This window comes from Rattus norvegicus, chromosome 13 (genome assembly GCF_036323735.1).
Source record: "Rattus norvegicus strain BN/NHsdMcwi chromosome 13, GRCr8, whole genome shotgun sequence".
In the NCBI taxonomy this organism is placed as follows: domain Eukaryota; kingdom Metazoa; phylum Chordata; class Mammalia; order Rodentia; family Muridae; genus Rattus; species Rattus norvegicus.
In genome coordinates, this window is record NC_086031.1 from 52,333,774 (window position 1) to 52,405,862 (window position 72,089).

A 72,089-nucleotide genomic window follows, 5' to 3' on the forward strand; every position below is an offset into this window, starting at 1 on the left:
CTAAACCCTCAGAGAGGCAGACACGCCGGGGAAACCAGAAGAGACTGCACTCTGCATACACATCTCGGACGCCAGAGGAAAACACCAAAGGCCATCTGGAACCCTGGTGCACTGAAGCTCCTGGAAGGGGCGGCGCAGGTCTTCCTGGTTGCTGCCCCCGCAGAGAGCCCGTGGGCAGCACCCCGCGAGCGAACTTGAGCCTTGGGACCACAGGTAAGACCAACCTTTCTGCTGCAAGAAAGCTGCCTGGTGAAGTCAAGACACAGGCCCACAGGAACAGCTGAAGACCTGTAGATAGGAAAAACTACACGCCCGAAAGCAGAACACTCTGTGCCCATAACTGGCTGAAAGAGAGGAAAACAGGTCTACAGCACTCCTGACACACAGGCTTATAGGACAGTCTAGCCACTGTCAGTAATAGCCGAACAAAGTAACGCTACAGATAATCTGATGGCGAGAGGCAAGCGCAGGAACCCAAGCAACAGAAACCAAGACTACATGGCATCATCGGAGCCCAATTCTCCCACCAAAACAAACATGGAATATCCAAACACACCAGAAAAGCAAGATCTAGTTTCAAAATCATATTTGATCATGATGCTGGAGGACTTCAAGAAAGACATGAAGAACTCCCTTAGGAAAACACAGGAAAACGTTAATAAACAAGTAGAAGCCTACAGAGAGGAATCGCAAAAATCCCTGAAAGAATCGCAAAAATCCCTGAAAGAATTCCAGGAAAACACAATCAAACAGTTGAAGGAACTAAAAATGGAAATAGAAGCAATCAAGAAAGAACACATGGAAACAACCCTGGATATAGAAAACCAAAAGAAGAGACAAGGAGCTGTAGATACAAGCCTCACCAACAGAATACAAGAGATGGAAGAGAGAATCTCAGGAGCAGAAGATTCCAAAGAAATCATTGACTCAACTGTCAAAGATAATGTAAAGCGGAAAAAGCTACTGGTCCAAAACATACAGGAAATCCAGGACTCAATGAGAAGATCAAACCTAAGGATAATAGGTATAGAAGAGAGTGAAGACTCCCAGCTCAAAGGACCAGTAAATATCTTCAACAAAATCATAGAAGAAAACTTCCCTAACCTAAAAAAAGAGATACCCATAGGCATACAAGAAGCCTACAGAACTCCAAATAGATTGGACCAGAAAAGAAACACCTCCCGTCACATAATAGTCAAAACACCAAACGCACAAAATAAAGAAAGAATATTAAAAGCAGTAAGGGAAAAAGGTCAAGTAACATATAAAGGCAGACCTATCAGAATCACACCAGACTTCTCGCCAGAAACTATGAAGGCCAGAAGATCCTGGACTGATGTCATACAGACACTAAGAGAACACAAATGCCAGCCCAGGTTACTGTATCCTGCAAAACTCTCAATTAACATAGATGGAGAAACCAAGATATTCCATGACAAAACCAAATTTACACAATATCTTTCTACAAATCCAGCACTACAAAGGATAATAAATGGTAAAGCCCAACATAAGGAGGCAAGCTATACCCTAGAAGAAGCAAGAAACTAATCGTCTTGGCAACAAAACAAAGAGAATGAAAGCACACAAACATAACCTCACATCCAAATATGAATATAACGAGAAGCAATAATCACTATTCCTTAATATCTCTCAACATCAATGGCCTCAACTCCCCAATAAAAAGACATAGATTAACAAACTGGATACGCAACGAGGACCCTGCATTCTGCTGCCTACAGGAAACACACCTCAGAGACAAAGACAGACATTACCTCAGAGTGAAAGGCTGGAAAACAATTTTCCAAGCAAATGGTCAGAAGAAGCAAGCTGGAGTAGCCATTCTAATATCAAATAAAATCAATTTTCAACTAAAAGTCATCAAAAAAGATAAGGAAGGACACTTCATATTCATCAAAGGAAAAATCCACCAAGATGAAATCTCAATCCTAAATATCTATGCCCCAAATACAAGGGCACCTACATATGTAAAAGAAACCTTACTAAAGCTCAAAACACACATTGCACCTCACACAATAATAGTGGGAGATTTCAACACCCCACTCTCATCAATGGACAGATCATGGAAACAGAAATTAAACAGAGATGTAGACAGACTAAGAGAAGTCATGAGCCAAATGGACTTAACGGATATTTATAGAACATTCTATCCTAAAGCAAAAGGATATACCTTCTTCTCAGCTCCTCATGGTACTTTCTCCAAAATTGACCATATAATTGGTCAAAAAACGGGCCTCAACAGGTACAGAAAGATAGAAATAATCCCATGCGTGCTATCGGACCACCACGGCCTAAAACTGGTCTTCAATAACAATAAGGGAAGAATGCCCACATATACTTGGAAATTGAAAATGCTCTACTCAATGATAACCTGGTCAAGGAAGAAATAAAGAAAGAAATTAAAAACTTTTTAGAATTTAATGAAAATGAAGGTACAACATACCCAAACTTATGGGACACAATGAAAGCTGTGCTAAGAGGAAAACTCATAGCGCTGAGTGCCTGCAGAAAGAAACAGGAAAGAGCATATGTCAGCAGCTTGACAGCACACCTAAAAGCTCTAGAACAAAAAGAAGCAAATACACCCAGGAGGAGTAGAAGGCAGGAAATAATCAAACTCAGAGCGGAAATCAACCAAGTAGAAACAAAAAGGACCATAGAAAGAATCAACAGAACCAAAAGTTGGTTCTTTGAGAAAATCAACAAGATAGATAAACCCTTAGCCAGACTAACGAGAGGACACAGAGAGTGCATCCAAATTAACAAAATCAGAAATGAAAAGGGAGACATAACAACAGATTCAGAGGAAATTCAAAAAATCATCAGATCTTACTATAAAAACCTATATTCAACAAAACTTGAAAATCTTCAGGAAACGGACAATTTCCTAGACAGATACCAGGTACCGAAGTTAAATCAGGAACAGATAAACCAGTTAAACAACCCCATAACTCCTAAGGAAATAGAAGCAGTCATTAAAGGTCTCCCAACCAAAAAGAGCCCAGGTCCAGACGGGTTTAGTGCAGAATTCTATCAAACCTTCATAGAAGACCTCATACCAATATTATCCAAACTATTCCACAAAATTGAAACAGATGGATCACTACCGAATACCTTCTACGAAGCCACAATACTCATACCTAAACCACACAAAGACACAACAAAGAAAGAGAACTTCAGACCAATTTCCCTTATGAATATCGACGCAAAAATACTCAACAAAATTCTGGCAAACCGAATCCAAGAGCACATCAAAACAATCATCCACCATGACCAGGTAGGCTTCATCCCAGGCATGCAGGGATGGTTTAATATACGGAAAACCATCAACGTGATCCATTATATAAACAAACTGAAAGAACAAAACCACATGATCATTTCATTAGACGCTGAGAAAGCATTTGACAAAATTCAACACCCCTTCATGATAAAAGTCCTGGAAAGAATAGGAATTCAAGGCCCATACCTGAACATAGTAAAAGCCATATACAGCAAACCAGTTGCTAACATTAAACTAAATGGAGACAAACTTGAAGCAATCCCACTAAAATCAGGGACTAGACAAGGCTGCCCACTCTCACCCTACTTATTCAATATAGTTCTTGAAGTTCTAGCCAGAGCAATCAGACAACAAAAGGAGGTCAAGGGGATACAGATCGGAAAAGAAGAAGTCAAAATATCACTATTTGCAGATGATATGATAGTATATTTAAGTGATCCCAAAAGTTCCACCAGAGAACTACTAAAGCTGATAAACAACTTCAGCAAAGTGGCTAGGTATAAAATTAACTCAAATAAATCAGTTGCCTTCCTCTATACAAAAGAGAAACAAGCCGAGAAAGAAATTAGGGAAACGACACCCTTCATAATAGACCCAAATAATATAAAGTACCTTGGTGTGACTTTAACCAAGCAAGTAAAAGATCTGTACAATAAGAACTTCAAGACACTGAAGAAGGAAATTGAAGAAGACCTCAGAAGATGGAAAGATCTCCCATGCTCATGGATTGGCAGGATTAATATAGTAAAAATGGCCATTTTACCAAAAGCGATCTACAGATTCAATGCAATCCCCATCAAAATACCAATCCAATTCTTCAAAGAGTTAGACAGAACAATTTGCAAATTCATCTGGAATAACAAAATACCCAGGATAGCTAAAGCTATCCTCAACAATAAAAGGACTTCAGGGGGAATCACTATCCCTGAACTCAAGCAGTATTACAGAGCAATAGTGATAAAAACTGCAGGGTATTGGTACAGAGACAGACAGATAGACCAATGGAATAGAATTGAAGACCCAGAAATGAACCCACACACCTATGGTCACTTGATTTTTGACAAAGGAGACAAAACCATCAAATGGAAAAAAGATAGCATTTTCAGCAAATGGTGCTGGTTCAACTGGAGGGCAACATGTAGAAGAATGCAGATCGATCCATGCTTATCACCCTGTACAAAGCTTAAGTCCAAGTGGATCAAGGACCTCCACATCAAACCAGACACACTCAAACTAATAGAAGAAAAACTAGGGAAGCATCTGGAACACATGGGCACTGGAAAAAATTTCCTAAACAAAACACCAATGGCTTACGCTCTAAGATCAAGAATTGACAAATGGGATCTCATAAAACTGCAAAGCTTTTGTAAGGCAAAGGACACTGTGGTTAGGACAAATCGGCAACCAACAGATTGGGAAAAGATCTTTATCAATCCTACAACAGATAGAGGCCTTATATCCAAAATATACAAAGAACTCAAGAAGTTAGACCGCAGGGAGACAAATAACCCTATTAAAAATGGGGCTCAGAGCTAAACAAAGAATTCACAGCTGAGGAATGCCAAATGGCTGAGAAACACCTAAAGAAATGTTCAACATCTTTAGTCATAAGGGAAATGCAAATCAAAACAACCCTGAGATTTCACCTCACACCAGTGAGAATGGCTAAGATCAAAAACTCAGGTGACAACAGATGCTGGCGAGGATGTGGAGAAAGAGGAACACTCCTCCATTGTTGGTGGGATTGCAAACTGGTACAACCATTCTGGAAATCAGTCTGGAGGATCCTCAGAAAATTGGACATTGAACTGCCTAAGGATCCAGCTATACCTCTCTTGGGCATATACCCAAAAGATGCCCCAACATATAAAAAAGGCACATGCTCCACTATGTTCATTGCAGCCTTATTTTTAATAGCCAGAAGCTGGAAAGAACCCAGATGCCCTTCAACAGAGGAATGGATACAGAAAATGTGGTACATCTACACAATGGAATATTACTCAGCTATCAAAAACAACGAGTTTATGAAATTCGTAGGCAAATGGTTGGAACTGGAAAACATCATCCTGAGTGAGCTAACCCAATCACAGAAAGACATACATGGTATGCACTCAGTGATAAGTGGCTATTAGCCCAAATGCTTGAATTACCCTAGATGCCTAGAACAAATGAAACTCAAGACGGATGATCAAAATGTGAATGCTTCACTCCTTCTTTAAAAGGGGAACAAGAATACCCTTGGCTGGGAAGAGAGAGGCAAAGATTAAAACAGAGACTGAAGGAACACCCATTCAGAGCCTGCCCCACATGTGGCCCATACATATACAGCCACCCAATTAGACAAGATGGATGAAGCAAAGAAGTGCAGACCGACAGGAGCCGGATGTAGATCGCTCCTGAGAGACACAGCCAGAATACAGCAAATACAGAGGCGAATGCCAGCAGCAAACCACTGAACTGAGAATAGAACCCCCGTTGAAGGAATCAGAGAAAGAACTGGAAGAGCTTGAAGGGGCTCGAGACCCCATATGTACAACAATGCCAAGCAACCAGAGCATCCAGGGACTAAGCCACTACCTAAAGACTATACATGGACTGACCCTGGACTCTGACCTCATAGGTAGCAATGAATATCCTAGTAAGAGCACCAGTGGAAGGAGAAGCCCTGGGTCCTGCTAAGACTGAACCCCCAGTGAACTAGACTGTTGGGGGGAGGGCGGCAATGGGGGGAGGGTTGGGAGGGGAACACCCATAAGGAAGGGGAGGGGGGAGGGGGATGTTTGCCCGGATACCGGGAAAGGGAATAACACTTGAAATGTATATAAGAAATACTCAAGTTAATAAAAAAAAAGAAAGAAAGAAATGGCTACTTTATTTTTTTTCTGAGTGTTTCCCTAGGAACCCATGACGGGAACATCAGGAAGAGAGTAGAAGCTGTCTACAGTCAGGAGGTAGACTGTGTTCTCACCAATCCTTCAGCAGCATTGGCCGAACAGTCACCTGCCTCCCCTGCAGTTTATTGCAATGTTGACTTGCGTGGGACAGAGCCCCAGGAAAAAGCTGGCCTCAAAAAACTTGGACGTGGTATCCCAGGGAGGTCATTGTGCCTCAAGATTTAGAATGCTACAATAATTTTAATGACATGTTCAGTACTATACTCTTTAAAATTACTTTGTTTATTACTTTATTTATTTATTTATTTATGTGTGTGGGTTGGGTGAATGTGTGATGCATGTGAAGGTCGCCTAGCAACCTGTGAGAGTTTGATCTCCTTCCATCATGTGGGTCTCAGATGTGGGGTTCACACTCTCAGGGTTGGTAGCTAGTGCACTCACCCACGAACCATGTCACCAGTTTCACTGTTTTATATATATCCATTCTACATCCTGACTGCAGCCTCCCTCTGTTCCTTCCAGCCCTGCCCACGCACCCCTCCTCCCTTCATGCTCTCTTCCTTTAATCCTCAGAGAAGGGGATGCCCACCCCACCCCACCCCCGGGCGCCAACCTGCCCTGGTGCAGAGTTGCAGCAGGACTAACTGTATCTTCTTCCACTGAGGCCAGACAAAACAGCCCAGCTAGGGGAATCCAAAAACAGGCAATGGAGTCAGAGACAGCTTCTATTCCAATAGTTAGAGGACCCACATGAAAACCAAGCCGCACATCTGTTACATATGTGTAGGAGGACCTAGATCTAGCCCAACCATGCTTGATGGTTGGTGGCTCAGTATCTGTCAGTCACCATGGTCCCAGGTTAGCTGACTCTGCAAGTCTCCTTGTGGTGTTCTTGACCCCTCTGGCTCCCTCAATCCACAAGACTTTGCAAGTTCTGCCTAATGTTTCGCTGTGGGTCTCTGCATCTGTTTCTATCAGCCCCTGGGTGAAGGAAACCTCTCAGGAGACAGTTATGCTAGGCTCCTGCTTTCAAGCGTAGAAGGTCATCATTAATAGTGTCAGGGGTTGACTCTTCCCCATGGGATGGGTCTCAAGTTGGGCAACTCACTGGTTGGCCAGTCCCTCCAACTCTGCTCCATCCTTATCCCTGAACATCTTGTAGGCAGGGCAAATTTTGGGTCAAAGGTTTTGTGGGTAGGTTGTTGTCCCTGTCCCTCCACAGGAAGAACCACCTAGCTACAGAAGGGGGCCATTTCAGGCTCCATATCCTCTGTTCTAGAAATCTCAGCTAGGGTCAACCCCATAGATTCCCAGGACCTCCCCTGTCCCAGGTCTCCAACTAGTCCCAGAGGCGCCTCCAACCATGACTTTCTGTTCTCTCTCCCCGACTTTCTCCACACCTGATCCCCACCCCGGTTGCCTCACCCCGCCCCCTCTTGCAGCCAGTTCCCTTCCTCCTCCCACCTCTAATATCTATTTTATCTCTCCTTCTGAGTAAAATTCAAGCATCCTTCCTGGGGGCCCTCCTTGTTACTTAGCTTCTTTGGGTCTCTGAATTGTAACATGCTTATCCTATATCTTATGTCTAATATCTACTTATAAATCAGTGCATGGCATGCATGACTTTCTGGGTCTGGGTTACGTCACTCAAGATGGTATTTTCTAGTTTTCTTCATTTGCCTGCAAATTTCATGATATCCTAGTTTTTCATAGCTGAGTATCATTCCATCTTGTATACCACATTTTCTTTATCCATTCTTTAGTTGCAGAACATCCAGGTTGTTTCCACTATTATATTTTTTTATTAAATAGAATATATTTTAATAGACTCTATTTTGATTACTGTTTCCTCTCTCTGAACTTCTCTTAGTTCCTTCCGACCTCCCCTTCCACCTGGAGCTCCATCATATCTATTTCTTCTTCTTCCGTTTTTTTTTTTTTTTTTTCGGAGCTGAGGACCGAACCCAGGGCCTTGAGCTTGCTAGGCAAGCGCTCTACCACTGAGCTAAATCCCCAACCCCCATATCTATTTCCTAATAAATAACAAATAGGCACTCAGAGCCAAGCCCTAGATGGAGCTCAGAAAGTCTTCTGAAAGAGTGGGAGGAAGGATTGAGGAAACTAGAGGGGATAGGGACTCCACAAGAAGACCAACAAAGTCAACTAGGCTGAACTCCCTAAAACTGAACACAAACCAAAGACCATACAAGGGCTGGACCTAGGTATCCTGCGTAGATTTAGCAAATGTGCAGCTTGGTCTTCATGCAGATCTCTCCCTGGAGTGAGAGCTTAACCTGACTCTGTTGCTTGCCTGTGGACCCTGTTCCCCTAACTGGGTGGTCTTGACTGGCCTCAGTGGAGAGAGTGTGCCTAGACCTGCAGTGACTTGAAGTACCAAGGTGGATTTCTACCCAAAGTTAAAAGAGAGGGGTGTGGAGAAGAGACCATGTGAAGAGGGTATTGGGAGGAAAGAGGAGTACTGTGAACAGGATGTAAAGTGAACAAATAAATAAATTAATGAAAAGGAAAACAAACAGGCATCTAAGGAATAATAAAAAAAAATAAAAGATCACCTGACTGTTTCCCTGGCTGGAGTGGCTGGCAGGTTCCCATGAATAACTGTGGTAGAGTCTGAGGTTACCGCATTCTTAGCAGGTAAACACATGCTAAATGAATTAGACTAGAGCCTACACTAGGGTCCATTTACTTAGTGGGTTTTTGAAAACTTCTTACAGAGAGTTTTAAAGCGTGTAGTCACCCTATAATGTAGACACTCCACTCCACATTTTACGATGAAAAGCCTCCAACATTATGCACCTTTCCTAAGAAACAGAATGATATGATTCTGAAAGCTCTGTACAGCTGCCACCTCCACTTTCAGTCTTAGAAACAAGGACTAGAGATGAAGGAAGCATTTGATTAATGACCCTGGAGATAGCAAAATCCAACTGTGTTATGTATATTCATGTACACATGCACCAAATATTATTAAGCATTTATTTGTGTAGGCCAAGGACATTATCAAGTCCTCAGATAATACAGACAAAGAAGGCAGGAAGATATTCTTTAAAGAGTTAAGATCCCTAGATGAATTGATGATACAATCCACAGGTCAGAGCATTGATTTATTAGACTTACAGTGCGAGCTGTGAGAACACATGGGAACATCTATCGATGCTACAAACAAAGATGGCACGAAGTTGAAAGTGTCCTGGTGATTTTCCCAGCCAAGATTAAACTGAGGTAATGTGCTCATGTGATACACATCATTTCTGCCTCGTCTGTTATTTACAGTTCTTGCGGACTGCCATTTAACCCTCTTCCGGGTTAAAATCTATGTGGTTCTGTTTCAGGTTAAAAGTTTCACACTAAACTCTGCATTCTAAACTATCAAATTCTCCAATCTTGTGGCCATCTGCATATCTATCACACACACACACACACACACACACAAACACACACACACACACACAAACACACACACACACACAAACACACACACACACACACACACCCCTAAAATTGTGAAGCTCATCATTAAAATCCTGTCTAGCAAGCATTGGAATAATGACAACTGTCCCATTAAGAGAAACTTCCCCATGAGCCTGTTCTGTTCTGTGTCCTCAGCAGCATGTGAATGAGTATTCATTTCTGCAAGCAAGCCTTGGATCTCACAAAATCTTTTTAAAAATTGTTTTTAACATGTTTATATGTGTATAGGTGCGATATATGTACCTCTTTCTCTCCCTCTCTCTATCTTCCTCTCCTCCCCTTCCCCCACTGTGTGTGTGTGTGTGTGTGTGTGTGTGTGTGTGTGTGTGTGTGTGTGTGCCAGAGGCTGCAATGTCCTGCTTTTGTGTGGGTCCCAGAGACCTGACTCGGGTTCTCATGCTTTTTAGACAAGCATGTTGCTAACTGTGCTGTCTCCCCAGGTGACATAAAATTCTTGATGTCTTAAGTTAACAATATGAGCACACTAAGTGCAATTTTTAAAATCCCTTTTCTCTTTCTAATGACTGTCATCAATTCCATCACAGGTTTTCTATATTTCCTGTCTTTATGAGAGTCTATGTGCTATATAGACATTAGGTTCACTTCTAAGATAATTAAAGGAAGATTAACAAAATAAATTAAAGAAAGCACACACAAACAAGCTTCAGAATCCAATTAATTAAGCTGCTTACACAAGTGTATCTTCTTATGTACAGGAAACAAGAGACACTTGCCTGTTACATGGTACCTGCCTATCCACTGGGTCCTGAGTTGTGTCCTTCCTGTCACAAGTGTTATAAAGTAAGGATATTTTAAATAAACTTGGAGATCTAAATGAGTGTGATGCTAACTTGAAAATAATTGAGCTATTATTATTCCAAATGATCAGCAATCTACTTCACAGGTGTTTTGAAGCCACAAGAGTTGGCTGGAAATACTGGAAGAGCCTCAGTTCACTCTGTATTTACTAGCTCCTTGATGTAGAACATCAAGGTATTTTTGCTGAAACAGAAAAAATATGAAAACTTATATGAAGATGAATCATGATAATCAGCATTTCTCTGTGACACTTTGGTTCCCTGTAACATACTTATGTTTGTCACAGCTATACCTTGCACAGCTATGATCAGCTATGAGGATCAATTTATCAGTCTATGACAGATAGATAGATGGATAGATAGATAGATACATACATACATACACACACACACACACATACATACATACATACATGAGATAGGAAGTAAAGAGAGATAGATAACTTTTCTATATCCATTATACTTTCTAGGAGCTTTTCATATGTCAGATTCCATTTCCATAGTACTATTATGTTTCAGTGGAAGAATCATGGAAAAAATTAAATAACTTTGCCCAGGATACATGGTAAAAAATTAAAAAGTACAGAATTTTACTCAATACTAACTCTTCAATAGAATGATACTATAAGGCACATACCTACCTATTAGGCACAATATTATTACATCATATCTATATGCCAATGACATTGTCACTGTCACATTCTTCAAAGAAAGTGGAAGTTTCTGTCCTGAAAGATGCAAAAGGTACCTATTCATTGACCAAGCTATTAATATGGTCCCAGTTCTGCATTATCTCCCCACTTCCCACCATAAGCACCAGTTTCCTTCTGCCTCCTCTACTGTGGCCCATATCCATCTGCAAGGTTGCAGGGCTTTTTTTGGTACTGACTATCTTTTTACTAATGTTGTCTATTAGTCAACTTTTTATCATTACGGCAAAATACTTAAGATAACAGCGTAAGAAGAGAAAGGGATTATTTTGTCTTTGATGGTCCTGCTACCTTTGAGCCTGTGCTCAAGCAGCACAGCATGGCGAAGACTGTGTGATCAATTGAGCAAGATAATCAGGAAGGAGAGAGAGAGAGAGAGAGAGAGAGAGAGAGAGAGAGAGAGAGAGAGAGAGAGAGATCCCTGTACTACCCCTTCAAAAGCATGTCCTTGTTATCCTTTGTTCAAATAGACCCCACTCTTGGGGGTTCACCATCTCCCCATCATGCTACAGGCTAATGACCCAGTCTTTTATGTATGAACCTTTGTGGAGCAGTTAACATCCAAACAATAGTGCCTCACAGAGAGAAACAGAAAGATACAGAGACAGATGGACAGAGACAAAACAGAGATATAGAGACTTGCTTACTCTTCTGAGAAATTCTAGGTCTCATATAACTCAGATTGGCCTCAAATTCTATGTGGGATAGAAGATGGCCTTCAAGTTCTGATCCTCCTGCCTCACCCTCTTTTTGTAGATGTGTGCTGCCATACCAGATTTCTGTACAGTGTTGAGGATCAAACTCAGGACTTCATGCATGGTAAACACTCTCTCAATTTTTCTACATTCCCAGCCAACTCCCTAATAATTTTTAAACATTCTTCTGGCATGTTCTCTTCCAATAACTATGGTATGTATGTTTCAGCTAAAAGGAGATAAGGATTCAGAAAACAGCTAAAGCACATAGAGACAGGCAAATATTTTACTGTGTCTTATTGTCAAGGTTTCCTAAGTATCCTCCAAGGTCAGCAGTGGCTAGACAAATCTGGTGTTCTTCTTTTTGTCTACCACATACCCATAAAAGGAACATAATAAATAGAGCACTTAGGATTACTTTATAAGATAAAGGGAGTTCACAAAATAGTATTCGGGGGTGTGGAAGGAAAGAGGAACACCACCCTCTGCCTTCCTTCTCACAAGTTTGTAGTGAGGGAAGTTATGGGAGGTTATGGGCCAATGGTGTGTAAAGCAGTCTCGGTTCTCTTTAAAAACAGACTGGGAAACACCCATTCCTCTTCAACCTTGTGATGCTCTAATCACACAGGACAATTGTTACCCTTAAGAGAGACCTCAAGAGACTGCCAATAGGATTCCATATCAGGCAGAGATAAGTCTCCATCTCAGTTGGCATGAAAAAAAATTCTAGAAGGAAATGCAGAGAAAAGAACCTACATTTTCAGATTCTGTATCAAGTTTATGGCAATATTTTCCACCAACTAGATGGCAAATGTCAGGGAGAAGATGATGGCAGACGCTCAAAGGAAAGTATAGATGCTTCCAACCACAACTACAGTGGAATATCTGGGTAGTCTCTTTTTTTTTATTAAAAAAAATGGTTTTTTCAGACAATATATTCTGATCAGGGTTTCTCCTCTCCCAGTTCTTCCCCGATCCTCCTTATCTTACTACACACTCTACCTGATTCTAACCTTCTTTACTTCTTTCTTTTTAAGAAAAAGAAAAAGAAACAATAATTTTAAAAAACACAAGAAACACAGAGGCACAGAAAATCACAAAGTGCATGGGCTCACGTGCGCGCACGCACACACACAACTTTATAAATACACAAAATTGGAAAATAAAGTATACGAGGCAAGACCAATAAGACAAAAACATACCCAAATGAACCCGTATGAGACAAAAATTCTATAAAAAAATTGCCATTGAGTTCATTTTGTGTTAACCATCTACTTTTGGCCATTGAGCCTACTTTTAAGTATGGTTAATATACCCAGGAGACTCCATTAGGGAACACTAATTTTTCCTTTGCACATAGATATCATTTGGTGACAGTTAGGGATGGGAGCTTGTGTTCACCTTCCCATCTCAACACTGAGACCCTGTTTGCTTTGGCTGCCGCAGCCCCTGTGAGTTTACATGTGCACTAGTCCTGTTGTGTCCACAAGACATGATTTCCTCTGGCTCTTACAATCTTTATAACTCCTCTTCCACAGACCTTTCCTGAGCTCTGAAAGGAAGGTTTGATGAAGACATCCCATTTACAAATGACTGTACCAAAATCTCTCACATTCTGTACATTGTCCATTTGTGGGTCTTTGTGTTATCCCCATTTGTGGCAAGAATCTTCCCTGATTATAGCTGAACAATTCACTGATCCATGGCTATAGCAGAATATCATTACAGTAATTTTATTGCAAGGCTATTTTAGGGGAACACTAGTATTTAATTTGTCTCCCAGGTGCATGATCTATCTAGCCTCAGGTTTTTGGTCACTGAAGCAGTGTGAGGCATGGATTCCATCCACTTAAATCCACTCAGAGAGTGGTTGGTTGCTCCCACAAAGTCTGTGCCACTACTGCACTGGCATATCACACAGACAGATCACTGTTGTAGACTGAAGGGTTTGTAAGTAGGTTGGTGGGTATCTAGTTCCTCTGGTAACATGCAGTTACTTCTAGTACATGAACTAGAAGTATATGTAGTTCTAGTATATGAACACTAGTCAGTAGGGGGAAAGGCTCTAATAAGGCACCCAAAAAACTCACCATGTTTAATGAAATATGTGAGTTCTGTTTTCAGTAATAGGCCCTTGCCCTCAGTTTGTGGAGAGCAGCCAATAATAGCCTTGGCAACAGCCTAAGTTGTACAGGATTCCCATGGAGCATCTGTGACCAATAACTCAGTTGTGGGCCAAATAACCTATTCTTGGCACTAGAGTTTCATTTGATGGTGGTAGATGTCTAATTGGGGCATCTTCTCTGCTGTTCTTGGTGACCCCATTTAGATTTATTTCATATATATATATATATATATATATATATACATATATATGAAACATATATATGCTTCTACAATAGTAGGTTTCCATATGAGCCCTCAAATGGCACTTGTGTATATATCACAAAACTAAACTAACCATTTACACTATCCATTCATCTGTTAATGGACAACTAGGCTTTTTCCAGTTCATGTCTATTATGAATAGAGGAACAGGCAACACACATGAGACATGAGATAGGGTCTCTCTAGCAAAATGTAGAGTCTTTGGCTATATGCACAATAGTAGGATAGCTAGATTTTGAGATAGATCTATTCTCTAGCTAGGTATTATTTATACCAGTCCTCAAACATGGTATTTTTAAACCTCTTATGAGCACAATGGCACAGAAGAAAGGATAATAAAATTCTAAATAAATAACAAATACTGATCTGGAGGACCCATGAAAGCCAGAGGACTCTTGGAAATTACCTGTTTTCTCATCATGCATCTCATCATGTATATAATTACTGAATTTATAATTTTCCTGTCTATGCCTCAGTATTTTGTGATATATAAACTAGATAAGACACATACCATGGTTTTGCAAAGTGTCACGTGCTTTACTGATATACTGCTACCATGCCAAGTGCTCCTTGATAATTTTGAGAAAACTTGAGAACATTTATTTCATTGCCACTTCTGCCAATCAATTGCCCACACAACATAACATTTGTGAATACCCGATCCAACCAATTTATATCTCAAAAATGGCTATGAAGAAAAAGATTTTCTGGCACATTTTATAACCTAATATTGATCAAAAATATTTCTAGTAGAACAATATATTTACTATCATTTTCCATAGTGATGTAGAAATCCCAAAGATAAAGGATGAAGGCTAAACTTAAGTCTACCACATTAATTCAATCACCTTGTTTAATTTACAAAATAAAGAAACACTTAAAATAACTTAAGTCATTGCTTTAGAGCAATAGCAAAACCCAGTGAGTTATGACCAGAAGACATGGGTTTCCCAGAATGTACCCATAATTTTCCTATTGCTCTTTTCTTTGGTCTATGTAACTGCTTCCAAACTTTAAGGTTCATAAAATTCTTGGTGACAGAAATGGTTGTTCTTCTCTGACAACTTCATACATGTACATAATGCATTAGAAACACTCTTTCCCCAAACCTCTCCCTATTCCCTCCCTGCCCTACCACAACCCGTCTCTACCAACCCCTTCCCATGATTTATGATGTTTAGTTTAAGTTTTGGGAAATATTTAACTTAACCTGGGCCATCTGAAACATCATATTTTGAGTAAACAAATGCAAAACTATAGAACTTTATAAGGTTTCAGAGAGTACGTGTTCTCTCTTGATGCAGGCAAGCTAGACTTTCAAACTAAAGCAGTTCCCTAAGCTGCAAGTCCATGTTCATTTTGTAGTGGCACCATCATCACCCTTTCACAAGCACAAGTCTAGCAGTTGGCATACATAATTACTATTACTTGGGAAATCTCAACATGCTAACTATTATGACAGGCATAACGTATCTACGTAAATAACGAAAGATAAAAAAATGCAGCCCTAAAGATGGAGGAGAGGGTCGGTCAATGTAAACATCACTAAAATTTAAAAACAACATATATATGTGTGCACATGTGGGGATGTGTGTATATGAGATGTGTGGGTGCACACACCCATGTATGTTTAACTGTAACATAACAAACTAATCAATGAGCAGTTATTCAAGAAAACTCTCTTCTATGTTAGACAGACCTAGATGAAGACTATGGCTATGTAGCTTCTCTGGGTTTTGTTTGTTTGCTAGTTGAAGAGATTGGTCAATGTGCTGTATGAGAGCCAGGGTATGAAGAAGTGTGGCATAACTGTATTGACTCTGCTTTAATAAAAAAGAAGCTTAAAGCATTTCGTGATATTGACACATTCCTATCAAGGGCAGGTCAGCAAGTTCCATGTTGAGTAGAAACAAAGACTATTTAATGTACACAGTCTCTCCTGACTCAGTGAGCATTTTTTTCTGCTTTATAAGATGTAACATCAAACAAATTACATCAGACTGTTTTGATGTTGACTCAGGAGAAAAGCTGCAATGTTCAGATGTGTGAGAGTTGAGATCACTGCAATAACTTATGCCACAGTAAGTTTACATAGCCTTCTGGTATCATCTCTGCCTCTTTAAATATCTAATAACAATAGTGAAGATTTATTGAGATTCCTGCACAACAAGCATTTTTCACACTTGAACCAATTTAATCTTCAAGATAGTCTTGTGAGTGGGACACTGTTTTATCTACAGCATTTCACAGTTAAGAAACATGTAACTTGCTCAAGATCCCACAATTTAACAGTGACAGGAGGATTAGAGATAAGTCTTGGGTCTTTGAGCCACATTTCTAGGGGCTGGGCTGGACTGTCATGTTATCAATGTTATGGGAACAGTGGTGGACGAAACACAAGTGGATAACAACTACTCTTCTGTTTGTCTTGTGCAAAGGAGTGAATAGTGGGGGATGTATATGTGTGGTAAGTAAAGATGCATAAAGAATATCTTTAAGAGCAGTACTGAAAGGTGTCCTTTCCATTAGCATGCTGTTTGATTATGAAGAACCACTCACTCAGACCTCTTCTAATTCCTACTTAAAGATTGTTCATTAGCCTGAATTCTCTGCTACTGAGACTTCAGTCTGAATAATAGACCTTAGTTATATATTAGAGCTCATGCAAACATTTTTTTCATAGTTGAAAATTTATGAGACAATATCAAAATTAGGCCAATGAAAAGACCTTGGGTCGGTCATCTTATAGTAAATCACAAAGTGCTTTTTCAAAGCACCACTCAGCAGGAAATTCCTTTATCTTGAAAAGAAAACTGTTCCTGGAGATAATATATTTTGTTATGAAACTATAAACTCTACATAAATTATGTATTTGGAGTAAGTGGGAAAACCACAAACATTTGAGTGGTAATGGTAGCTCAGTAGTGGGGTTAAATGCAAGGTGTTTAGATACACAGTCAATAATTGTTTTTACATCTATGTACTATCATCTATCCAACTATTATCTATTTATCTATTATCTACCCATCCGTCTATATCTATCTACCTATAATTCATCTATCCATAATCTATCAATCTATTATCTATCTTTCTATCTACATGCACACCTATCAACCTATCTATCATCTATTTATCCATCTATCATCTATTTCTCTCAATCCATCTAGCTATATTCTTTGTGGGTATGTATATCTCATGAAGTACATGTGGAAATCAGAGGACTATAGGGCTTGGTTCTCTCCTTCTGTCATGTAGGTCCCAGGGAATGAGATGATATGAAATGTCTTAGCTCTCTGTTTTAAATTTGCTTTTAAATCCAGGACCCTATTTGAATAAATTGCACCCGACGTACTAGGTAACAGAATTTTTACTCATGAAAGCTGAAGTCCAGGAAAAGCCCATCTGTGGGTCATACAGTCTAAGTGAAAAAGGAATTAACCCCTTCTTTCCAATAGAAGTGTTGGGTACATATAAATGTTACATTGCATTCTTTACTGTGAGTGACTTTCTTATTTGTCCCTTACTGGAAGGTTCAGAGTAAAGAGTTAGTGAAACATCCATAGTTTGGTAGAAAAGAACAAAGAAGAGGTAGACAATAAAACCAGAGGAGAAGACATGAATGTGAACCATTATTTCCTCATTTAGTTACAGAGATATGAAAATAGTCACTCATCAGTGACTTATTTGCATATTTTCATCTATTACTACCCAGCTACGGTGAGCAAGAAAAGTGAAAGAGAGGAGCTGGGACCTGCAGGAACACCACACCAAGTCTCAGAGTTGTGTTTAAAGAAAGAACTTCACAGTGGTAAGATACCTAGAGGTTTCAGGCCCTTGGGAAAGCAGGAATTAACCCAGTTTTCACAATTAATCCAATTCAAGGGTCAAACTGATATATCAGGAGGAGGGATCATGTGACAAGCAGAAACATATGCAAGAGATAATAAGAGGAAGTCTGAGTAGAAATGAAACTTTAATGGAGAGAAACTAGATCTATAGTGGGCACTTGCTAAATTTATAATTACAGCTATTCTGAACATTTGAGGCTCTTTCCAAACTGAATGTGAACACAAATAAGAAAGATTTCACAGCAAAGCCTTCAAACTTCAGTGCTAGCGCCTTCCAAAACTAGTGCATGGTCTTTGTTTTAAACACTTCACTGTTTTTACTACCATTCCTTACATTTTGAATTATGAAGATAAACTATGAAAGGGTTTAGGAAAATGTAGCCAAGAACAAAAGGCTAAATGTAAGATATACTTTGTGCAACATGGCTGTGATTGATGTACCCATCTGTGTATATGCTTAGAAAAAGCCCCTCCTGTTCTGTTTTCTTGTTTTTGTTTTTGTTTTTTTTTTCTTTTTTTCGGAGCTGGAAACCGAACCCATGGACTTGCGCTTGCTAGGCAAGTGCTCTACCACTGAGCTAAATCCCCAACCCCTCTGTTTTCTTGTTTTGTTTTATTTTCAATGATGGTAGTGCTAACGACTAGCTAATCACTTAAGAGAATGAAAAACCAAACAACACCAAAAAAAATTAAATCCTACTACTAAACAATAAATAGTAACACGCTTTAAAATATTCTAACATGTAGAAACCATATTAACATTAATACAAAATCCAAAAATTACTCAATACTGCATCAGTTTAAAGAAACTATTTTTATTTAGCTTAATTTCTTTGTAAAACAGAAGAGGACACAATAGCATCAGAATCAAGAAAAGAGCAGGGGGAGTTAAATAGACAGACAGGAAGGCCCACAGGTGTTTAAACTGGGGTCCCTGAGGAAGGACAGTTAAGAATTGGGCACTTACATGAAGCCAAATATCATTTTGTGTGATAGTGTTACTACCAACCACTCAAAACTGCTAATGTTTCCATCTAGAATGTTCTTCTTTTTTTGTTTGTTTGGGTTTGTTTTGGTTTGGTTTGGTTTTGGTTTGGTTTGGTTTGGTTTTGGTTTTTTGTTTTGTTTTAATGGATATTTGTTTATTTACATTTCAAATGTTATTCCCTTTCCCAGTTTCCCATCCTTAAGCCCCCATCCCATCTCCCCTCCCACTTCTTCTATGAGAATGTTCTCCCTCCTCAACCAACCCCCTTCCCGCCCTGATAGTCCCCTAAACTGGGGGCTGGGGGAGTCCAGTCTTGGCAGGACCAAAGGCTTCTCCTCCCATTGGTGCCCAACAAGGCCATCCTCTCCTACATATGCAGCTGGAGCCATGGGTCTGTCCATGTGTACTCTTTGGGAAGTGGTAGAATGTTCTTCAAAAGTCCAGGTGTTAAATTTGGTCTCCATCTTCGCATTATAGGGAGGCACTATAACTTTAAGAGGGTGAAGTCTATAAGGAGACCTTAGGTCCTTCTGAAAGACCTTGATGATGACTGTGGGCTCTCTCTCTCTCTCTCTCTCTCTCTCTCTCTCTCTCTCTCTCTCTCTCTCTCTTTCCCTCTCTTCTTGCTTCCGAGCCACCTGGAAAGCCATTTTGCTAACTGTGGTTTCCCTGCATGTCATGCCACCAAATGCCCAAGGTGATAAACTAATCGATCAGAGATACTTATAGACAGTCATTACCTAGTTCATAGTGACTAAAGCGGCTAACACAGCACATAGAACTTTAATTAATTTATATTTTGAGTAGTTTTACCTAAAGCAAAGTGATAATAGGTAATATTTCCTTTCTTTTCATATTTCATATCAGGAAAAGAAAATCATTCAGAAGAAGTAAGAAGGCCATGTGTAGTGATAAAATCAGCCTCCATATAAAGGTTCTACCATTCGGGAACTCTGTAGGCTGGGGCCTCTCCATCGGACTTTCTTCAGCATCGATTCCACACCATTAGTTATGTTCATGTATTTTATAAACATTATTCTCAGAACATGAAAATTCTCTCATAGGCTACTTTGTTTCAACTTGGTCCCTAGCTGGTGGGACTGTTTTTTTTTTTTGTTTGTTTGTTTTTTTTTTTTTTGTTTTTATTAACTTGAGTATTTCTTATATACATTTCGAGTGTTATTCCCTTTCCCGGTATCCGAGCAAACATCCTGCTCCCCCCTCCCCCTTATGGGTGTTCCCCTCCCAACCCTCCCCCCATTGCCGCCCTCCCCCCAACAGTCTAGTTCACTGGGGGTTCAGTCTTAGCAGGACCCAGGGCTTCCCCTTCCACTGGTGCTCTTACTAGGATATTCATTGCTACCTATGAGGTCAGAGTCCAGGGTCAGTCCATGTATAGTCTTTAGGTAGTGGCTTAGTCCCTGGAAGCTCTGGTTGCTTGGCATTGTTGTACATATGGGGTCTCGAGCCCCTTCAAGCTCTTCAGTTCTTTCTCTGATTCCTTCAACGGGGGTTCTATTCTCAGTTCAGTGGTTTGCTGCTGGCATTCGCCTCTGTATTTGCTGTATTCTGGCTGTGTCTCTCAGGAGCGATCTACATCCGGCTCCTGTCGGTCTGCAATTCTTTGCTTCATCCATCTTGTCTAATTGGGTGGCTGTATATGTATGGGCCACATGTGGGGCAGGCTCTGAATGGGTGTTCCTTCCGTCTCTGTTTTAATCTTTGCCTCTCTCTTCCCTGCCAAGGGTATTCTTGTTCCCCTTTTAAAGAAGGAGTGAAGCATTCACATTTTGATCATCCGTCTTGAGTTTCATTTGTTCTAGGCATCTAGGGTAATTCAAGCATTTGGGCTAATAGCCACTTATCACTGAGTGCATACCATGTATGTCATTCTGTGATTGGGTTAGCTCACTCAGGATGATGTTTTCCAGTTCCAACCATTTGCCTACAAATTTCATAAAGTCGTTGTTTTTGATAGCTGAGTAATATTCCATTGTGTAGATGTACCACATTTTCTGTATCCATTCCTCTGTTGAAGGGCATCTGGGTTCTTTCCAGCTTCTGGCTATTATAAATAAGGCTGCAATGAACATAGTGGAGCATGTGTCTTTTTTATATGTTGGGGCATCTTTTGGGTATATGCCCAAGAGAGGTATAGCTGGATCCTCAGGCAGTTCAATGTCCAATTTTCTGAGGATACTCCAGACTGATTTCCAGAATGGTTGTACCAGTTTGCAATCCCACCAACAATGGAGGAGTGTTCCTCTTTCTTCACATCCTCGCCAGCATCTGTTGTCCCCTGAGTTTTTGATCTTAACCATTCTCACTGGTGTGAGGTGAAATCTCAGGGTTGTTTTGATTTGCATTTCCCTTATGACTAAAGATGTTGAACATTTCTTTAGGTGTTTCTCAGCCATTCGGCATTCCTCAGCTGTGAATTCTTTGTTTAGCTCTGAGCCCCATTTTTAATAGGGTTATTTGTCTCCCTGCGGTCTAACTTCTTGAGTTCTTTGTATATTTTGGATATAAGGCCTCTATCTGATGTAGGATTGGTAAAGATCTTTTCCCAATCTGTTGGTTGCCGATTTGTCCTAACCACAGTGTCCTTTGCCTTACAAAAGCTTTGCAGTTTTATGAGATCCCATTTGTCAATTCTTGATCTTAGAGCGTAAGCCATTGGTGTTTTGTTTAGGAAATTTTTTCCAGTGCCCATGTGTTCCAGATGCTTCCCTAGTTTTTCTTCTATTAGTTTGAGTGTGTCTGGTTTGATGTGGAGGTCCTTGATCCACTTGGACTTAAGCTTTGTACAGGGTGATAAGCATGGATCGATCTGCATTCTTCTACATGTTGCCCTCCAGTTGAACCAGCACCATTTGCTGAAAATGCTATCTTTTTTCCATTTGATGGTTTTGTCTCCTTTGTCAAAAATCAAGTGACCATAGGTGTGTGGGTTCATTTCTGGGTGTTCAATTCTATTCCATTGGTCTATCTGTCTGTCTCTGTACCAATACCATGCAGTTTTTATCACTATTGCTCTGTAATACTGCTTGAGTTCAGGGATAATGATTCCCCCTGAAGTCCTTTTATTGTTGAGGATAGCTTTAGCTATCCTGGGTTTTTTATTATTCCAGATGAATTTGCAAATTGTTCTGTCTAACTCTTTGAAGAATTGGATTGATATTTTGATGGGGATTGCATTGAATCTGTAGATTGCTTTTGGTAAAATGGCCATTTTTACTATATTAATCCTGCCAATCCATGAGCATGGGAGATCTTTCCATCTTCTGAGGTCTTCTTCAATTTCCTTCTTCAGTGTCTTGAAGTTCTTATTGTACAGATCTTTTACTTGCTTGGTTAAAGTCACATCAAGGTACTTTATATTATTTGGGTCTATTATGAAGGGTGTCGTTTCCCTAATTTCTTTCTCGGCTTGTTTCTCTTTTGTATAGAGGAAGGCAACTGATTTATTTGAGTTAATTTTATACCTAGCCACTTTGCTGAAGTTGTTTATCAGCTTTAGTAGTTCTCTGGTGGAACTTTTGGGATCACTTAAATATACTATCATATCATCTGCAAATAGTGATATTTTGACTTCTTCTTTTCCGATCTGTATCCCCTTGACCTCCTTTTGTTGTCTGATTGCTCTGGCTAGAACTTCAAGAACTATATTGAATAAGTAGGGTGAGAGTGGGCAGCCTTGTCTAGTCCCTGATTTTAGTGGGATTGCTTCAAGTTTCTCTCCATTTAGTTTAATGTTAGCAACTGGTTTGCTGTATATGGCTTTTACAATGTTCAGGTATGGGCCTTGAATTCCTATTCTTTCCAGGACTTTTATCATGAAGGGGTGTTGAATTTTGTCAAATGCTTTCTCAGCGTCTAATGAAATGATCATGTGGTTTTGTTCTTTCAGTTTGTTTATATAATGGATCACATTGATGGTTTTCCGTATATTAAACCATCCCTGCATGCCTGGGATGAAGCCTACTTGGTCATGGTGGATGATTGTTTTGATGTGCTCTTGGATTCGGTTTGCCAGAATTTTGTTGAGTATTTTTGCGTCGATATTCATAAGGGAAATTGGTCTGAAGTTCTCTTTCTTTGTTGTGTCTTTGTGTGGTTTAGGTATAAGAGTAATTGTGGCTTCATAGAAGGTATTCGGTAGTGATCCATCTGTTTCAATTTTGTGGAATAGTTTGGATAATATTGGTATGAGGTCTTCTATGAAGGTTTGATAGAATTCTGCACTAAACCCGTCTGGACCTGGGCTCTTTTTGGTTGGGAGACCTTTAATGACTGCTTCTATTTCCTTAGGAGTTATGGGGTTGTTTAACTGGTTTATCTGTTCCTGATTTAACTTCGGTACCTGGTATCTGTCTAGGAAATTGTCCATTTCCTGAAGATTTTCAAGTTTTGTTGAATATAGGTTTTTATAGTAAGATCTGATGATTTTTTGAATTTCCTCTGAATCTGTTGTTATGTCTTCCTTTTCATTTCTGATTTTGTTAATTTGGACGCACTCTCTGTGTCCTCTTGTTAGTCTGGCTAAGGGTTTATCTATCTTGTTGATTTTCTCAAAGAACCAACTTTTGGTTCTGTTGATTCTTTCTATGGTCCTTTTTGTTTCTACCTGGTTGATTTCTGCTCTGAGTTTGATTATTTCCTGCCTTCTACTCCTCCTGGGTGTATTTGCTTCTTTTTGTTCTAGAGCTTTTAGGTGTGCTGTCAAGCTGCTGACATATGCTCTTTCCTGTTTCTTTCTGCAGGCACTCAGCGCTATGAGTTTTCCTCTTAGCACAGCTTTCATTGTGTCCCATAAGTTTGGGTATGTTGTACCTTCATTTTCATTAAATTCTAAAAGGTTTTTAATTTCTTTCTTTATTTCTTCCTTGACCAGGTTATCATTGAGTAGAGCATTGTTCAATTTCCAAGTATATGTGGGCATTCTTCCTTGATTGTTATTGAAGACCAGTTTTAGGGCCGTGGTGGTCCGATAGCATGCATGGGATTATTTCTATCTTTCTGTACCTGTTGAGGCCCGTTTTTTGACCAATTATATGGTCAATTTTGGAGAAAGTACCATGAGGAGCTGAGAAGAAGGTATATCCTTTTGCTTTAGGATAGAATGTTCTGTAAATATCCGTTAAGTCCATTTGGCTCATGACTTCTCTTAGTCTGTCTACATCTCTGTTTAATTTCTGTTTCCATGATCTGTCCATTGATGAGAGTGGGGTGTTGAAATCTCCCACCCTTATTGTGTGAGGTGCAATGTGTGCTTTGAGCTTTAGTAAGGTTTCTTTTACGTATGTAGGTGCCCTTGTATTTGGGGCATAGATATTTAGGATTGAGAGTTCATCTTGGTGGATTTTTCCTTTGATGAATATGAAGTGCCCTTCCTTATCTTTTTTGATGACTTTTAGTTGAAAATTGATTTTATTTGATATTAGAATGGCTACTCCATCTTGCTTCTTCTGACCATTTGCTTGGAAAATTGTTTTCCAGCCTTTCACTCTGAGGTAATGTCTGTCTTTGTCTCTGAGGTGTGTTTCCTGTAGGCAGCAGAATGCAGGGTCCTCGTTGCGTATCCAGTTTGTTAATCTATGTCTTTTTATTGGGGAGTTGAGGCCATTGATGTTGAGAGATATTAAGGAATAGTGATTATTGCTTCGGTGGGACTGTTTTGAGAGGTTCAGGAACCTTTATGAAGGGGGAACCTGATAAAGGTCTTGGTCACTGGGAATTCAGGCTTCAGGTTGTAGCCTAGCTTTCCTATCTGCCATAGCTTTCTCTGCTTCCCCTCTGCCACCACAATAGGAATATCACTTAGCACCTGTCACCTCAGCAAACATGCCTTCCCAGCTGTGATGGACAATGGTCCCTGAACTGTGAAACAAAATACCCCCTTCTCCCTTAACTTGTCAGGTAAACTATCCAGAGCCTTTTTACTTTAAGACATATACCAACAATCTACACCCGCATCATCAAGTAAGGTGTGTGAAGGGAATTGTGAGATTCACATAAGTTAAGCACTAACACATTATCAACAACAAAGTCATAGATTCAGCATTTGGTACATGGTTGGCATTTTATTAATGAGAATAAAAAGAAATCCTTATCCACTGATTGTTTACACATTCAAGATATTCAAGTGTCACATTCAAACTTCAAGTTCTTAGCATTTAATCCTTTCATGGTATTATTATCACACCAAGAGTAAGTGAAGTCTGGTGGTACACAACTACACTTCCCCAAATTAAGAGGCTTTAGGAGGAAGATCAGTTCAACTCTAGCTTTATAGGGGGTTGACAAGCCTGGTCTACGTGAAATCCACACTTTGAAAAGGTGAGGATGACCAGTCTTCTATTTACAAAAGAGGCAGTGACTCTTCTTTTGCATATTTCTGTACAAGGGATGATTCACTGGTTATAATTCTGGACTAGAAGAGTGTTCAACTAAATAAGAGAGAAACTTATTGAAGTTTGTCCATTTTGTCAGACCAATATTTAATTGTGACAATGTTGAGATCTCCTAGTTCAAATTTTCTTATGGTATAATTAGTACCAGACTGAGTAACTCAGGTATATCACCTTGTGGCAGTGGTGGGGAGGGATCTTAATGTGATTACAGGAGGGTACAATGAACCATGGAAGTAGGCTGTCCTAGAGGTGGAAAGAAGGTTTATTCAGAAAGTTCAAAGGTGCCACTGAGGAAGATAGAAAAGCCAAAGGCATTTCAGGAGTCCAAAACTACCTCTGGGGGTTGAGAAGATAGCAAAAGGACAGAGATAGCCTTGCTAGTCAGAAAACAGACTGGGAAGGGAGAGAAGCCTGTTAACCAGAACAGCCTAGATGATTTTGAGGGATGGGAGGGCCAGGCGATTTTACAGGTCAAAGGAGCCCAGGGACATTGATATGAGTCATTGGTATATGTTAATAAGGACCTAGACACCCCATTTGCTGGGCTCATGGGGAAAAAAAAAGCAGTGGCCCTTTCCAACAGACAGAAACCCTTTGCATAGGTTTCTGAGGAACAGTTAAATGTAAGTTTTTAATCTACCCTCAAATAATCCTGTAGGTTCCAACTTCCACTCACACTGCCATTTTGTCTTTACAACAATGTCAGCAGCACTGACAGTTTGCAAGTTTGAGGTTTGGGACCAAACACTTAAGTGTCTTTTGTGCATCCATCATAAACTTTCTTATATATGAAAGTATTATATTGTTAGATCTATGTGGTAGAGTCAATAAAGTCACACCATGAGACAAGATTCACATGTTTATTCGGGGGAGGAGGGCAGTGATACAGAGCCTGTTTCTGGTGGAGGTAGAGGGAAAAGGGGAGGGGGAAGAGGAATGGGGCCTTTTATCAGGGTGTGTAGTGCATGCACAGGAGAGCATGGGACTTTAGGCAACAGCGGGACTGTTGTCTCTTAGCAGTTAATGATGACATGTCCTGCTATTGAAGGGTCCCTTGGGCTGGCTGTGGAGGTGCCTGATTGTTAGCAAAGATCCCTTCAGATGATGAAAATACATGACAACTTATATTTTATGCATTTTACTTCAATAAATAAAACAAAGCATACAGGAAACCAGTAAGGAGTTTATTGTGAACTGAGGAAACCTCGGGGACACATAGACTTTTCTAGGCAACATGAAGAATCATTTTCATGAAGTCATTTTATTTAACATCAATCCCTGTAAATTTCTTTCTCTCTGTACTGATGAGACATTCAATAAAGCTGCCTGCATAAGAGCAAAATGGTTTCCTCAGAACAATCTCCACTTAATAGTTCACAGAATAACTAACAATTCTAACACTACAGCTAACAAAAGGTGCCACGGTCTAAGATAGGCTGAAATTAAGGTTCCATTGTCTATGATAGACTGAAATTCAGTAGGAATGTGTGTTGATCAAGAGCCATGATTATTGACAAATCTGTTATCCCAGTTGTACTAATTATTATATTAATCAATATAATTAATGTCAAAGTTGATTCAAGGGGCTAGAGTTGTAGCTGGGTTGGCTGAGGGCTTGTCTAGAACACTGGAAGCTCTGTCCTCAGTCCCCAACAGGCATTAACAAGTGTAACCGTACATGTTTACAACCCCAACGTTCCGGAGGCAGAAAGATCAAAACTTCAAAGTTAACCCTACATATAGTGAGTTTCAGACAAGTCTTAGCCTCCCTTAGGAAGTGAGGCAGGGAGGGAGGGAGTGGGGAGGGAGGGAGGGAGGGAAGGAAGGAAAGAAAAAGAAAGAAGAGAGAGAAGGGAAGAGAAGACAAAGTCAGGTGATTAGTAGTGCATCTAAAGAAAAAATATGTGAAAAAAAGCTTACCACCTTGTAAAGATTTGCACACACACACACACACACACACACACACACACACACACACAAAGCAATGTCACTGGTATAGATGAGACAATTGAAAAGATTAGGGAGAAAAAAATAATCTTTAGAACCTTAAAAGGCTTGGCCCTCCATTTTAAATTTGTGCTTAAATCCAGGAGCCTATTTGAAGAAATTGCTCCCGACAGACTAAGGTGACAGAAGTTTTATTCATGAAAGCTGACGTCCATGAAAGTCTGTGTCATGCAGTCTAAGTTAATATTAACCCCTCCTTTCCAATAAAAGTGTTGGATGCATATAAATGTCCCATCAGACTCTTTACTGTGAGTGGCTTTCTTATCGCTCTTTTCCTGGACAGAATCAGGTGAGATACGCAGACTTCACTGTACATCGTGCATAGACACACATAGACAGGAAGTAACAGTAAAGACGTGTCTAAACTAACCTCACGTGCACAGAGGAATAACTTCTCCTACTGTTGATTTAGACGCTGTAGTGGGAGCATCATGAACTGCAGGAAAGGTTACAAGAGAAGGACGTAATGTGCCCCAATGTTCTTCCTTTTCTATTACCTGAGCCCTAGGACAGGGGGAGAATAGATCTTCTCCAAGAAAGCCAGAAAATCTCCTTCCTTGAAGAAGGAAAATCAATTTTCCTTAAGCAGATGACTCAATCACAGAGATAGATAAAGGCCTGAATGAAACAAGTATTGCAGAGAAAAGGTGCAGGGAGAAACATTGTATCCTGAAAGGCAATTCAACAAGTCAATATTGGGGTGGGGATGGGTATGATGGAAACTAGTGTATAGAGATGTCTTACCCATTTCTTTTAAGTTAACCCAGTAGCCCTGTTTAGTTACCTTGTTTATTTAGAGCTCGAGTCAGTGGCCGTGAATTGTCAATGCCTTGGAGAAACTAACTTGTTTTCCTGGATTCCTCCTTGAGCTCACCTGGGCACCCAACTCTCTGATCCAATCTGGCAAGTTTGGACCAAACACCTATGTGTTCCCTGTTGACAAAACAAGCTGAGTTCGGTGGTGATCCATTAGGGAATAAAAGGGCCTGTGCGTCCCAGCTTCCACAGACGTCACCTTCCTTGGAGCAAGACACCATGACCAGCCAGTCTCAGGGGATTCAACAGCTCCTGCAAGCAGAGAAAAGGGCCAAAGACAAGCTGGATGAGGCAAAGAAGAGTAAGTATCACCCAAGGGGCTGGTCGGAAAATGCAGAGGGAGGAGGGAGAAGACCATGGGCTTCCTAGTCAGGCAGACCTATATTTGAACGGTAATGTTACCACATTCCCAGTGAAAGCTTAAGCCATTAGCAGGAGCTATGCATGTCCACAGTCACAGCAAGAATGGGGTTTTGTCGATTGGGGTGACACTTTTGAGAGGCCATGTGCTAAGTGACTAGCTCCAAGAGAATAAAGTTATGGATCTAGGCTTACGCCTACCTCTGTGTCTTCTTTTGCACCCCCTCACCTCAGTTGGCACAATATTACAGAATGGTGAAGAGAAAGGCAACTTTCTGATCACGTCCGTCACTAGACAGCTTTTATACAAGACTGACATCTTGAATTCTGGCTCCCCAACCGAAGATCTATGTTTCTCCAGGATTCTCTCTCCTATCATTTACTAATATGTAACAATTTGAAGTGCCATTCATCTTTTTTCTTGCTTTGTCTGCAGATAGATTCAAAACCAGATAGGCAGGGAGCTACGGGGTCTCTAAAGTGTTGCTTGTGTGACTTTGGGGATGCCAGACAGGAAGCAGGTAGACACTCTCTGATGTTTGCAGTGATGGTAAAGCCCTTCCCCTTTCTTATGGTGAATCGGTTTCTGAACATACAGAAGAGAGGTCTTTAGTGGGTCGATAGCAAAGGAACTTGAACCATTAATGACACTTTATTTCGGGGTTGGGGATTTAGCTCAGTGGTAGAGCGCTTGCCTAGGAAGCGCAAGGCCCTGGGTTCGGTCCCCAGCTCCGAAAAAAAAGAACCAAAAAAAAAATGACACTTTATTTCCTTTCCCTATGACAAAACCATGCATGCAATTGCAAGAGAGTGTGAATGCAGTCATTTTACAGAAAGCAAAATGGTCCACAGCCTACCCACTTAAACAGTCTAGAAAATTCTCAAGTCTTGTATTCAAATATCTCTATGCACATTTAAAATGTCTAGAATATTAAGAATAAAGGCCAAGCCTTTTAAGGTTCTAAAGATTATTTTTTCCCTAATCTTTTCAATTGTCTCATCTATACCTGTGGCATTGCTTTGTGTGTGTGTGTGTGTGTGTGTGTGTGTGTGTGTGTGTGTGTGTGCGCGCTAATCTTTACAAGGTGGTAAGCTTTTTTTCACAGAAACATTTTTTCTTTAGATACACTACTAATCACAGGTTATTTTTGCTGCATGTATGGGATCTGATCAGTATCATTCTGTGATTCCAAAACAATCATGCCAACTCTAATCAAAGTGCTTAAAGAAGAAATATCACTAATTATGCCAAATGTTTATGAGGAGTGCCACTGAGAACATTGTGCGTTGGAGTTCACAGTGAATATAAAAGCCGAGCTTCTTTCTCCTCCTTCCGTGACTATGCTGACCTTGGGGAATCATTCCTCAGAAATCATATTGAAACTGCATATTGTATTATCTGTGCTCTAGAAAGCCATTTTATTAACTGACACCTTCGTGTGTGTATGTATGTATGTACACAAATTTATCTTATATATCATATCCTGGCTCCTGAATATCCAAGCCAGTAGTCAGCCAATAATAATAACCAACTAAGCAACCTATAAGAGTAAAAGGCATGGGTAATTTGAAAATTATAATTTGAAAGTTAATTTGACCCTCAGCACTGCTGAGCTAAGTAAGACTTCCAGAGCAGGTCAGGATGTCCTCTTTGTGCCCTGAAGAGACTTTGGCACAGGTTGCACCTAACAAGGCTGCTTTGCCCCACCCTGTCAGCAGGTGACAGTTTGATTATAGCAGCACCAGCCTTACTCAGTTCTTAAGTTATCTGTGGTCAAGAGAAATACCACTGTATACACTTGGTGTGTGGCCTGTTCTCTCTTGTCCTTGTCGTTTTCATTTCATTCACTCAGTTGGGTGAGGGTGCATGTGGTGCTGTTGGTGTAACCTCACAAGTAGACCTCAGGTCTTCCTTATTGAAGTACTTGGTGTGCTAAAGACCGATTAAATGCCAGTTCAAAGGAGATGAAGGAATAACAGAGGCACATAGAGTTGTCATTTTAATAAACACAGATACATCATTTCTGCCAGAAGTAAGAAAGGTTCATTTGAAGATGTGATATATAGGCAGAGCAGAGATTTGGAGTAAAGGTTATAATAGATCACCATCTCTTTCTTAAATTTATTTAAAAGTCAGGAACTCAGAAAATTGCTTTGGTACAGTGGGTGAGTATACTTTTGTAAGAGAGAGAAGCAATCAAGGGAAAGAGTAAAGAAAAGGAGAAAGAGAGGAAAAGTAATTAGAATTATTCACTGTTTTAGGAAAATCTAAGAGCAAAGAGGTTATGGCACACACACACATACGCATACATACACACAGACACACACAGACACACACACATACATACACACACATACATACACACACATACACATACACACACATACATACACACACATACACATACACACACATACATACACACATGTACACATACACACACACACACACACACACACACACACACACACACACACATATTGCTGACTTAGATTCCAGCAAGGCTGTTACATAAGAGTTTATGAACATCCTGGAGGGATGCGGTTAAAGGACTGTAGACATGGTGCGCCAGGAATTCTTTCAAAGTTGGTGAGGCCTGTCCCAACCAGCTCTCATGGCCCTCACTGGAGCCTGACCAAGATGCTTTGAGGAGAGCAGGCAGGCTGCAGAACAGATGGAAAAGTCCAATTATGTGGAAGCAGAGAAGAAAATCCACCCACTGGAGTGAAACAGCTGCATTTCTTGATGTAAAATTTTGAGTCGCTAAGTCCATACAAATACATGCTGTATGGCTATAGTTGTTTCTATAATCTATAATCTATACATGGCATTGAAAGGACAAGAAAACTGTACAATACTATATTTATTAGAGTGCAAACTGAATATATAACTGAATCTATAAATATATTTTGTTTTGATACCTATTCTAGATGTATACAGCGCCATAAGTAGAAACAATAGAGAAATGGTGAAGAATGGAGGAAAGGGGTTTGATCACTTCCATCTAGCCCTAATGCAAGGTGTAGGACCACATCTCCTATGCAGAGAAACAGAAGATGGTTCGGCCCACCAAGCAAGGCTCTGGTGCATATTCTCACCTGCTAAGCAACCATGGTGCTTGTAAAGGGGCCAAAAGGCTTAGTGTACTTTGCTGTCCATTGAGTCACATTTGCTCTGTAAGTGTTCATTAACCAAAAACAGAAGCTGCATGTTGTTCCATAACAGCTTACATGTGTTACAAGGGAATGTCATAGACGTGCCCTGGAGGTACAGATCCGGCCGTTAAGCAGAAGCATGGATCAGAATTGAATCAGAGATCCAAAATACCAGCATCAGCAGAAGCAGGAGACATGCCCTTCTCTGAAATAAACGGCTGTTTTCCAGCGTTTACACCCTTGCACATGACTCTCCTCCAGAGCTCCAGGTGAAGGGTGCTCTTTTGAAATGTCCCCAAGCGTGAAGTTCAAATCTTACAAAAAGTCTGCATTTCTAACTGTTTTATAACACGTGCCATGACGTTTTACAAATGCTTCAGTCACCTGCTTTTCAAGCTACAGAGAATGGCATGTGTGTTCACTTAAAAGCCATAAACCGCATCATACGATGTACACCCAAAGCTATGGTAAACGCTTAAACACTTACATCTGGATGTGAGGAAAGCTGAACAATCAAGGACATTTTAGAACTTCCCCAGAGTTACAGAAAAAGAGTGTGTGAAGGACACACCCTGCTGCTCCCTACCATGTTAGTCCTCCCTGAGTGGAGTCTGGTACAAATTCAACTTCCGACTCGTAATGACTGCATGGCCCCAGCAGGTCATTGTCCTCACCTGACGTTGGCCACTTCCTCCATCTCAGAATACCTCTGGGAACAGTGCCTCTACATGACGTGCTCTTGAGTAACAGAACTAACACTCGCAAAAGATTCTAAACTTCCCTCCACATAGCAAGGGCCCAGTAAATCTAATCTATTAATAGTACTCCAAAGAATAAACAGAATTCAGAGAGCCTTAAGATGCTGACCTTCCTGATCTTCTGTCACCCGAGTCTCCCAGTGAATCACTTTGATGCAAAATATACTCGGGAAACATTTCTGCTTTCTACTTAGGTAACATTCGCTCACATAGTCCTTCAGTCTGGATTTTGTGGGTATTTCACTCATCAGTTTTAGTAAGGCAGCAGATCTCTCATTTGTTTCCAAATCCGTAATCAACTTTTTTTTTTTTGAACAAGCTCCTTTGTTTAATAAAATCTCCACTCTGAAGCTGGATGTTTTGGTTCATGAATACATGACTTTTAATAAACCAATAAAATAAAACCCGTATATAAAATTTTGTGGCCCTGTCTTATATACTTTGCAGGCCTGTAAATACTTCCCCTTTTCTTTATAATCCACCCAGTAACAGAGTATTTCTTAAGTATACTGTGTTCTCACATCTTTGAGTAAATTGTAGAAAGAACCAGAACACTTTTGTCTAGTAACAGCCTTTAGATAAATTTAATCCAAAAATCTATGCAGTTTTGTTATAATTTTTAAGAGGAAAATATGACCAAAAGAAAAGTACATTAGGCATCAAGGAAAGTAGAGGTGAAGGGAAAGACTCTGGCTTAGTAACAGTCATGGTCACCAGAGATGGCTTGACTGTTTGTTTTGTTACATTTTTCTTCCTGATGACTTGCTTATTTTTCCAGTGATTTTAACAATTGTTAAAAAAAATAGCATTCTTTAAATCAAGAAGGATTTGTCATCATATTAACACGTTTCCCCAAACCAAGAATATTCCTTCCATTTTCTAGAATTGGTCTTCTTTGAGCACACCATACTTCCTACCTCAGGACCTACTATGCTGGGTGTCCCTTCTCTCTCGATGAGGTTTGCCCTTTGGGTAGCTGCAGGGCCCTTTGACTGACTCCTATGCTCCTTAGCGATTCCAACCAAGAGAGTTCATCTATATTAGCCACAACCTCTCACAGTTTCTCTCTACCCTTAGACTCCTTTATCCTTCATAGTGCTCGATATCCCTGTCATGTTATGCACATATTGTCGGTGATCTGTCTCCTGGACTACATTCAGAATACTGACAGTAAGGTTTGCAACCTTACACTGCTATATCCAAAGATCTATACGAGTGCAAAGATACACACTAGACATTCAATACTGCTAGCTCACCAGGTGCCTTGCTTCACTTCTCTCTAGCTTGTGTACTGTGAGTCAGATCCTCTGTCCCTTTTGCCTTTCCTTACTTCTCTACCATATGCCTGTTCTTGAAGATTGACTGTTGCTATTTCCCTACCTTAAAACAGTAGCCCTCTCCTCATTCTGCATGTTCTCCTTTGATTTCTGCCCAGACACCATTGTCACAAGTAGCACATACAAAGACCTAAATGGCTTACATGTTAATCTTCCCTCCCCATCATCCTCCTGAATTGCCAACATAGCTGTTCAACTGTATTCTGAGTTTCAACCCTTGGATATCCTCAGGAGAGCCTTCAGGAGGCTTTCTAGTGACATTCCCAGACCTGTCCTCATAGCAATGTCTCCTATCTGAAGGTATTCAGAATCATTAAAGACCAATGTCTCCTATCTGAAGGTATTCAGAATCATTAAACACCTAGTCGTCACCCTGTGTTTCCTGAATATCTTTTGCTAATCTTCAAGATGACTTGGTGTAGTAGATGATTATTTTGACCTGGATGCGAACAAAGACTCAGAAATTGTAAATGACTTGCTCATAGTTTTGAAGTTTTCCGTGTCTTCTCTGTAATATCTACTGTGTAATTCTGACTCCCTCCTGAGATGATAAAAAGAAACCCCGTTTTTCCATGAAATATTTCTTAAATAGCATCGAAAGCAAGAAAGAGGTGTCTTTGTGTCTAATACTTGTTTGTATCTTAGGACACATAGTCTTTTTGCCTGCCCTAGGCATGCAGCTAAATAGCACACTTGGTGCCTTGCCCTCCGTCTCCAACATAGAACCGCTTTTAGCTTGCCCTGGTTAATTCATTTTAATTTCTTCCCACGCATTGAAACATCACTCCAATATGTCTGCATCCCCTTTCCTCCCCAGGAAACACATCACAGGATCCCTCTGAGTTAAATTACTGCTTAAATGTAGAACAGGTCTGTCTGTACAACAGGCCAGGCATGGAAAACCGACTGACTTTATTCAGGGGAAATTATCTTGTCCTTTTCTAATTTCTAGATGTCCCTGTCCATCACTCCAGCTGTCTGGACTCCCTGCATAGTTTTTTATGAAGATCCCCAACCAGTTTTCATGCAGCCCCTGATGAAGTTGTCTGCTTAGATCCCTGGCTTACAATGTAGCATAAAGGTGCAGGATGGTGGCATGGGTTGAGGAAAAGCCTCTATGTTCTACAAGCTTAAGATGTTTCTCTCTGTAAACTTTCCAATGATTGCAGAGTGAATAGAAACAAGATCAATGTGGCATTATTTTCCCGGTAGGATTTCATATGTTCTCTGAAATTTTATTCGTTTGATAGTGCTCTTCTTGGAAGCTGGGGCAGGATGTGCATACACTATATATATATATATATATATATATATATATATATATATATATATATATATACATATATATATATAGTATATTCCACATACTATGCTGAATTAATAGCACCTTTTTCATGGCAAGGATTGTATGTGCACACTTCTGCCTTCTCTGTGTCTGGCTCTGTGCTTATATAGGAGGTAGTCGAGAATCTCCAGACAAATAACTGGAGACTAAAGGCAACCTTTCCCTCTGGATCTGCTCTGCAGCACCCTATTAATCCCATTTAAAACATGATGCATACAATGAATGCATTTCCTGAGCTCCAAATCAGAACTCTTGCCCTGGGAAGTCTGTGTATCCTTATAAGTACTGTGGGCCTATACATTCAACTGTTACATTAAAAAATCCAAGTTGTCCCATATGCTCATCTCTATGTTGATAAAGAGTATATTGGGAATAAAAATATGAACTTCTTTTAGTATGTAGGAACTGTTTTAATACTTAAGAAATAGCTATACTTTCAAATGTTGGTCCTCTTCCCGTTCATGGAGAAGCAAGCTGGAGGTTAATACAAGTGGATTTGATGCACACAATTCACTTCACCTCTAACTAAACCATCAGGTCTATGCTTCTGTTTCTTCCACTGGGTTAAACCAGGTGTAGCATATGCAGACGTTTGCACAGCAGCAGCTGCTGAGTCTATCCAGAAAATTGCTGTGCCAGCAGCGGTTTCCTGTGGCTCTCCTCTGTAATTGAATGCAAACCAGCAGGTGACCGGTGCCATGACAGGGGAATCATAGACCGACTCCAAGACTATCGATGTGTGGTGGAGCCTCTTAGGGCAGTGCTGGATTCTGCTCAGGACTCAGCCACACATAGCTTTTCCTTTTACTGCTGCTTTAAAAAATGTACTAGAGACACAACTTTGAAACCGGTCATTTTACCTAGTATGGGATTAAGAAGGGGAGCAAGGCTAGTTTGCACCATTCATTCTGTAAGGTAATCATAGATACAAGTCATCACTAAGAAAATATTAGCATATATTTTGTATTTTTATACTGAGGTCAATGACAAGATGCAACAAGAGGATCTCTGTTGAGTGGGGTGTGTTTACCACCAAGAACTGCTTAGAGCCATAAGCTTCTGAAGCATTAAGGGTATACGACTGTCAGGAAGCCTTAACCAATAGGCAGAAGGCAAGGCTGGCTGTGAGTGTCTCACTAACCCTCCAGCATCAAGGCAATATTAGTTTCCATCAGAGTTTGTACTTAAAGTGAATGAAAACAGGGACGATTGTGTATCCTGAACAACTGTTACACAGTTCTACCCAAATGTAGATGGTAATTTGTAACTCAGTGACTCGGTCTTTATTCTAAATATGTTTCAGTAACCACCAAAACAACTCCTGTCTAGTTAGGAGGGAAGTTTAGAAGCAACCTGCCCTTGGCACAAATGCTACAAAGATACAGGTGGCAGATACATGTTTATATTAAGGCTTTTTTTTTCTTTCTGTCCTAGCGAGATGGCTTCACAGGTAAATGTCCTTGCCGAGACAGTTGAATTTGAGTTTGACCCCACACAAAAGTGTAAAGAAAAAACAAACTCTACAGAGTGAATTGTCCTCTAACGTACACACACACACACACACACACACACACACACACACACAAATTAATAATAATCATAATCATAATCATAATAACAATGACAATTAATTAAATTTTAAAAATTTCTTCTTGCTATTTAAGGAGGAGTATGTATCTAATTTAAACTGTGTACAGTATAACAGTTAACAAAGTTTATAACCTGAACGTAGGACACGATCAGAGAATAAACCATGTCAGATAAACAAAGAATATGGCATTTAAAATAGCAATGACTCTGAGAAAGAATAATAAGGCTCAGAGTTTCTTTAAAGTTTTAAAGCTACAGAGCATTCATTGCCTGGCCCCCAGAAAGTGGAGACAGGCGGGGATGGGGCGGCCATTAATATCAGTCTCTTCTCAAAAGGATGCATGACTAATGGTCCCCACTGCTGTGTTTGTAGATGACTTTCATCTACTTTGTCTCATGGCTCAAGGCTTACACCTTTGCTCTTAATAAAAGAAAAGAAGGCTACTTAGTTAAATCTCCCAACCATTAAAAACAATTGGTTTTATAGCCTCTTTCAAGTCCCCCTCAGAGAAAGCTACCAGAAAGTGGGGGGGAGGGAGCCTACTTTGATGTGCTGTGGAGCTTAATCAGACATTCTAAGGTAGAAAACGGGAAGAAAAAAATCCCAATAAAATGCTTTAAAAAATGAAAGTCATTTGATAGAGTCTGAGTTGCAGTCTGCAATAATTCTGGAGATTTGCCAGCGCTAAATAGGATCCAGTTGGTGTGGACTGAAGGATGCCTGGCAACCAGTCAGGACAAAAAAAAATTAAAAAATAAAATAAAATCTGACCAAGTGATGTCTTTTTTTGAGTAAGTGACAGCTAAAAGCTGTTCTTCAACCGTTACTGCTGTGGGTACATGGATAGATATTTCACTTGAACAGTTAAGTGTGAAAGAAAGTCGTCTCTCTATGCTCTAAAGAACCCAATTGAAGAAAACAAAAAAAATATTATTTTAATGAAGTTTGACATAATGGGAAAAAAATCTTTTTAAAGAGAGGGGAGGGGAGATTCACCAATGTATTTTAGTAGAAGTCACTTGTTTGTCATGTAACTTGTGTTCTTTGAAAGATAAGTGAGGTAGCTTCGATGACTGTGCTATCTCTCCAGTACGAATGTTTTGTTTTTCATTACTATTTTCTGAAGTGTGTGTATGTATGTGAGCTTGTGCCCGTGACGGTGCACACTCAGATGCAGGCAGTTGGAACCACTAGAAATGAAATCTGGGAACCGAACTCAGATCCTCTGCAAGAGCAATTCCAGCGCTTAACTGAACATCATAGCTGTGGTGGTTCATGTCTGTAACGCCAGCACACAAGAGGCAGCCATAATTCGAAGCCAGCCTAAAGCACAAAGCAAGTCCTGGGTCAGCTAGGGCTACATAATGAGACCCCGTATCAGAAAAGATGTTTTTCTGAAGTTACGTCTGTTGTGGTTAATTCTCAGGAAAAGGAAAGAGACTGAGGCAAGCTAAGGAAGAAGCCGTGGCAGAGACCGACCAGTACAGAATGCAGAGGGAGAAGGAGTTCCGCCTGAAGCAGTCTAAGGTGAGGAACACAGCAGCCCCACCTCCAGGTACTCAGGTGAGGCGTCTCTGTGTGTAAATGCTGAGATAAAACACTAGAACAATCTGCTGGAGTTCAACAGATTCAGTCTGGCCAAGGCAGAACATGTGGCTAAATCTTAAACAAGTTACTAATTTCACTTTCATGAGTAAAAGCCAGTCAGTTGCAGTGAGCATTCATTTTCACATCATGAAATCAACAACTGGAAGGGTTAAAGTATTCTTGCCACAGAAATACATATATTTTGTGGATTAATATTTAATAACAGATCACATGCAGGATGAATTTGTTAGGCCAACTCTCTTTTAGCAGAACCACATAGATACTTGTCCCTAGTCCTGTGGTGCCACATGCCCTTGCAGTCCCAGACTCAGGAGGTGGAAGCAAGGGGAGCTGAGCTCAATGCCTCCTGACCCTGTTTCAAAACCACAGAAAGAAAGAAAGCCTGTGCGATTCCCTTATGATTCCTTGACAACTGGATACCTTCGTCCAGTAATTTTGTCACTTAAATATGAAAAAATGGCTCTTTTTTTACACTATCGTTTTGAAGTGGATGCAGCTTGTAGTGAAAGGTAAGTGCATGATCAGGCTGGAAAGATGGCTCCGTTGTCAAGAGACTTCCTGCTCTTCAGAGGACCTGAGTTCAATTCCCAGGATCCGGCAGTTCACAACCACCTGTAACCCAGTTCTAGAAGACCCAGTATCTTTTCTGACCTCTGCATGTACATACACACATATGAGTAAAAAGCAAAGTGAAACAATAAATAAGAAAATAAAAGCATGATATTTTCAGAAAGGACACCATACCATGTTGCAAACAGGTCTAGAAGAAAGCATCAAGCTCTATTTATCGAAGCTAAGTAGTGTGGCATGTCTTTGCACCATGAAAATAATAAATATAATTCTATTCAGAAACCTGTCATTGCAAAACAAAGCACAAAGCACGAGAGTTCAGGCCTCTTCACCAACAACTTTAATTTTAAGAAATGCATGAAGAATTCATGGAGATTCAGAAGTTGAACACAATTGTAAAAATGAACAAAAAGTTTCTCAGTAAGTTCTTTGTTCAAATAATCGTCCTCGTTAGAATAGGAACATAGCTTAGGGTAGAGTGTTTGCCCAGCGGGTGTTCAATTCTTTGCAGGGCCCTCATGACTGGTGCTTATGTTTTCTGCATATTTTTAAGTTCGTCTATTCTAACTGAACTTACCTTTCTCTTCCTAGGGAGAAAAAGCATCTCGCTTCCATGGGGCCTTTACTCACAGTGTTCTGCATAGCCCTCTTGTGTTTAAAAGGCTCATCTTTCTTTATCCATGTCCAACAGTTAGCTTCTCCACCTGAGCACCTTATTTAAAGTGACCCCTCTTCTAAAAACAAAGGGAAACAATACGGTCTTTAATTTTTCTCCATGGCATTTATCACCATATGATGCATTGTATATTTGCGTTTACTATGGTTGTCCACCATGGCAGACTTACAAGTCTAGAAATTATGGATTCTCTGTTGTGTTCTCTATTGTTTCCCTAGATCTCCGGCTACTGCTCTATAGTAGATGTCCAATCGACCCTTATCAAAATAACAAATCAGCAAGTGTTTCCCTGTCCTCTTATCCTTGTTGCAGAGCTTGTCATGGGAATGGCATACTAGAACAGAGAGGGCCGCCATCACCAATGACAGGCAGCTTTGATTATCCTCTGTAAGTGCTTCTGATACGGCCACTACATCAAATTTTAAAGTAAGAACAGAGCTGGCCATAATTTTAGAAACTGGCTAGTTTTAACCTCGTGAAACGTTTCACAGGAAGGACCCAATATAAACCAGACAGGAGCTTTGCTCTCTGCTTTGGACAATAACTCCCCATCACTCTGAATAGACTTCCTAGACAATTTTACAGCTAAGTGATCAAAGGTGCACATGTGAGAGCAACCATAGCTTCTGTTACATCAAGCATAGTATAAAACCATTAGAGCAGCTCTTCCCTGGCACGCTCTCCCGTGTCAGCATCTTTTGCAATCCCTTCGCCCTGAATATTTCAATTATAAAGAACGAAATCAAGTCTCTTAGCATCAGCATCAATATGAGGCAAGGTTGTCACTCTTAAGTGACAATACTCTTGGCTCAAGTGTATGCTATAGGATGATCGACTTCCAATTCATAGAAAGCTCCAAATGTTCAGGCCTTAGACTATGTGAAGTACAGAACACAGGGACTGAGTTCTCTGCAACGTGAGGGGAGCCTCCCAGTCCTATCATAAGTACTGAGCATTGGCGATACTTTGAAAAGTATTTACCTTTCAGGCTTTTTATACTGAAAAAAGGCAAGAAGATGAAGAGGTCAAGGTCACTGTCAGCTACATATTGAATCTGAGGCAAAGAGGGGCTACATGAGACCCACTCTCAAAAATCAGAAGAGGAAGAGAAGGAAGGAGCAGAGGAGGGAGAAAAGGAAGGGGAGGCGTGGCTAAGTTTAGAGCAGTGGTTCTTGCCCTTCTTAGTGTTGTACCCTTTAATACAATACAATTCCATATGTGGTGGTGACGCACAACCATAAAATTATTTCATTATTGCTACTCCACAACAGTAGTTTTGCTACTGTTATGAATTGTAATGTAAACATCTGTGTTTTCTGATGGTCTTAGGGGACCCCTGTGCAAGGGTCATTTGATCCCCAAAGTGGTTGCAACTCCCAGTTTGAGAGCCATTGGTTTGGAGAGAGAGAAATCATTAGCAAACTACTGGCTTTTAGAAAATGTTAGCTCTCCTAGTGCCTCACTGCAGCATTCCTTTAAATTGATAACTTCCTTTGTTACATTATATTCTGGTCAACTAATGACTTGATATGAAGACGCTAATAGGGATATTCATCCTTCACAACCAGGGTCTTCATGGTCCACTCTGTTCCCAGAAGAAAGAATTCTAGCGAAAAGAAAAAAAAATCACACCATGAAATAACCAACAAAGATATAGGCTGAATTATAAGATAATTCGATCTAACCGTTTTAATCTGGCCTGTGTTAAAATAAATCTCATATTTTGCTTTCACAGATAATGGGCTCTCAGAGCCACCTCTCGGATGAACTCGAAGAGCAAACACTGGAGAAGATAAAGGAATTGAGCGGAAGCTACCACAAGTGTATGGACAGCGTGATTAAGCAGCTGTTGAGCATGGTGTGTGAGATGAAACCAGAAGTCCACGTGAACTACAGAGCCACCAGCTGAATGTACCTCGTCCTTCCAAGCCCACAGAAAGAGTCGGGATATGCTCTGTTAGGATGAATTGTCCACCGAAGTTGCCTACACGCTTTCATGTCACGTATTTCTTGTGTGGCACGGAATTAAAAAATAAACAACATGGTGTCATTTCTCCTGGATGGCACTTAATCTGAAGCAAGTTGAGGAAAGGAAGGAACCTGCTTTTTAACATTGAAACAGCGATCGCTCTAGTACATTTCACACTTCTTTCTATTGGCTCAGAGGACGCTTTATTAGGTATACTTCCTATGAAATAGGTTTTTAAAAGAGGAGAACGTAATTTTGATCCTTAGATACCTCTGAAATGAATATGCCAGGACTTTAATTAATTAATCGATGAGAAATACCATAGTACTCCACTGTCAGTCCAAAAGGCATTTTTTAAACTGTGGGAACAGAGACAGAAACAAAATGTTGCAAGTCACCTTAGAGATGGATCCCATCACTGTTAGTTATCCCTGCCTAACTTCAAGTAACATAATGTCACTCTGTTTTAAGGGCATTTTTGAGGGAAAAAGTAAATATCTGAGAGTGTTGATCTCTGGGTAGATTTTGTAGTTTGTAAAGAAGTGAACCTCCAACATAAAGAATTAGTATGTGGTATCCTGGTCTCCATATTAAATGAGCTACATGCCCAACAGCTGTGTATATTGTTAGTTCAATGTATAAATTATCTTAGGCCTAGTGTGGAGAAAGTATTAGTTCCCTGTTCATAATGGCCATTAGAGTCTCAGAACTTGACCCAGAGTTGTCTGGGAAACACTGGCAGCCCTGGATTCCCTCCGGCAGTGTGACACCAGCATCTAGGCCTTTCACTTACTGCAAAGTCCGCACCAGGAGCAATAGCAGTATTGTTGGATGGGGGAGGGGTGTTTGTTTGTTTGTGTTTTTGTTTTTAGTCAAGTTCTCACTCTATAGTTCGGACTGTCCTGATTTCACCCTATGGCTCTGATTTCAAACTCATTGCGATCAACCTGCTCTGTGCTGAGTACTGGTATTACAGGCGTGTGCCACTCGCCCTCTTCCCAGCATTGCACTTTCAAGCACCATATGTAGACAAATTTTAATTTCATAAGTTCATAAATATTTCTATCATTTTAAAATAATTTAGAATCCCATAGTCAATTTTATATTCAAAGTTGATGAGAAAATCGAAATTCCACTTGATTCCTTACTATTCCAACTTTATGAATAAGGAAAACTAAATCGAGTTAGTTTCTGGGATTTGTGTGATAGTGTTTTCCAGTACAGGAAAAATAGCTTATTCCTTAATAAACAGAAAAGTCCAAAACATTCTGAAGAAGCCCATCTCTGATGTATATGTTTACTGTAGAGGAGAACAGACATCTAGAAGAGCTGACCTATTTGTTTCCCTGGGAGGAATTTCCACTTTCACTCAGTTTTGGAGAGCCCACTTATGGAGATGGGAGATGGGAGGGAGGCTAGATACACAGAGTGATGAGAGCTGCCCATTTGAAGCGTCACGATGTGGACAGTTCTGAGCACAGCTTATGGTTTGCATTGCATGGCATAATTTTTTCCATCTTTATTAAATTGGGTATTTCTTATTTACATTTCAAATGTTTTTCCCTTTCCTGGTTTCCATGCCAACATCCCTTAACCCCTCCCCCTCCCTTTCTCTATGGGTGCTCCCCTCCCCATCCTCCCCCCATTGCCGCCCTCCCCCCAACAATCACGTTCACTGGGGGTTCAGTCTTAGCAGGACCCAGGGCTTCCCCTTCCACTGGTGCTCTTACTAGGCTATTCATTGCTACCTATGAGGTCAGAGTCCAGGGTCAGTCCATGTATAGTCTTTAGGTAGTGGCTTAGTCCCTGGAAGCTCTGGTTGCTTGGCATTGTTGTACTTTTGGGGTCTCGAGCCCCTTCAAGCTCTTCCAGTTCTTTCTCTGTTTCCTTCAACGGGGGTCCTATTCTCAGTTCAGTGGTTTGCTGCTGGCATTCATGCATGGCATAATTTAATTGCCTTTCTATCGCATGCACATTTTTTAAAAAGTCAATGCTTTGCGTGTGGAAGTTTTAAGTATGTTACCTTAAACACAGGCTAACAAATTTCTGAGCCGAAACAAAATGAAAGCACTTTAAAACACATCAAAATGAGCACCTGGCTTTTCTCACAACCGAGGCAATGGCACACAGAGAAGGAAGAAATGAGAACTGGCAGCCTGCATCCGTCCTGCATGTGCCTGTCTCTCCACACATCGCGCTGACACACGGCTCACTGTCCCTGAAGCTCTGGCTCTTTTGGGCTCAGAGAATGGTGCGCAACTGCGGGGTCTCTAAGAACACTTTAAAGATTTGATTCCATATTAGAACAGTTTTAAAAATGTGGTGTTAACAGTAGTAACCACTGACCGCTTCCCCCTCCAGTCCTTGTAAGTCTTTGTTAATTTCTTGGTGCCCCTGTCGATCATAGATGCTCTCCTGACAGAAGTTAAGTGCTAACACCAGCATCCTGCGCTCTCAAGTAGCTCACACGTTTTTACATTCAAAACCGGTTTCATATCTTTGTCATTGAATGACTCATTTTCCCAGAACTCTCACATTCTCACAGATGGTACAGCTGCCAAGTTTTACTTTATTTACATATGAAAAGAGTTCATGTATTTCAGAGATAACGCACTTTGCTGCAAACCTTTCCAGTCAGGCCGAAATCTCCCACCCCCTTTTTTTGAGCATGTGCTTATCCTAAAAGGACTTTTCTCTCCACACAGTTCTACATGGAGAGAGGAATCCTAAGCATATTTAACTCTTCCCTATTCTCGTGGTGGTCCTTTATGTAGACAACACAAACTGGAAAAAGACTCTACTGAGTTCTTACTTTTCTTCACGACACCTGAAATCAAAACTATGGTGTTTGCCAAACTGAAGATAAATATAAAGGTAAAAATATTTTCCCTCCTCCATATTAGCAAGCATATACGAAGCCAAGGATTAGCCAGGGATGGTGATTCCTGTCTGTCACGTCAGAACAGGGAAGGACTGGAAAGCTGGCTTGGACTATACAGGAAGGCTGTGCGTCTGAAAAATGTCAAAACCAAACCTGGCATGGGTTAGCACCACCATCGGTTTGTACCTCAGAAGCAGAGGAATACTATTGGTCAAATATGCAAAGCCACAGCTTTAGCTTGTCCTAAAGCACTCTAGAACTAGCCCAGCCTAGTTCAGCAAAGCCACATGTTCACTGAATTAAGTACCATCGGCTCCTTATTGATAATCAACTGCTGTTTTAAGCTACTGAATTTTACCTAACAAGACAGGCTGATGACTGTCTTGACTGCTGTTAAATCGTCAAGTAAAACAAAGCGGATGTGGTGACTTGGAATCACATACCCTCAACAAGTGGGTGTCTGGGGGAGGTAGGGAGCAGAAGTCATGCATAGCTGACAAAGTGTAAAAATTATCAGAGACAGTGCTGTAGGGGAAGACACGTCAGGCATGCCTGGTTATGACTTTCACGGGGATAAGAAATTTTAAATCATATCCATGACCTGGTTGAAATCCAAGGTCTTATTGGTCATGAAGAATAGAGAGGACATTTTACAAATACAGGGTGTTTTAGAGGGAAGACGCATGGGAGTCAGCTCATAGGTGGAGCAGTCTCACACACAGGTGGGAGCACTTACACTAACAGGAAGTCCGTTACAGGTGTGGGCCGATGAGCACGTGTCTCAATAGTGTGAGAGGATAAGACAGTGCTTGTTCGATGGAGAATTTTCAAATGCAATGTGAGTGAAAGGAGAGATGCGAGAGAATGGAACCTTCTAGAGACAACCAAAGAAAGGGGTCAGGTTTAGAAAGAAGGTGATTATGGCAGATTCATAAAAGGATCACCAACAGTGTTGAGAGCCCAAGCGGGTACTTCCTTATCCTCTACAATTTGTGCTCATGATTTGATTCTGCCTCTGAAGCTGAACCAGCATCCTGTTTCTGAAGTGAGGGTGGGAATCTCTGGTGAAGGCGGGGAGTAGGCAGACCGTCTGACTGCTTCCACCTCCAGACTCATCAACAAAGACCTCAGGTCACCATCCTCCAGCACTAAAATAGAGGCCAGAATTTTTCTCCACAGGACAACAAAGTCATTGTCCTAAATCAAAAGAAAATTGTATTATTAGTAATAGACTAGAACAAAATACATATGAGTGCACCCATCACTAAAAGGCATTGATTCTGTTTATCAAGTATTACTCACCGCTATTCAACACCCTCTCCTCAGATCCACCCTTTCTTGAAGCCAATGAGAGCTGCCAGTGCAAGGAGGTTCTGGTGCTGTGCGTTTCCTTTCTTCAAGAAGCAACAAGAAGTATTTCCTAATGACTTAAACAGCTCCGAAATCTTGCAACACAAACATACTCATTACTCATTGATCCTCAGTCATTCCATGGAGCGTGCTGAATTCTGCCTATCACATCTCTCCTCCAGCATAGATTGTATTCTTCATCCCAACAGCCCAATGACTTGAGTTTTCAATAGTTTAAAATCAGTTAGGCCTTGAATGTACTAGCTTCCTGGTATCCTCAGATTGACTAAATTCCTACTTTGGCATTGCACAGAAGAAATACTTCTTATGCCTTTTGCTGAAGAGAAAGAACAACACAACACAAACTGGACCAGAAGAATGCATGGATTCATATATATGTACCTTAGAGTCTCTATAATCAGAATGGTAATTATTAAAGATAAAAAAAACTAGACTGGTCTGAAAATGTCTGTTGAAGGAGACTGTAAGACAGAGAGGGACAGAACCTTACTGGAAACGTCCCACAGTACGTATATCTGAAGAACTATAAATCCCCATGTGTGCATCCACACATGTGTGCTTTTGTGTGTGCATGTGTATGCATGTGTAAATATGGGAATGAGATGGGGAGGGAAGAAGAATGAGGTGGAGTATGCACATGTACATGTGCACATATTTGCACTTGTATCCATTTCTTTACTCATTTGGGTCAGGGTGCTGCTATGTAGCCCAGGCTGGCCTTGAAGTAAGTGGTCCTTCTGCCTCCGTCTCCCAGGTACTGGGATAGTAGAATGAATGTCTCATTTTAAAAGTAAACTCTGCTGTTTCTTCATCTCCAGTTAAGTAGAATCCAAAGAAACAGAAGTCGAGGGGAGACTGTTTTATCATGCTAGCACTTCCATTGAAAAAGCGTTAGAACTGTTAACTTGTTATTTTTATTAATGTGCAATCAATTAATAAGAACATATGTGTCCCACAAGACAGGCCCCACAGATATTTAAATAGAGATTCCAGCGAACACGAGAACCTTGCCAATATTCTGAAGCCCCGTTTCCTGGTGGAATTCACAGTTTGCTGTCACAGTTCAGAAAGATGCTTTCCTAAGCACAAATGTAAATATGTCCAAACACCCCAAATAAACCCATCAGCTCTGCATGTTCTGTGAATCGAAGTCAACACAAGGAGCATCGTATGGTAATAGCGCTGGGATCTGCAAGGCTCTGATTGTGCTGATTGAAAATTTCAGAGACCACTGATCAGGTGGTGAATGCAAATCAGCCTGAAACCCTTCCATCCTCGCCATGGAATAAGTAATTCTGTCTACTGTGCACTAACTCATGCAGCTCTCATCAACCTGAGTCTGCTAGAGGTGGGAACCCATCTGCAGAAGTAGCACGTAGCCTCAAAGCCAGTTGATAGAAGAGAGCTCTCTCCTGGTTTCACCTCCATCACTTCTCTGCCAGGTAAATCCCATTGGCCCTTCGATATTTCTTTAATTTGTATGCTTCCTCTGGTCCCTAGGAAAGCTGGATGGGGCCCACTGGGTGGCTTCATGGATCTTTCATTCTGCTTTGTGTCTTGCATGGTTCTAGTTGTCATCTTCTTAGAATCTCCAATTTTTCTTCTAGATAACTTAGGGAGGAGCTAGACAGATTGCTTACTGGTTAAAAGCACTTATTCCTCTTGCACAAGATCCAGGCTTAGTTCCCAGTACCTACGTTACGTTACATTACACAACCACTTGTAACTTCAGTTCCTCGAGAAACACTCTTCTGGCCTCTGTAGCTCCCTGCATCCATAAAGTGCACATATACTCAGGCACACACCACATGCACACACACATGCACACATGCACGCACGTACGCAAACCTCTAAACCTTAAAAAAAAAACCTTTGAGAAGGAGGGGTGTCGTGCAAGAGAGAACAGTACAAATGTCCGGATTCAGAGTGTGTGATTCAGACAGAACTGAAGGATCCCAAATGAGGGAGAAGGCTCACACTGATGAAAAGCTCAGAGGTATTTACGAAATGGCTTTTTATGACATTCTAAGAAGTGTGTTCTTCATTTGTAATGGATAGCGCTCCAGAGAGGAGCTGTAAGGAGCTTTAAGCAGTTTCAATTAACAAATGCAACCCTCACACACCTTGCCAAACAGGACAAACCTGGAGGCAAGGGCTTAGGATCAGAGGCTATTATAGTAAGCCAAGTGGGTGCTAAGTAGAGTCTTAGCTACAGCTAAGAGCTGGGCTGAGAGATGATGAAATGTAGAACTGGCCTCCTTAATGGGGCTGGCTAAGCATGCAGGATGCTCAAGAAGAGCCTATTCTAAATGAAACGAAAGGACCAAAGTCATCAGGAAGAAACCACCTGCCCACAAGAACTAACCACATGTAGTCAACAGGCCTGCATCTACATCCTGGATTGCTCACTCCAGGGAATAGTTGCACACTGTACCCATTTAACAGGTGCAACTAGTGTTCATTTCCCAGTTCGCAACCAAGGGTATAACCCTGTACAGAAGCCACGACTAGACTGAGCTGTTTCTTGTTCAACATAAATGAGCTTTGATGAATTCAATATTGTTTTTAACCTCCATCTCTTCGGACTAGAATCTAGATCATAGCCCCAACGTCCTGTCCGGTTTAGTCTATTCCGGTCTCTTCATGCTTTCTAACATAGGCCATTATCTTCTTTCCTATACCCCTCCCACACTTCCAAAAAGCAATGCAAAAATAATAAAGACAACTGGAAACCTGGAATGTGCTGGGGGTCTGTGAAATGCCCTGTAGCTTCTGTGTGTTTCCTCAGGATACACAGCTGCCACACCTCACACGTGTAAACGGTCTCTGCCCCATCCTAAAGGCAACTAGTTACACAATCACAGGCTCCTTGCAAAAGCATATCTCTCAAGCATATAATGGGTTTTAATTTTTTCTTGGATGTCGTTGATATCAAGGGATACATGGTGGTCTTCAGTGTTTACACTGGGAAATCTTTGGACACTTGTCTTTCCCAAGTCTTTCCAGCCACTCCTTCAAAGAATCCTGCTTTGACACCATGGGTAGGATGGACATCAGCCACCTGGTCTTCTCCTGGAGACTCACTTCTTATCCTGTCTTCTATTATTCTCATGTCATTCCTATGAATATTTCTTTATTAAAAAATACAATTGGGCACAATGCCAGCTTTTGTCCCCCAAAGTAATATGCCCCCATAATCAGTTTGTGGAGCAAACATTTATCATTCTATTGCAGTGGGTTACAACCTTCCTAATGCTGCGACCCTTTAACATAGTTCCTCATGTTGTGCTGACCCACAACCATAAAATTAGTTTTGTTGCTACTTCATAATGTAATTTTACTACTGTTATGAATTGTAGTGTAAATGACTGTGCTTTCTGGTGGTCTTGAGCAATTCCTGTGGAAGGATCCTTTGACTTCCAAAGGGGTTATGACTCACAGGGTGAGAACTGTTGTGTTATAGGATGCTAGTCCCCTATCATGGGGAGTTATAAGTCCCCAACCTTAAATTACTTATACTACACAGCTTCTTAGAATTGCCTATAAAATTTCATTTGCACTGAAGTTGTTTTAAAATTCCAAAGAAGAATGGAAAACTTGAGTTCATGCATCCTCAAAAATGTGGATTTGGGACTATTACTATAGTGGATGTAATTCCATGGTTCCAAGGTGAGGCTTATGATTGTGATAGAGAATGCCTAGTCAAGGTTGGCTGTGGCACTCCAGCATGTGACTGCCATCTAAGTGAACCTTTTGGATTCAAACATCAGATATCAGAAACAATCTCAACACACTCAGCCTCAGAAGTGTACCATGGGATCTTTCTTTTTCATTTGTTTTTTGTTTTGGGATGATGTTGTTTTGTTGTTGTCGTTGTTGTGCTGTTTGGTTAGAGGAGTGGTTAGCAGGAGTTATGGGCATTGGAGACCAAAGAAAAATGGAAAAAAGGAAGAGATATTTCTAATTTCACTAGAGTCAGATCAGGGTTAGAAAAGACCAATGGAGAAGAAGCAAACACCTTTAGACTGAAGGGAGTAAAGGCAGTTTCCATGCGTGGATTTCCCATAGGCCAAGCAGTCCAGTTCTTTGAGATCATGAGCTGTCTTAGACTCAAAGTTGAGAAAACGTAGTTTATGTAGACATCGTCATAGCTAAGACACTAGAACAGAGTTTGAAAACTGTTGTTTTAAGACTTTCCTATTTGTTGGCAATAAATGCCAGACAAGTTCACAAAGGGGACTTTTTGTACAATGCAACTTAAGGAGACAGTAGTTAAATTACACGAAGCATCATCTAGCCATGGCATGGAGAATCAATTACCATTCCTGTCTCCATGACAATAGCTTCTTTTCTTCTGCTCCTCCAATGTACTACAGGCTTCCTCCATGCCCCAAGAACAAATATGATTTACTCTGCATCCTAGCAACCTCCAGAGCTCTATCCTAGGATGCCTTAGATTCCAAGGGTCTGACAAGTGGTAAAAGAAACAGGATCTGTTGTTTAGCACAACTACTGAGGTGAGTTTTTAAACCAGGTAGGGTTTTGGAATGATGGACAGTGAGGCAGAAAATGCTGGGAAAGTAACAAGAAAATACCCACAGTGAAGATGAAGGGCTTACAGAAGGAGATGCTTAGGCCTGCCGTTTCTATTCTCTAACTCATCATCTCTTTGTAATAACATGAAAAAAACCTACCTTATATTCAATCTAATCGTAAAGAATAAATAATAAATAAAATACATCCAGCAAAGAGCTACATTAATAGTAAGCTGAATTGTGTGTGTGTGTGTGTGTGTGTGTGAGTATCACAACTAAGTCTCCAGTGTGTCTCCGAGCAATGCATAACATAGGTAGACACTCACCAAATATTTGTTGAAAGGACAAATGACTGAATAACTGAACATACATGCAGAATTTGACTTACTTAACCAGATAGTGAGAGTATGTCAGTTACCTGTGCATTCGGGTCTCAGGTTTTGTGTACTGTGTCTCACTTAGGATTTCCATGGTGATGAACACCATGACCACAAATAACTTTAGAGGAAAGGGTTTACTGCGTCTTACATTTCCACATCACAGCCCTTCATTAAAGGGTGTCAGGAAAGGAACCCAAGCAAGGCAGGGACCTGGCAGCAGGAGCTGATGCAGGGGCCATGGAAGAGTGCTATTACTGGCTTGCTCATCATGGTTTGCTCAGCCTGTTTCCGTATAGCACACAGGACCAGAAGCCCAGCGATGGTAGAAACCACAGTCAGCCAGCCCCCTTCCTCCATCTGTTTAATTAAGAAAATGTCCCACAGGCTTGGCCACAGGCCGATCTGGTGGAGGTGTTTCCTCAATTCAGGTTATCCCAAACTGACTCCAACTTACGTTGAGTTGCCATGCAACTAACCAGCACAGCCTGGTTTGAGGCTTAGAAATGGCACGGTAAGGAAGCGCTTGTGATACATCTGGTTCACACTTGAGTACAAAGTAACACGCCAAAGCCTTAGCACTCGGAGTCTGGCATTTACAGGGCAGTAAAACTGTAAGATCAAGATTTGCTTAAAAAGGTTTTCACACTTCTTCCTCTGGGAGACTTGAGATATGCGGAATCCCATCTGGAAGCCATCCTCATCTACTACACAGGGTACTCGAAATCAGTGTAGAATACACATGGAGATACTGTCTCAGAAAAAACAAACAAACAAAAATAAATTAAAAAAAACAAAACAAACAACACTCCCTAAGTAATGGAATTTTCATTAAAACTAGTAGTTCAGTCAGGAAGAGACACCAGGCTGAAGACAAAGAGCAGAAAGGCCTCTGGTGTTTCACTGGAGACTTCCCTGTGGGCTACATCCAGACAATTGAAGACATGAACCTGAGTGCTGGACAAGGGATGCCTCGATGAAGGTTATGGTGCCATACTTCTGGGGCACCTACCTGGTAGGGTGGCGTAGCTTGCTGGTAGGTGGTGTCAATAAGGTTCTTAGGGTAAAGCCTACTCTCTCGTGACACTTGAATTTGTCTTCTGTGGTGAGTAAAAGCTAGATTTCTCTTACCAAGGTGATCACAGCTTGAGTGGTATCGTCTTTCACAACCACAGATTTCTATTGGAAATAAGGGATGGCAGGTGACAGCTAATTCATAATGAAAACAAGGTACGTGGAGCATTGTTTGAAATGGTAAGCTGTGAAGGCTCAGGCAACTTCTGTAGATACAGTAAAAGAAGCAAACATGTTCTCCGATTCAGAATTTGAGAAAGTACTTTTTCCAGTAGTAGTGGTTTACAGGAAAGAGCTGCTCGCATGTTTTAGAATAAATGAAACTGATAGGCCATATTTTTAACAAAACCCAAGAAACACTATGATATTCTTGTACCATTCTACTGTATAAACACAGGGAAATGCAACGAAACCCTACTTAAATATGTGTGTAAGATAATCTTCTACAGACATATCAGCCATTGATATTCTTAAAGAGTTAGTGCCCAGTGTTCAGTAGATCTCTTGTAGGGCACCCTTGTATTACAGTGTCACCCTCACTCTTTGCTGCATTGCTTTTGCCAGGGAGTTATGAGAAGACATCCAGTCAACCAAGAGACAGCTATGACAGAGCAGAGAAGCAGTTGCATCCACATTCAGGCTGGTGAACAAATTAGTTTATTGAGGTTACTTAGAGGAACACAGGGGGACACAGAGCAGCTGTTGGCAAGAAAAGTGCCACACAAGCATGGGGGGATAACTCACAAAGCTATATCACTGAAAGCCTAACCACAGGCAAACTTGCACTTCCTATGAGCTCTAACACCACCCCCACCCAGACAGCTGCAGGGCAGGAAGGAGCTGTGGCTGAAGTATCAGGTGAGGGTTTGCTGACACCAACCCCCTTCTGTGAGAGAGTGTTACCAGGCCTGTTACCACAGACCTGCCTAACACAGTATTAATGTTGCTTATTTCATGATTATGACTATAAAACTCTCTCAGTTACCATAGTAAACTCTGCTCCATGGCTTCAGGCCATAGTATTCGAGGGTTGACCCAGAGGAAGTATCCATCCTTGAACAACATTCTCCCCCTTACTTTCCTTGCTGAGCCTTGAGGCCCATGAGAATTATACTAAATGATAAAAAATTCAAAATGGCTTTGGTAAAGGTTAGGAGCAATACAAGGGGACTTGTCTCAGCACCTTTTCCCTCAGAGATGAAGACTGAAGCCAGAGCTTTTCACTTGATAAACAAATGCTTTCCTGCTCACCTGAATCTCCAAACCCTCAGCCCAACAGTTTTATTCAAAATGGTATTTTATACATTGACAATATGACAACTCTATGATACGGTTAAGGGAAAGGTTTTATTGTAGATACGTGAGGGAAGAGGGGCAGAGAAAACAGCCAGAGGCATCTAGAAGACTCCAGAAAAGAGAGAGAGAGAGAGACAGACAGACAGACAGACAGACAAACAGACACAGACAGAGACACAGACACAGAGACAGAGAGCTAATAAGCAAATTTGTAAAAATACATAATAAGCAAAAATAATTTGTATTCATACACTAACAAATAATTTAAAAATACATTAAAAACCAAACCCATACATAAATAAATGAGAATAAACTTAATGTGGAATAGACTTAATGTGGTAAATGGCATAGGCATATCCTGAAAGTTACACCATAAACCAGGCCTGGCAGCACACACCTATAATCACACACACACACACACACACACACACACACACACACACACACACACACGTAGAAACAAATTCCTTATTTACATATAAGAAGAGTTGATATTAAAATGCCCCTACTACTCAAAGTGATCTACAGATTCAATTATACCCTCAAATTCCAATGGTCTTTTTATAAATTTTTATATTTATTCTTTGAGAGGATCATACTTTTACATGGTGTTGTATTTTTACCAAATCCACCCCACACTCTGTCTCTGTATGGACTTCAGTCTTCATACATACCCCTCCAAACTACATGTCCTCGTTAGTTAATAATAATTTACTACTACTACTACTACTACTACTACTACTACTAGTACTACTACTACTACTACTAATAATAATAATAATAATAAACCCACTGAGTTCAATTAGTGCTGACTGGAGCATTGGCAATCTAAAAGTAGCCACATACCCAAAGAAAAATGATTCTCTGTCCCCCAGTGGTTACCAGCTGTCAGTGGTGATGTGGCTGGGGATGCAGGCTCACGAGCCTTTCCCCATCTCTGCTGGAAACCTGCTCTTACACAGGTCTTGGGCAGATCACAATAGTTATTGTGTGTTGATGTGTGCAAAGTCAAATCACACCCCGAAGGTGGCATTAGGCAATACTCTCTGACCCAGGCCATGAGCATCAAAACTCTGTAGGTATAAACACAGATATTTAGAGGACAATTTGACAACATAATCACTTATCAAAACCACAATAGTAGTTTCCCCATAGGGCCTCTGACCCAACCCCAACCCCCCTATGTTCTTTTAATGACATTTATAGTGCAAGGAATAAATTCTTCCCTATATGAAGCAGGCCTCAAACCCTATCAAAAACTAGTTTATTGCCCCCGCAACAGTCATGTCTTATTGAACAGTGAGTTCCTCATTGCTGTGTTCCATAAAAATAGAGACATAAACATATTCCTATATGTTTGGTGGATGTGCAATAAGGTGTGGGGAAATGGGGTGCCTTTGCAGGCCCATTCTGAGGCATCCCTTCCCCCTCTGAGATACCAGCCACACAATGGTATAGTACAGAATAGAGTTTATTTAGGGAATGGAGAGGGGAGTTGAGAGAAAGGCTGGCATAAGAGAAAGGCAGAGAGAGAGAGAGGGAGAGAGAGAAGGAGTAGAGGAGGAAAGGAGTAGAGGCCGGCATGAGAGAGGAAGGAGAAGAATGGAGAGAGAGAGAGTAGGGAGCAGAAACAGAAGCAAGAGGGTGAGAGAGTGAGGAGGAGGCAAACAGCCCCTTTTATAGTGAGTCAGGCACACCTGGCGTTGCCGGGCAACTGTGGGCGGAGCCTAGACTAAATGCCAACAATCATGACTGGCCTGCTTGCTATTATAACATCTAAAACAAATGCTGGATGTCTTAATTAGACTTTCTATCTCTGTGATGAAACACCATGACCATAAACAACATAGGAAAGAAAGGGTTATGTCAGCTTACAACTCTAAGGTCATGCTCCATTACTGACGGAAGTCAGGGCAGAGACTCAGACTGGACAGGAAGCTGGATGCAGGAGCTGATGGAGAGGCCGTGGAAGAGGCCACTCTCTCTATTGCTCCTCTTCCCTTGCTTAGCCTGCTTTCCTATTGCACCTATGATCACCAATCCAGAAGTGGGACAACTCACAATACTCCAGGCCAACCTTCAACGATCAACAATCAAGAAAATGTACCACAGGCTTGGCTCACTCCTAGGCCAATCTGGTGGTGGCATCTTCTCAGTTGAGAGTCTCTTTTCTGAAGTGACCGTAGTGTGTGTGAAGTTGGCATAACTCTAGCCAGCACCTGGATTCAACCATTGATGTCTTTTCTCCTCCAGTTACCTGAAGGACACTTTCTGGTACTATGAAATCCAGCTACTAGTTGGTTTGAGATTTGAACCTCTACGTCCAGCAACTGAAGTGTGTGATACCATCAGCAGTAGGGTCAAAAGTGATTGGTTGGAACGATAAATATGTACGGTATGTAAGAGGGAAAAAGGTTAAAGGGGGTTAAAGTTTAAGTAGAAATGAGGACAGAGGAACGAAGGGAAGAGGTTAGAGAGGGGCCAACCAATATGAAAGGTACATAGAAAAACTCTGGAAAACCATGAGTCTGTAAACTAATTTGTAAAAAAAATTGAGGGAAATTTGAGTAGAGGTACCCTGAATGGGGAACAATTCTATTCATAGAAGACATGAGTTGTTACATGAAAATCTCAATCTCAAACATGAGATAAGTCCTTGTGGACTATTGTTGGGGAGGTCCCCAAGAGTCCTGCAACCCAGACAGGCTACCACAATTGCTCTCTTGGCTGCCCTCCAACAGGACTTTTAAGAAGTTTAAAAAATAGGTACAGAGGAGATGGCTCAATGGCTAAAGTGTTCACTGTCCTCCCTCAGGTGAGTAATCCCTAGGATCTATGTAGCTGAACAGTGTAACAACATGTGTCAGTGCCCTGAGCCCTGTGTAATGGGTATAAAACCGTGGGTTCTTGGAGCATGCTGACCAGCTACTTAAACTGACACGGTGAAATAAAGGTTCAGTGAGAGTCCTGCTCTCTCTCTCTCTCTCTCTCTCTCTCTCTCTCTCTCTCTCTCTCTCTCTCTCCCTCTCTCTCTCCCCTCCCCGTCCCCTCTCCCTTTCCCTCTCCCTCTCCCCCTTCCCCTCCCCTTCCTCCTCCCCCTCTCCCTCTCCCTCTCCCTCTCTCTTCCTCTCCCCCTCTTTGTCTCCCTCTCCCTCTCCCCTCCCTCCCTCCCTCCCTCCCTCCCTCCCTTTCTCTCTCTCTCTCTCTCTCTCTCTCTCTCTCTCTCTCTCTCTCTCTCGTGCACAAACCAATAAAATGATGATGGTGATATAAGGAAGTGATGGAGGAGGATCTGGCTTCCACAGGTGCCTAGACATCGAATTGACCAGGACTCACATTTTACTGTTGACCCCTATGACTCATGTTTCCCTCCAAAAATTTACCTACGGCACATGTGTAAAGATACCACAGATCAAGAAGATCCAGGTCAAAGATCCGGGTCCACCCTTCCTGTTCTTCAGTTACAAATAGTTAAATCTACAGATCACATTTTGGCTACTCAGTGTGTATCCTGTTACCATGTGTATGTGTGTGTATGTGTGTGTGTGTGCGTACTTGGGTATACATGTGCATACAGTTACATGTGTGTACATATGTATGTATGCTTGTATGTGTATGTTTATAAATGTGTCGATGTGTGTAAATGTGTGTATGTGTATATGGGTGTATATAAATATACATATATGTATGTGTATGTGTGTGTATTTAGTTCTGTATATTGTTATATGTGTATATGGGAGAGTATACATATGTTGTGTATGTATGTGGTTATGCTGTGTACATGTGCAAATATACACAAGTTCTAGGAAAAATACTTTCACATGTCATTCACACAAATAAAAAAAAAAACCTGTTACCTGTCTCTTTAGAGTCTGATGGCCTCTCATCTTTCCTGTCAGTTCCATAAACACATTTTAACCAGGTGTCATATTTAGTTGTACAGTTTGCTAGAAAGGGCCCGGAAGCCAGAGTCTGGAGTCTCAGAGCCTGCTCTAACACCACACTTTAACAGTATTTATGAAATGACAGAGACAGCCTTCTGCTATCTGCTGGGCACAGAACCAACTTCTTCAGGTGCATGATAGTTTTCAATGTCCATCAAAATCAAACAGAGGGGTCATACTGTAGATCTGATTGAAAAACCAAAACCCAGAGGTTAAATAATCTGCTCGAAGTGACAGTGCCAGCAATTGCTATGCCAAGGACCCAGACTCGGGGTCTTAATCCTGAAGCTAATCAGGTGCATTGCTACAGTATGGCCTTGGGTCGGTTGCTGAATGCCAAGGTCTCACTTCTAGGGCAGGGTGCCTGGGTGGGAGAATGTGTTCCTCCCAGATTTGAGCTGTACTGGCTCCATGTTTAATAAACTCTCAGGCTTGATTCACTGAAGGATCCTTTCCTCCGCACATCTTAGGTTGACGTCTTTTCCCAGGCTGGAGCTAGACGCCCTCCCTTTCTCTGTCTCGGGGCTGGGTCCCATCTGGTGAAACCTATTATACTCATTTCCCTTTGGTTTCCCTTCTATTCAGTTCTGTGATGTTTCTCTCCTTCTGGTTCTTCATATGGGACTCAGACAAAGCTCCCACTCTTGAAGTGCTCTCCACCTCCGTGGGCTAGCCTTTCCCCCACTGCTTCTTTGGCTCATCCTCTTATTTACCCTCTGCCATTGTCTCTGCTTTCCTTTGTTGTCCCACCACAACCAGAATTCTATGTTCTTTATCCCCATACACCCACAGCACTTCAAAACAGACCCTCTTCCTGAATTCTCTTTCTCCCTCCAGGCCCCAGGGCTTCCCCGCACTCGGGTGAGATGATAAGACTTGCTACAGTATTTTTTTTTTTATCAGTCTCTTTCATTCCAGGACCTAAAGAGGGTATGGCTACTTCTGAGCACCTTTTATTAAAAGCTGTGGGGAAATTTGTCCCTTTTCACCATAAAGGTTACAAATAGTATTATATTGACAAAGGACTCTACTATAGCCTTGCTGTCTAGACCCAAATAATAATAACCCCACTCCCAGCTGGAGGACATATTCGCTCAGCCCTGTGAAAGGCAGAACACTTCTGTTTTCTCAGGTGGAAAATTACCTGTAATTAGTTTCTCAATACCTACAACCCCCCTCTCTCTCCTTTTATTATTGGTAATTCCTTCTCTTTCTTCAGCTTCTCCCAACTTGTTCTTCTGGTCCCACAATAAACCAAGTATCTTCCTTAGTCCAAGACTATTTTTGTTATTCTCAAACTTTCGTAATCTTTCTGTACAATTTTCCTGTATAACCCTAGGTCACACTTTAGAAATGACACTTGATTTGCATTAATCGTACATAATCAACCTTGGGGCTTTTGGGGTCTGTCTAAAAGAGGAACTGCTCATCCAAACTGCCTTTGGAACGTGAACTGGAGTAGCTGGCTCCCACGTTTGGGCCAGAGTACTTCTCCTCAGGATTCATGTCTCTTCACAAACTCTGTAAGAAAATTCTCTGTCGTTGTCCATGGGCTCTCAATTTCCCTTTGTCTTATATCTCTTATCCCCCAGGACATGAAAATAGGAAAAACTTGAAATAAGAATTATGTTACATAAACATGGAGAAAGTAATAGTCTAGTTGAAGAAGAAGAAGAAGAAGAAGAAGAAGAAGAAGAAGAAGAAGAAGAAGAGGAGGAGGAGGAGGAGGAGGAGGAGGAGGAGGAGGAGGAAGAGGAGGAGGAGGAGGAGGAGGAGGAGGAGGAGGAGGAGGAGGAGGAGTCTAACAGCACATACATGCATCATTTTTTTGGGTTTAGCTAGGCTGATAATATGGTTCAATAGGCAAAGGCCTTTGATACCAGGCCTGACAACCTAAGTTTGATCCCTTGAATCCACCGAATAGGGGAAAAGCGCCAACTCCTGAAAATTGTCCTCTGTTACCCACACGTGTTTCACAGTACACAAATTAATTAAATAAGAAAAGGATGATTTTTTTTCTGAGATATTTTCTGACATTAATCCTTCTCGTAAATGTTTCTGAGCTTTGCCTCAACATAAAATGTTTCTTGAGACTATATTGGTTAGCAAAGATACAAGCCTTACCTAAACTACTGGAGCATGAAAACATCTTCATAGCATCATCTGACGATTGCTTCTTGGAACTTGGCAGCACCTACTAATTAAAAGATATATAAAATGTTGGCACCAGAATTGACAAGATTAGAATGGCATAAAACTTTATCTTTTGAAAGTTTGCTCGAATGTTGACAATAATATGCCTTTGTGTTATGCTTCAAGATGTAAAGCATTTATTCAATGTTTAAGGCAAGTTTCTAGAAGATGATCAATTTGGAACTGCTCACAGAATTGCTTTATAGACGTCAAGATCCAGTCAATAAAAGGGTTACATGTCATGCACAATGCCTGATGTATTACCAGGATTTTGTCCGCGTAGCCAGTGTTTACCGAAGGTGGTTTTGTCACAGTCTCGTTCTAAAACTCTCACAATCAAATATCTTAAAATTACACTCTGCTTACTCTGTAAGCAATCCTGTAGTGACATGAATGACATATATTGTTTCAGTTTTATGAGATGTAAGTACTAATGTTTAGCTGTTGCAGTAATTATTTAAAAAATGGGATCTTTTATCCCACGCTAGTGTTGGCACTGTAGGACCACATGGCATCTGCCAGATATTTTCATCCCAGTCAGCAAAGCATCACATCTACTAAGCTCCATCCCATCGCACGCTACTGACAGCTACTCTCTGAGCCCAGCAGCAATCTCTTTATCAGTCTAGTTCCCAAGGTGGGTTGCTCCCATGCTAGCTTCATACAGAGACCACCTATCTCGCGGCTCTCTTACTGTGGACTCTGTTCACATTCCCAGCACCCAACCCTGGTCCCAGCAGTGGCTACCCTCTCATGACTCTCTGTTACTGTTCTGCTTACGTTCCCAGCATCTGCCCCCTAATAATTATGGTATAAACTCCCAGCAACCCATTACAATTAAGACTCAATAAGCTGTAATTCAGTAATCAGATTTAAATGTTAAATTCTCAACCCACAATACATGCACACAATAAACTCACAACCAATTGATAAAGATATAAACCGCCCACCTACATAAGATAAATTGACCTATAGAAATCCATCCCTTAAGAAATAATCATTACTACCTGTGGCCATTTAAGGTCACGTGGATCTGGGTTGTCCTTCTCTGATCCATCTTGGGTCTCTCTCTAATTTCCTCTTCTCTCTCGCCTTACCAAAACTTTGTCCCCACCTTACTTTTTACTGTCCAATTATAGGCCTCGCCTTAACTTGTGCCAGCCCTCACCTGTATATAGACATCGACCTACATTTGGCACTAACCCATCAGGCATGATGTAGTGTAAACAGCCTTTATGTTCAGAATTCCTATCAGTTTCTCCCTCCTCCTCCTCCTCCATCTCTCGAGTCCTGCTACCTAATGTAGGAGGCTGTGAGAATCCCTTCTAAATAGAATTCCAGGCATAGAGAAATCAACCCACCTCAGCCAAGCACTGTATTTTATCTTGGGCATGGACATTTGTATGAGGCAATCAAGTAGCCTAGTATTTTGCCATCAAAATGAACATGGGACTTTCCAATAATGTGTATTTTAGTAAACAGAAAGTCTAAATTCCCTGCAAACATTTTGCTTCTACCTCACAGCAAGGCAAGCTGAGGTAGAGGTAGCTCACCAAGGAAAAACTAACATAGAAATCCTTCCAGGGATGCACAGGCCATAGAGACTCACTCTAGCTCTGCATTTTCATTTATGTGGACCACATTTATTGTCCCATTGAAAAAGATTAATTGGATTTGGCCTCTCTCATGTACAACCTAAAAATATCAACCTGATAACTCTTCTAGTGAAGCTCCCTAGGAGGACAGAGAGCATACAGTACATGTCTCAGGAACCTTGACTTGCCCTCCAAGGGTTATGATTTATAACATGCTAACTTTTATTTTTCAGAGTCAAGTTGTTCAACACTGAGAACGACACAAAGATGATTAATTGGAAAGATAGGAATGGATAGAGTTGTCTCATTAAAAATAGATGAAGTATTAAAATAGATGCTGGTAGGTGTGGACCTTGAGAGATGGGTGGGATTTTGGGTACAGGGAAGACCATATATCTATATCAGGATGAATAAACTAGAACAGATATGGTCATCAGGTATTGTGGTTAGGACCAGCTATGACTCAGGTATGAGATCTGTGCTTGGTATAAAATAGGAAGGAAGTCGTCTGGGTCAGAATAAGGATAGTCTTTTTAAATGGCTTTTATTTTTTTATAGAAAATAATTTTTCATCCAGTATATTTTAATTACAGCTTTCTCTCCCTCAACTCCTTCCAGATCTTCTCCACATTCCAACCCACCCAATTCCACTCCCTCTTTTACTTTCTCTCTCTCTCTCTCTCTCTCTCTCTCTCTCTCTCTCTCATTAGAATACAAACAGCCATCTTTAAAAAAAGAAAGAAAAATAGTAATAAGATAAAATAAAACAAACTTGAGGAAGACAAAACAAACAGGAAGATGAAAGGAGAAAGAAGAAGAGAAAAAGAGAAGAAAGGAGGATGAGAAGAGGAAAAAGAAGAGGAAGAAGAAGAGGAAGAGGAAGAAGAGGAAGAAGAGGAGTAGGAGGAAGAGGAAGAAGAGGAGGAGGAGGAGGAAGAAGAAGACAAAGAAGAAGAAGAAGAAGAAGAAGGAGGAGGAGGAGGAGGAGGAGGAGGAGGAGGAGGAGGAGGAGGAGGAGGAGAAGGAGAAGGAGAAGGAGAAGGAGAAGGAGAAGGAGAAGGAGAAGGAGAAGGAGAAGGAGAAGGAGAAGAAAAAGAAGAAGAAGAAACCAAAGAAAAGGTCCCAGAGACACATACAGGCCCAGAGACTTGTGTCTGTGTCTCTTCCCATCTCAGCCCTGGTACCTCATCTGCTTAGACTTGTGTAAGCTTGTGCAGGCTGCCATACTCTTTGTGAGTTCACATGTGCATTGGTCCTGTTGTGTCTAGAAGGACTTATTCTTTGGTGACTTCCATCTTCATTGGCTTTTACAATTCTGATTCTTCTTTCTCAGAGTACCCCAAGCCCCAGGGGAGGGATTTGATGGAGGCATCCATTTTGGACTGAGTGTTCTAAGGTCTCTCACTTGCTGCATATTATCTCAGCCTTTCTTCTACTGCAGGAAGAAGCTTCTCTGATGATAGCTGAACAAGACACTGTTCTATGAGAATAACAGAATGCTGTTAGGAGTCATTTTACTGCTCTATATCTATCAGAACAGTAGTTCTTATTTTTCTCCTAGGCCCCTGGTCTATCTCATCTCAGGTTCTGAACCACCCAAGCAGTATCTAGGGTAGATTCCATCTCACACATTGGGCCTTAAATCCAATCAGGTATTGGTTGGTTACCCCCACAAACTATGTGCTACTATTGCCTCCACATATATGGTCACCACTGTAGATTAAAGGGTTTGTAGTTGGGTTGATATTTACTTTTCTCTTTGGGAAGCATCCAGAGTACCTTCCAGTGCCATGAACACTAGTCAATAGGGATAAAGGCTCTAGGTATGAATAAACTCAACTTCTCCATTTCAATGAGTTACACAGGTATTTCCTTCGGCAGTAGGGCCTTACCATCAGTTTGTAGAAGGCAACGGCTAGTTTTGGCTATAACCTGTGTTGTTTGGGAGTTCCCATGTGACTCCTTCCATCAACAACTCAATTAGATATAACCAATTCCTGCCACTGGAAGTTTCATTTGGTGATGAGTAATGCCTACTTGTGGCTTTGTCTCCTCCATTATTTGGTGATTCATTGAGACTTTTTGTATGTGAATATATTTCTGCTATAGTCGGTTTCAATATGATCTCTCAAATAGCCCTTAGTTTTAGCTGTCCCTCCCAATATTCCCTTACCTCCTTACTTCTCCTCCCACCTACCCCCTCTCTCTTTCACCCTATTCTGGTCTATCCATCTCCATCCTTCCATAACTGTCTCTTCTATTTCCCCTTCCTAGGAAGATCCTTCTCACTCTCCAGACCCTTACTCTATACCTATTCTCTGTAGCAATTAAGATTTTAGTCTGCTTTTCAAAGACTTAACAGCTACCATCCATATATAAGCAAGTACACATCATATTTGATTTTGGGGGGCTGAATTATCTCACTAGGGATGACTTTTCTAGCTACATCCATTTATCTGCAAATGTCATGATTTTATTTTTACCTGCTGATATTCCATTGAACAAATGAATCACATTATTATTACCCATTCATCCACTGATGAACATCTAGGCTCTTTCCAATCTGGATATTGTGAATAGTGCCAGCAATGGAGGTGAGAGGACAAATGTCTCTATAGTAGGATGTAGAATACTCTGGGTATGTGTCCAAGAGTGTGATAGCCAGATCTTAAGGTAGATCTTAGAATAAAGATACTCTTAATAGCCAGTCGTGGTCCTTTGAATTTTATCAATAACCATGAAAACCACTAGTATTTATTTTAAAATTATAACATTTATTACTTCAATTATAAAAGATGCACATACTCAAAATTTAAAAATCAAAAATTAACAAGATAAAAAGGAAATAAAATCAGTTGTAGCATACATCTTAAAGGCAATGGCTGTTTCTACTTGAATGGATTTCCTAGTTTTGTGTAAGTATTTATCTTAACAAAATTGAGAACATATTGCTGGAACAGTCTTATATCCCATGCTTTTAGTACTCTCACCCATCATTAATTACTATGAATATTCCACTGTGTAAATATTGGTTTCATTATTGTTTAATGTATGAGTCTTAGATAAGTGAAACTCTAATTTCAGTAGGGAGATGGTGTGAAACATTTGAGAACTCCTTCAGAATCTGAATTTGAAATAAAATGTGGGAAAGGATTTCTCAGTCAATTAAATATTTATCTTAATAAGCCTGGTAAAAGAGATTGTGAATCAAAACTAAAGTAACTTCCATGAGAAAAAGGAAATGCCATTGATGAATCTGGATAAGATGATTATGAGTCATGACAGGAATAGTTAATGATGATGAACACTATGTCCAAATTAAATAAGACAAAATTGTAGTTATCTGAGGATGATAGTTTTTGAAGACTACAAATACAAAGTTTTCTTTTAAGCATACTAAGGATTAAGGTATTTGGAAGTAACTATATTAGAATAATCAATGGAAATCTTTAATAAGGAGCCAAGTATTAAACTAAAGAGAGCTGGTGATAAGATTAGAAAAAAAATATAATGGACCTGTATTTGTAGTACAGGGTTCCTGCCCACTACAATTTGAATCAAGATCATAGTTGATAGAAAAGAAATTCTCCATAGAGAAGGGTCCATGGCAGTTCGCGTCTAATTATGCAATGTCTGTACAATGGTTCTACTAGCGCCTTCATGGGTTACAGAAGACGGCATCACATAGCACATGTGTATGTGCGTGTTGAGTATATGTGATTTCTTCTCCAAAGAAGTTATAGGGTTCCTCCAAAGATGACCACTGTCCCAGGATGTAGCATAGAGCCTTGCCTGTAAAACAGAGATCTACGTTGTGAGCCACTTACCTCTCGATCTATTAAATTACCAAATGTTTTGGGCATGCTTATCATGAGATATATAAATTTCAAATAAAGTTCTCTGTCTGCCTAGTATTTATTGTATAATTGGTCTTTGGTGTTAATTTCATCATTTTCAAATTCTGTAGTCCTCCAAGTACAGTACTCTTGAAGACTGAGTACTCATAGACACTCTGCTATAAACCTTTTATAGACTACTTGAATGTTTTGATTTTATTACTAGAGAAAACTCAACTCTAAATCTGTGTGAACTGTATTTGTGGTTGAAGCTAATTAATGTCATAAAATTAATCTATTGATGTCTTCTCACATTATATATATAATTCACCTAACATCTCCTAGATTATGAGCTTGCTCTTATCTACTTATTGCTGTAAGTTATATCAATTATAACTTATATCATATCATTGTATAGACAGCTTTAGGATTTTTTTTATGTTTTTACAAGACCAGTTTGGTGATTTCTTCTGAAAAGTCATCTGATTTTCATTTACGCCATGCGGCACCTCTATTCTCTAGTCATGGCAGCTTGTGCTTTATTCCTCGTGCTGTTTATCATTCATTCATTTTATAACAGTAAAAGCAATTCAAAAGAAAACAATATTCCTTAATGAATGGTAGTTTGGCTGACCCAAACCATTGCTGTGAAATCCTAGCAAATGTTATCTCAGAACATTAATTCAGATAGCACTAATTAGTTGGAAAGTCACATGCAGTATTCAACTTGGATCTCACTGTTTCTTGTCAATGATATCTATGGCTCAATTATAAGAACTGTGCAGACATTTGCTCGGGGTAAGCACATCATCGTGTGTGACTATCATCGTGTTACAGGTGTTACTTACCTTTGATTTTCCTCATTATTCAACCACACACACTGTGCTTTGATACTTCGTGCCCTGAGATGAGCCATTTCCAGGTATTCCTTATGTATAACTACCTTTCTTTGTTCTTCTTTTGTTCATTGCTTATTGGAAACCATCTTTGACACTCCTCTACCTGCTTGTATCATCTTATTTACACGTGAACCTCAAGTATTAAGTTACCATTACTTTCAAAGTATAAAAATGTGCCTGGTGCATAATAGGTCTTAATAAAGGATTTGTATGAGGCAACAATATCTGAAGCTATATAAAGCTGGGAGAATGGGGCTACTGAGCCCCACTAGAGTTCCAGTGTTATCTCTAAAAGCCCTGATTCTGAATGTTGAGCTGTGGGATTTCATGTTTGCCTTACTGGGTTTGGAGCTTGCTTTGGTCCAGTCCTGTATATCCTTTGGGGAACGTTCATGCTTGATAGCCTATACTGAAAGTTTGTAACTTTGGGGGGTGAAAAGCTATTTATAGTGACTCACTACTCAGCATTTGTTGTGAACCACAGAAGAGGCCTTGAACTTTGTAACAATGAAGGGACTATTCAGATCTACGGGTACCTCTGAATGTTCTGCATTATTGAAGGCAATGGAGTTATATGGAACAGTGTACATACTGTGCTTTGAACGTGGTCTGTTCATGGGTCAAGTTGATAAGGAGTATGCTGGGGATGATTAATCTTAATCGTGTTAACTTCACAGGACTGAGGATGAGAGCATTTCCAGAGATGAACTGAGGGAAGGACAATGACTTACTTTGAATGCAAGTGGTACTCTTGCAGGCCTAAGGTCCTAGCTTCAATAAGAAAGGGAAAAAGAAGCTGAGCCCTGGGATCCCCATTTCTCTGCTTCCTAATCTAACGTGATGTGAGCAAGCAGCCAGGCACTGCCATAGTCTTCTGACTACGCTGAACTGTATGCCCTGAATACATCCATTGACTCCTTAACAGCTCTGAAGGAGTCTGACTGCAAAACGTCCCCCAGAGTGTCTGTCATTTCAACTCTCAGATTGCTACTTCTCCTTCCCAAAAGTATAAAGATTATCTGCTCCCAAACTCTGATGCCATCCCGTGTCATTTTTTCTTTTACATTCAATGTTCTCAGCACCCTAGACATAAGAAATTCTGAGGGTGCTTGACAACCTGGATCTATTGTAGACATAGTCTTAATGGTACACAATTCACCTATAGCATGTCTCCTACACAATCAATTGTGTATATTTTGTCCGGGAGTCCCACCTGCTATAATTCATGGCTATTAAAACCCAATAACCATGGAGAAATTTTAGTGCTGAGTTCTTCCTAGTGTACTACTTTCCCTTCCCTGGAACACATAAAGACCTTGTAGAAAGACAATTCAAAAACACTACAGTAATAATATTACATATTGTATTATCCAACAGAGAAATGTAGCCGGCTCACCCTCCAAAGCATAAAACGGGAAATTTCTGATATGAAATGACAATGTTCTGTTTTAACATCTAATGTTTGAAAGAAGAGAAATTTTTTTTGTTCTTAGCCAGCGTCATAGAACAGGAAAGAAGATGGTGCTAAAGTACTTTATACAAATAAAATGATGACATATTTTCTAAATAGCCACCCTTTGCTCTTATCTGACTCAAGAGATTTTCCAGGGAATAAGATGGCATCCTCCTATGCCCTGTTAATAACTCACTAACACTTTTCAGAACATGTCTTCTTGGCTCCAGTGTTTAGAGTCAAGACAGAGCATTCATTTACCAGGATTAATGTGTTTCAAACTCTCTTACCAAAGAGCTGCCTTATGACACAGTGCTTTCGATTTCCCTGAGAGAGGCTGACCACCAAGACAGCTGACAATTCTCACTCTCCTGTTTCTCTTCCCTTTCATTTATGTAAGTAACTGGGCTCAGAGAATTGGCACAGGCTCTTCTTGGGTGGAGCCCTTCCACAGAAAAGGAACCAGCAGGACCTTGCAACTTTCTGGTAACCATCTAGGGAAATTTTCTAAGCCACCATTCTGTCTTTAATTGTGAAACTAGACTAGAGGGCAGCCAGTATGAGCCGCATTTTCAGATAGGAAAACTCTAAAGCAGACTCATAGGTTGTAGGAGGCAAAGGACTTAGAATTCGTTCTTTCTTGTACCAGAGCTTATATGTCTTCGTCATTCCTGAGAGGACAAAGAAGAAATGGTGAGGTGACTCAGTGGTACTTGCACAATAGATAAAAGAATTACTTCCACCTAAGTCCAAACATGGGGATCCCCACTCTGGGGTGGCGTTGACAAACAAAATACAGCATTGATATTAGGCAGCTCCAGAGAACAAGAGGTAATATGCTGCTTCACATTGTAGATAATGAGAAATGGGAGGTGCCAGAGCATTGATGATGTAAGGACAAGGTGACAGGTGTGATGGATGAGGACATACTGCATGACACTGCTGAGTCGGGAATCCATGCTGGCTAGCTGGCCTCCAACCCAGATTTTTGGCTCTTTCTGGAGCCTGATCCCTCTCTCATCAATGTGCCTGTTGTATTGGGATTTTAATTACATTTGGGAAGGTAGAGGAACTTAATTCATATTACAAGATTTATTAACACGGTTTTAGTTCTACTAGGACAAATTACTATAGACTGATTGGTTTAAGGCAGTGGTTTTCAACCTTCCGAATGTTGCAACCCTTTAATACAGTCCCTCATGTCGTGGTGCCCGGCTCCCAAGCACCACCATAAAATTACTTTTGTTGCTACTTCATAACTGTAATTTTACTGCTGTTATGAATTATAGTGTAGGCATCTGGGCTTTCTTATGGTCTTAGGGCACCCCACAGGTGACCCACAGGTTGAGAACCAATGGCTTAAACACTTGCTTTTCACAGTTCTGAAAGACACAAAGTCCAAGATCAAGGCGCCGGCCTGCTCATCTGGGGTCTGGTGAGGGTCTCCCCCCTAGCTTGTAGACAACTACCTTTTTATGTGCTCAAAGGGAGAGAGCAAAGAGGGTCTATGTTCTTGCTATGTCATTTATTTGTCTCTTCTATTTTAGTTGCTGTTATTTAGTGTAAAGTTGGTAATTGTATACATTTAGCTTATAATCCTGCATATGTTTGTCCTTAATGAGAATGTCTCAAAATTTATTCTTTTAGAGGTTTTGAAATACACAATACATTATTAGTAACTGTCCACCACAGATATCAGTAGATAACTAAGACATGTGTCCTTTCCTCTAATCCTTGGTTCTCAGTCTAAGAGTTGTGACCCTTTTGGGGAGGTCTCATATCAAATAGCATGCTTATTGGATATTTCCATTATGATTCATAACTGTATCAGAATTGCAGTTATGAAGTAACAACAAAATAATTTTACAGTTGTGGGTCACCACAGCATGGAGAACTGTATGAAAGGGTCACGGCGTTAGGAATGTTGAGAACTGCTGTGTGGAACTTTGTACAGTTTGCTTGGGCCTTCCGTTTCCCATCCCATCATAGCCTCAGCCTCTGCGAAGCACCTTTGTAGTTGCTAGTTCTGTGAGAGCCACGTAGAGATCATAGAGTCATTGGCTGGTCTCTGACTTATTTCATTATGCATAAGGCCCCTCAGAGACATAACACGGCGGTGACATCATTGGGTCTCTCCCATACTTATGGTTTCATCTAGTACTAATTATCTCATGAAGGTCTCGCCATCAAAGACCATCGTGTTGGGAATTAAGGTTTCATTATAGGAACTTAGCAAGACAGAAACCTCAAATCCATGGTGTATACCAGCCAAGCAAAAATTGTGTTTTCATTAACATGTTACATATACCAACAATTATAGTCACAATACAATTTTGGACGCCATTTTTTTCCCTCAGGGAAGAGAAACCTACTTTGAGTCTGGTGCATTTTAGAGAAATACTTTGGATTTCTGCTCGATAGTTCCTCTTTGCCGTGTGTGCAGGGTGTGAGTTCTGCTCTGTGCTGGGCAAGGTTCTCCATTATTTTGTTTTGAGCTGGCACTGTCCTGGGTGAACGCAGGCTAAGTTCAGGCTGCTGGCCATCTTCAGTGAGCAGTTATCTTCAAAGACAAACGGCATTTGCGAAGCTTTACTGTTTGTTGTTTTTGCTTCCCTGCTGCTTTGTAACACTCAGAGCTCTGCAAACCTGTGACCAAGAAGATAGCACATTTTCCCAAGCAGACACCAGCCTCATCGCCTCTGCTCGCCCTGCTATTTTTTTTTTTTTTTTGGTTCTTTTTTTCGGAGCTGGGGACCGAACCCAGGGCCTTGCGCTTCCTAGATAAGCGCTCTACCACTGAGCTAAATGCCCAGCCCCCGCCCTGCTATTTTAAGCAAGTTTCCCTACCCTGTTGCATGTATTAACGGGGAGAAAATTTTTAGGGTGAATGATTATTCCACAAATTTGTCAGTAAAGAAGAAAGGTAGATCAAGGAAGGGAAGAAAGAAAGAAAATGGACGTAATCTTCTCCCGCTTCATATTGCCGCATGTTTCTCCGGTTCCCTGCTGTGCTGTGAAAGCCTTCTGCAATCAGTTCATTAGAATGTGTTCTCAATTCATTACTGTTCTACGATACCAGCACACATGAAAGTAAGCCAAACGTAGTTAGAGCTGAACCAACACTGATTGCAATTTCCTTTCAAATTAGCATCAACGTGTAAGTATTTCTGTTATGCAATAAGGAAATACATTTTTTTATTAAAAACAATAAGGGGAAATTGACCATTTTTGATAGAAAAAAATTTAAATCTAATATATGACTAAGGAAGAACATTTAGCCTGACACATACGGACTGAAATGGCTCCGTGCCCATGCAGATACGGTTGGTACCAATTGCGATGCTTGTGGTAGATTTGCCACCTCTGATGGAGGATGGGACCGTGTGTGCCATCGTCTCTAGCTGCTTCAGCCTATTTTAATCCCATTGTTTTTTGTTTTTTGTTTTTTTCCTGTTTTACTCTATTGCCGGGATATTTAGTTAAGTTCACTCATTCCACACAGAGCTGTCCAGAACACGCTGCCAGAGGCTGCGCTGTCTCCAGCTGTGGTGAGGTGGGTGACTTTTCTAGAAGCCAGAGTGACGCAAAGACAATCACGTGTTAAAATGCCCAGTTAATAATAGCCATGGATCATAGCAGGTGGGACTCACGGACAAAATAGACACAATTGATTCCGTAGGAGACCTGCTATAAGTGAATCGTGTACCATTAAGACTATGGCTGTGTTAAGTGGTGAATAAAGCTACAGGAGACTCTCACTCTTTTTCCTCACTCTCACTCTTCCTTCCGCTCTTCCTCTCTCTCTCTCTCTCTCTCTCTCTCTCTCTCTCTCTGTCTCTCTCTCTTTCCTCCCCTTCTTCCCTTCCTCCCTCTCTCTCTCTGTCTCTCTGTCTCTCTCTCTGTCTCTCTCTTTCCTCCCCTTCCTCCCTTCCTCCCTTCCTCCCTTTCTCTCTCTCTCTCTCTCTCTCTCTCTCTCTCTCTCTCTCTCTCTTCCTCTCCTGGCTTGACATGATTAAAAAAAAAAAAAAAAAGACTATGGCTGTGCGATCTACACAGGTTGTCAATCGCCTCTCAGAGTTTCTCATGTTTATGGTGCTAAGCTGTAGTAGGAGAATGTGGAAAAATGCCCAGTGACTATGAGGATGAGGATGAGGATGATGATGATAAGGGGGAGGAGGAGGAGGAGGAGGAGAATTTTGTTAATGTCTTGTGAAAGTGTTAAGAGGACACGCCTGGTACTTTCTGAAAAGCAGGAGAAAAAAATGCAAACTGACATAGCTCATGCTTTTGTCCTGGAACAAACACCAATGCTCCCTCAGAGACTCCCAGTCCAACCCCAATGCTGTGTGCAGCTGTCTGTGCACACAGTTCATTTAGCAGTGGTTGTTGTCCTCTCCTGGCCCAGTCTCCCTAGGCCTGACACTTACTGTAGAGGGAAGTTTTATCACTAGTGGACCAAGACTTCAGGAACGAGGGCTGCCAGAGTGAGGACAGACTTAGGTTTGTGCCAGCGAAGCCAAGAGGCCAGAGCACACAAAACCTGGGTGACAGAAAATGACACCGGGTCAAACAGGCATTCTTCTAACTGTGGTGGCAAACGTTCTCTGCCTTCTGGCTGCCAGCCCCTTTTCAGAGCTGATTCCCAAAGGATTATTTCCCTTTGTTTAGCTTCTGTGTGCAGTCAATTAATTCATGATTTGTTGTTATTAGAAAACCAAAACAGAGGGAAAAAATAACTTTCTCCAGCACTTAAAATAATGCCCACAGGAACCCACCCAATAAAATGGCCCGAAACAAAACCCTTGCTTCAAAGCCAGAAACAATGACAAAGCTGCGAGCTCTGCCCACAGCTACCTATACTGCGTGAGTGTGGGGAAATATGCGAACTGGCAAACGGG

The 72,089-nt window shown here is 40.8% G+C and overlaps 1 protein-coding gene across 4 annotated transcripts; it reads left to right on the plus strand.

The window, feature by feature from the left end:
* Positions 1-18,013: 18,013 nt before the first annotated feature.
* On the plus strand, positions 18,014-43,011 carry Atp6v1g3 (ATPase H+ transporting V1 subunit G3). Of its 4 annotated transcripts, none has more exons than XM_017598760.3 (4): positions 18,014-18,103; positions 28,421-28,668; positions 38,341-38,477; positions 41,504-41,822. In XM_017598760.3, the coding sequence occupies exons 2-4, from the start codon at positions 28,476-28,478 to the stop codon at positions 41,675-41,677; spliced, it is 504 nt and encodes a 167-aa protein (XP_017454249.1). In that variant the 5' UTR covers positions 18,014-18,103; positions 28,421-28,475; the 3' UTR covers positions 41,678-41,822. The 4 variants fall into 4 exon arrangements, with proteins under 4 accessions (XP_017454249.1, XP_017454250.1, XP_063128271.1 ...); XM_017598761.3 differs by having other exon boundaries at positions 38,341-38,441; XM_063272201.1 differs by lacking the exon at positions 18,014-18,103 and having other exon boundaries at positions 27,383-28,668.
* The last annotated feature ends 29,078 nt before the right edge of the window (positions 43,012-72,089 follow it).

Coding starts and splice junctions, on each gene's coding strand:
- Atp6v1g3 (XM_017598760.3), top strand. CDS start 28,476: ATGTGTTCCCTGTTGACAAAACAAGCTGAGTTCGGTGGTGATCCATTA. Junction 28,669..38,340: donor GCTGGATGAGGCAAAGAAGA/GTAAGTATCACC, acceptor GTTAATTCTCAG/GAAAAGGAAAGAGACTGAGG. Junction 38,478..41,503: donor CCCCACCTCCAGGTACTCAG/GTGAGGCGTCTC, acceptor TTGCTTTCACAG/ATAATGGGCTCTCAGAGCCA.